This window comes from Pinus tabuliformis, chromosome 7 (assembly GCF_031772625.1).
Source record: "Pinus tabuliformis cultivar Carrire ecotype Pingquan chromosome 7, CPIR1, whole genome shotgun sequence".
Taxonomy (NCBI): Eukaryota; Viridiplantae; Streptophyta; class Pinopsida; order Pinales; family Pinaceae; genus Pinus; species Pinus tabuliformis.
Window position 1 is genome coordinate 1,208,019,817 of NC_142293.1, and position 72,089 is coordinate 1,208,091,905.

Genomic DNA, 72,089 nt, shown 5'->3' on the forward strand with positions numbered 1-72,089 from the left:
GTGATGATGGAAGGTATATTGTTTTAGGAGTGGGCATGGTTGCTTTTCAGAGGGAGCATGGAGCTCATCTCACCTTGACGGATGTGATGTATGTTCATGGACTGAAGAAGAACTTGATATCGGTTGCGATGTTGGAGGACAAAGGTTACAATGTTGTCTTTCGTAAAGGAAAGGAATTCCTAAGACACATAGACATGGGTCAGACCAAGAGGATAGGGATTCGGGTGAAGAATCTCTATAAGCTAGAGGTAGATGATTGTGCAACATTGAGTATGAAAGCAGAATTGGTGCAAAGCCAAGACATTGGCGAGTTGTGGCATAGGTGATTGGGCCATTTGCATCATGGGGCTTTGAAGATAATGCAGCAGATATCTATGGGACTTCCCAAAGGTAAACTTGAGCAAGTTGACACATGCAAAGGTTGTACCTTGGGAAAGTAAACCAAGTCTTCCTTTCATGATCGAGATAGTTGAGCAGAAGTTGTCTTAGAGGGAGTTCATACTGATTTGTGTGGACCATTCTCGATGACATCCACAATGAAGCAAAGGTATTATGTAATTTTCGTTGATAACTATTCTCGTAAATGCTAGATTTATTTCATGCAGAAGAAGGACCAAACTTTCACAAAGTTTTGTGAGTTCAAAGCTTTGGTCGAGAAAGACTCAGGGAAGAAGATCAAGGCCTTGAGAAGCAACAACGGTGGAGAATATGTATCTCAAGAGTTTAAGGACTTCTATGTAGCGGAAGGAATTAAACGAGAGTTGACGGCACCTCATAACCCATAGAAGAATGGGGTGGCTGAGAGGAAGAACAAAATTATTGTAGGGGAAGCACGAGCAATGCTGCATGAACAAGGCCTACCACCACTAATACAAAATGGCTAATTAGTTACTAAAACAATGACTAAAATTTTCATATAAATTACTCTTTTTCAGTCGGTGAGCAGCAGTAGCTAATTTACAGTATCTTATAATGCGAGCAACTTTTAATTGTTTTTAGCTTAGTCTTTAATTGATTGTCTCTATTTTATCATTTAGCAGTAGATTTAGTCATAAATTTGGTCTTTAATTTAGTTATTTATTTAGTCATTAATTTCCACAATTAATGACCAAATATACAAAAAAATATATTACTATATGATCATCTGAGAAAACCAATTAATGACCAAAATGTTGGTCCTGTTATAGGATACTCTAAATTAGCTACTAATAGTCATATATATGCAAATTCTAGTTATCTTTTGAAACGAATTAATGACCAAAGAAATATGACTAAATTTTTGTTGTGTTATAAGATACTATAGATTAGCTACTAATAGTCGTATATATGCAAAATTTAGTTGTCATTTGTCATGAAAAATTAATCATTTTAAGTAGTCATTTATGTTTTTTGGTAGTTTTATATTCATTATATAAATGAATAATTTAGTAGTTTATATTCATTTCATTTATTTTCATTAATAATCATTATAAACGACTAATTTAATCGTATATTCATTTTATTTGTGTTGATCATTAATCAATATAAACTACTAATTTAGTAGTTTTAGATTGATTTTATTTGTTCATTATTAATCAACATAGATTAATAGTATGATTTTGCGGCTAAATTAAAAAAACATCATACAATGCGAATTGATTCATCTAATATGAAAATTTAAAATTACGTATGTTAGTTAAAATACTAAACAATATCACGTGCAACTATAAATAATTTCAACCATAAAAATTATATTATATGAAATGTCGAGTATTACAATATGATTTTCCAACTTAACATTGGTTGGACTTCAATTTACACATGAAATGTTGTTTCATCACTATAAAACATTATCATTGTGTTGTCAAGTCGTTGCAGGTGAATTCACCAACTATGAAGACTTGAACATCAGTCTCTATGTGTGTGTCTTATGTGGGATATTGGCTTTAAGGGTACCACTAGACTAGTTCTCTTCTCTCTCTTTTTGCATTTGTCGCTCCAATGTTAGTGTTCTCCTCTTTCTTCAAATCCTACTGCTTACCATCAATACTGAGTTTCTTTTCCAAAAATAAAAGAATCTAGAATGAAAAGTGTAAGACATGAAAGATGATGAACACTAGAATATAAATGAAAGTATACTATAAAGGATTTATATTACATATACCTCAACATCAACAATGCTAAAGCCATTCTTCCTCATAAGAGAGAGACACTCGAACAATTTTTCTTTAGTTGAGCGATAGTGGCCACTATGTGGCCAGATGACCTGTATAAACAAATTAGAGTCACCATAGAAAAGAACACCTTAGTCACTTAGTATTCAACCTTCAAGAAAAGCTTAGGCACCATCGTGCCAACTAAGTTACATGCTAAAAAGCCCAACCTATAAATAACTTGTTAAAACAAATAATTTGAGGTGTGATGTCTAATCCATGTCATTTTATTCGCAACAACAATTTGTTGTCTAATGCATGAACTTGGTTAGGTATATAAACAACATGTTCTCAAAAAACAACATGAACGTAAACTTTTCTTATAATCATGAAAATATTTCAATACAAAACAATTAAAAGGATTTCAATCAATATCGTGTAATATTAATTTCATCTTCAAGCTTTGGTTGTTGTTTAAACAAACATAAAACCAAGTACTTTCAATTTCATAGTTAAAATACAAAAAATAATCGAAACAAACGTTCAAAATACAATCAAACAATAAAGAGAGGATATCATGGAATGGACATTGCAATTATAAAAAAATTGTTTACCTATCCTTCGATATCTTATCACGCATTCCTAAAACATTTGCCTGCCCAAAATAACCATGAGGTGAAAGAATCACAACATTAAAAACCATAGGAATACTTACTAGAAACATTTCCAAAGTCGATGGTTGAAGTGCTTGAAGGATCTCCAACAACAAATGAATCATATCCAATATGTGATCTCTATATTATCTCCCCATCCTTTTCAAATCATATTTCATGTAACCTACCCACACCAGAGTCAAGTAACAATCAAATGAAGGAATTGACATTTGTTTTTGTCTTTTATATGTATAAACTTTGAATATAATTTTTTTGGTAACATATTAATTCGTATTTAAACCCTTCCTGTCATGAGAATGTATCAATCAAGTAGAACATCAGAAAAATTGACCTCAATGAGGTCCTCTAACAATTTCTACAATATCAATATTTGTCTTTGTTAATTTTAGGTATGTTCTATTCTAGAGAAATTTATTTAAATTTTCACAGTTAGCACCATATCTTTCCCTGATTAGCAATCACATCAGCATTAAAGTAAAATGCAGATAAAAAATAAATATAAGTCGCAGAAGACAAGCCAAGACAAGAGGACACAAGATGTGGCACTAGCCGGGGACAAACCCCAATGTGGGGAAACCATTGATCAATTCTTCTTTTATGTTCTTCAAAGTTCAATAGAGAAAGTGAGAGAGATAGTACATTTACAATAGAAGTCAATATTTTGACTTTTGATATCGCATGAGATCAGTTGAAGACATATTGCTTCAACTGATTCTCTAAGGTGACTCCTTCACCTATCATAGTGTTGCCTTTCGTCCATTTGCTGCACATAACCATGTGACACCATGCTGTACTGTCACATGTGTTGAACCTTGATGACTGAGCTGCTCCTGCTCTCATCATCATGCTGCTCATTATTTATCATGCCCACTGTTTCATTCATCATCATACATCACTGCTTTGATGAGAGGATTATACACCATAACTGTTCATCCTTATCATTTTCATGATGTCGAGACTGAGTCCTTTTACAGGTATACCAAGGATCTCTTGACCATCATCAAAATCTATTTCGTTATGCCAGGACTGACTTCTAGCATAATCTTCATTCAGTAGAGAGAATAGTTTTATCACTGTTGTTTATTGTGATATGGCTGCTACAGGTATGCCACCGAGGTTTCAATACAATATAACATTTCTTGAAACCCTTGTCACTGCTTCTCCTTGTACCCAAACTTCCAGTAATTCATTAATCTGAGTTCTCCTCACTGTGACTACGTAAGGAATGAGAGCACTGAGATACATATTTATATGTTGAGGCTGTTGTTCCTCAAGCACCCGAGTTGATGATTGTTCCTAAAGCGAGGTGTAGTCAAACCCTTTACGATGACTCAGCTTCATGCGGAGATGACTGCGGCTCCTCTTCATGACTGTGGCTCTCTGCAGCTATATGTCTTGACAATTATTCCTCTTCATAACTACGGTTGCGTATAAAGAGTCTACGTTGCTGAGTATATCATGACAGCATATAGACTGTGCATATATAGTCTCCATGTGTATATCATGACAACGTATAGAGTTCTGTGCATATATAGTTTCCATAACTATGTATAAGGTGATAGCATATAGACTGTGTGTTATATCATGACATCGTATATACTATGCATATATAGTATTCATTGTTGTGTGTATAGATGACAGCGTATAGAGTCTCTTCATTGTTGTGCGTATAGTTGTTGCATATATGCTTGACAGTGTATAGAGTTCATTATTGCGCATATAGAGTCTCCCTTACCAATGGATTAGGGCATCACATAGATGTTTCCATTGCCATGCGTATAGAGTCTCCATTTCAGCGTATAAGGTCTTCTATTAACAACATATAATAGTGTCTCCATATCTGTGTATAAGCTAGGGCATCATACAAGGCCAACGTATCTTCATTGTGTCTCTCCTTCACCAAAAACCCAAAACGTGGAGAGGAGGAGATCACATGAAGAGTGAGTGTATCTCAAATGAGTTCACGTCCTCTCCTCCTTATACTAAAACGTAGATGATGAATACACATGACTATTGGGCTTCCGAGACTACATAAGATGTTGGCCGACATGACAATTTTTCTTATAATAAAAATAAATTCATAACTCCATAAATAATTATTGGAATCGGATGATCTTTAGATCAATCCTACACCTCTCTATGAGAGGGATCCAATAAAAATATCAGATGCCATAAATAATATGACCCACACGAAGTTTGGCCCTAGTTGCCAATTTTAACACTCACTCTCAACTAGGGAGAACTCCATTCACTGATCCATATGTTCAACTGTATTATCTCCGCCATCAGTGCCATGCACTGCTCTGCTCTGCTTAGCTCAGCTCTGCCTAGCTCTACTCTACTCAGCTCTGCTCACCTCAACTCTTCTCAGCTCATCTCCGCTCTGCTAAACCATGAAGAAGAAGAATTGATCGAGAATGTGTTATACCATTCTCCATTGACCCAAAGTCAGTTTCAGAGTGTGTGCCACTGGTCCCAGACTAGTCCTCAACCAACCCAAAGTCAATTTCATAGTATGTACCACTCTCACTGGTCCCAGACTAGTCCTCTACTGACTTGAAGTCAGTCTCAGAGTATGTACCACTGGGCCTAGACCAGTCCTCTACTAACCCGAAGTCAGTGTCATAGTGGGTACAACTCCTACAACTAGTCCCAGACCAATATCATTGATCCCAGATCAATGAAAGTCATCCTAGCATAGGGAGTATGGTAGATACAACGATGCATCCATCGGTACTACTATGGTCCCTATCCTCATTTCCTTACTCATTGATCAGATGAGAGGTAGTTTCCATGAGTCCCAGACTGCATGGGTAGGATGCCTCGACATGAGAACTAATCATCCTGTCCACAGGAGAGCAATTCATCATGTCCAGTGGATGCAACAGAGAACTAATCATCCTGGCCCATAGGAGAGAGAATCATCCTATTCCACAGTTGCCATGGAGAACACATCATCCAGACCTCATAGGAGAACTAATCATCCTGATACACAATCGTCATGGAGAACACATCATCCAGACCTCACAGGAGAACTAATCATCCTGCTACATAATCATCATGGAGAACACATCATCCAGACCTCACAGGAGAACTGATCATCCTTCTACATAATCGTAATGGAGAACACATCATCTAGATCTCACAGGAGAACTAATCTTCCTGCTACACAAGAGACCGAATCATCTTGTCCACAGGAGAGTGAATCATCATGTCCGATTGCGGACCACTAGGGGAGGGTGAGTCACCCTGTGGTCCTATGTTGCTCCGGTAAGAACCGCAAGCCCCTAGAGCTCCCAAAGCTCAATGTATACAACATGCAGGACCCTTTTACAAGGGTCTCTCGATGACTCCAAGTCATTCAGGAAAATAAAAAATTTGATATTTCCTCGGGGCTTTGAAAAAGTGTAGCAACTTGTACATCATCTCAGTGTGATGGAGCCTCCTTGCTTGTTGACTTACCATATCCCAGATATGTCAGTATATGATGTCTATCTTCTAGAGCAATCATTGAATATAGGATTCCTCAATAATCGAATCCTACCTCAAATTGTCACAGAGAATCACAGTGATATTCATCATGTGTACAAATAGCTCACTGAAGAGCTTCCACAACCATGTAGCAACTGACTTCTGCTTCCTACTTATGCATGATATCGAAGCAGAATCCAAAGAGAACCAACACTGAGAAGTGCTCTAGTGATCCTCCACACTGCCTTCCCACTCAACATTCAAATAATCATGCAGTTTCATATTTTTGGTAGTGTATCTAAATCTATGGGAGATTTTGCCCTAAAGATATCTCAAAGGATTCTTGGCATGAATCCAGCGAGGCTCAACCAAATATGAGCTCATCATGCTAACTGCAAAACATATGTCCAGACAGAAGTTCACCAAGAACATCAACAGAAATGAGTTTATGAAACTTAGAGGCATTTCCCAAATCTGGTCCGACATCACTATCATGTAACTTCTAAAAATTAAGATCCTCAAGGTAGTCATAGGTTGGAAGTTCACCATTCCACATGCGGAATCCAACTCCCTCTTACTTCTGCAAGTGAGAGGGTCTGCATCTGTTAGAAATAGGTCGTCATCATAAGGTGTTGCTATGAGAGGTCTATCATCCACAACCTTCGGATGGTTTGGATCCATTTCACTCCTAGTGAATCTCAGCTTTATCAGATAGCTATCGATCCTCTCATACTATGCCTGGGGTGTTTTGGTTCAATCCATAGAGGGCTTTCTTCCACCTGCATATGCGAGATTCCTAATTATCAATCTCAAACCCCTCGGGTTGTTCCAGACCTATGGACCTGCTACATGAGGGGAATGGTCCCCTTATAACATTTTCCTTCAGTACATCTCAGGCATGTACTTTCATGCTCTTTTTGAATTCAGGCTTCCCTGTCATCATCTGACTCATAGACCTCCAGTGCTATGTGTTAATGGACATGGTCCCCAGTGGACTTCCTGTAACTTGATACAACCCTGAACTCAAAAACATCTTGAAAATTCTATTTTCAAACACGTACCTTTCCATCGACGAGTGCCACCTTGAAACCTTCGACTTCCATTGCTGAAATGGACACCAGGTTATTCTTGTGATCAGGTCCATAAAAGAGATTCTGTAAATGAATCGAGTTACCCTCATTCAATTTAGAGGTAATATTCCCTACACCCTTTTTCGAAATAGGTCGCATCGGCTCCAAGTATAATCTTGTGGTTCTTTGCTTTCTCTGAAGAGTCAGCCATTTCCCAAATGTCCCTGGAATGATTTTAATCAAGAGATGTGTCTCCACCTATCAGACACTCCTTCGTATAATGGCCAAACTTATTGCAATCAAGGCATCTGCCTTTCCTTCCACCCTTGGATCTAAACTTCCCAATGAAGTGATCTTTAGGTAGGCCATTAGAAACTTCTGCTATGCCATTCTGATAATATTCTCTGCTTTGACTTCACCCTTGGTGAAGAGCGATGAGGAATCCACTAATCCTTTTTGTCCTTTCCCAACTGTCTTTAATGATTTCTCTTTAACTCTTCCTTGGGCATTGTCTTCACCTCAGCGCAAATACCATGTTAATTTTATGTATGTTCTATGCTAGAGCAATTTATTTAATTTTTCATAGTTAGCACAATATCTTTTCCTTATTAGAAATCACATCAGAATTAAAGTAAACTGTAGATAGAACATAAATATAAATCACAAAAGACAAGCCAAGACAAGAGGACACAAGATGTGGCACTAGCCAGTGACAAACCCCAATGTGGGGAAATCCTTGATCAATTCTTCTTTTATGTTCTTCAAAGTTAAGCAGAGAAAGTGAAAGAGATATTACATTTACAATAAAAGTCAATATTTTGACTTTTGATATCCAATGAGATCAGTTGAAGACATATTGCTTCAACTAATTCTCTAAGGTGACTCCTTCACCTATCATAGTGTTTCCTTTCGTCTATTTGCTCCTCATAACCATGTGACACCATGCTGTACTGTCACATGTGTTGAACCTTGATGACTAAGTTGCTCCTGCTCTCATAATCATGCTGCTCATTATTTATCATGCCCACTGTTTCATTCATCATCATACATCACTACTTTGATGAGAGGACTATACACCATAATTGTTCATCCATATCATTTTCATGATGTCGACACTGAGTCCTTTTATAGGTATACCAAGGATCTCTTGATCATCATCAAAATCTATTTCATTATGCCAGGACTGACTTCTAGCATAATCTTCATTCAGTAGAGAGAATAGTTTTATCACTGCTATTTATTGTGATATGGTTGCTACAGGTATGCCACCAAGGTTTCAATACAATATAACATTATTTTAAACCCTCATCACTGCTTCTCCTTGTACCCAGACTCCCAATAATTTATTAATCCAAGTTCTCCTCACTGTGACTGCGTAAGGAGTGAGAGCACCGAGATACATATTTATATGCTGAGGTTGTTGTTCCTCAAGCATCTGAGTTGATGACTGTTCCTAAAGTGAGGTGCAGTCAAACTCTTTATGGCGGCTCAGCTTCATGCAGAGATGACTGTGGCTCCTCTTCATGATTGTGGCTCTCTGCAGCTATATGTCTTGACAGGGATTCCTCTTCATAACTGTGGCTGTGTATAAAGAGTCTCCATTGCTACATATATCATGACAGTGTATAGACTGTGCATATATAGTCTCCATGCGGATATCATGACAGCATATAGAGTGTTGTGCGTATATAGTTTCCATAACTGCATATAAGGTGACAGTGTATAGACTATGCGTTATATCATGACAACATATAGACTATGCGTATATAGTCTTCATTGCTGTGCGTATAGATGACAACGTATAGAGTCTCTTCATTGTTGTGCATATAGTTTCTGCGTATATGCATGACAACGTATAGAGTTCATTGTTGTGCGTATAAAGTCTCCATTGCCAATGGATTAGGGCATCACATAGATGTTTCCATTGTTGTGCGTATAGATTCTCCATTGTAGCGTATAAGGTCTTCTATTAACAACGTATAATAGTGTCTCCATATCTACGTATAAGCTAGGGCATCATATAAGGCCAGCGTATCTTCATTGTGTCTCTCCTTCACCAAAAACCCAAAACGTGGAGAGGAGGAGATCACATGAAGAGTGAGTGTATCTGAAATGACTTCAAGTCGTCTCCTATTTATACTAAAACGTAGATGATGAATATACATGACTATTGGGCTTCTGAGCCTACATAAGATGATGGTCGTCATGACAATTTGTCTTATAATAAAAATAAATTCATAACTCCATAAATACTTATTGGAATTGGATGATCTTTAGATCAATCCTACACGTCCCGATGAGAGGGATCCAATAAAAATATCAGCTTCCATAAATAAGATGACCCACATGGAATTTGGCCCTAGTTTCCAATTTTAACAGTCTTGCTATGATATCTTGGATAGAAAAAAGAACATATCTGCAAACGAAAAAGCCATATATTACTTATGTTCAAACTATGTATATGGTGTATTCTTAGGTAACTTTTTAAGATGTCCCTCTACCTTTACCAAAGCAGATTGTAGCTTGGTTAAACTCTTTATCCTTTCATTCAACATTAGTTTCTGCAAGATAAATGTCACACATTATTCTTTCCCATTTCTCAACATGCTAGATATAATAAATTGAAATTCACATAAAAGCAAGAGAAAACCATTTTCTAACCAAAAAAAATAAACAAACAATGCCTCTAATAAAACTTCACACCTCAGAAATTACTTTGCCACGTGCTCAAACTAAAGGTGGTACTCTTTGAATCATCTTTAGGTCATATTTAATGGCATATTTGTATTTTTACGATGAATTAAATTTGGTGCTAAAAGAAATATATAAATCCAGGTTATTATCAGTGAACTTCAAGTATAATTCAAAAAAATATTGTCATTATAAGGTATGGAAAGAGAAACATCTTCATAACTAGGATTCTCTATTTTAGTTTGGCTTGAGTTGAGTTGGTATTTGAATATATAGTTTTCTCTAAAGAAGTGAAATAAAAGATGAGAATCAAAATAACCCTGTGAATTTTTAATTAATTCATATTATATATCTCTAAAACAGCCAAGTCATCCTTCTCTTCTATTTGATAGAGATATATTGGCATAGAATAATAATGAATTAAATATCAAACACAATGATGCAATATATTAACCAAGGAAAGAAAAATAACATGGCTTTGGTATTTGTGTGCTCGAAGGAAATCCAACAATGGTTGTGTTCTTTCTTTATCTCAAAATAGTATTGAAGACAAATGTTGGTTCAGAAATTGACCTCTGTTACCAATACGAGATGGTCATGTTGGGTAAGGAAAGGATAAATTGAAGGGCTCAAGGTCTAGCTCCAATACATAGTTATCCTTGTCACTACAAAATACAAAGATTTCATCATTTGCTTATCCAGGTAAAAATAAAAGTGAGTTTGTATGTGTGCACTTGTGATAGTATATGAAAAAGAGAGCACTAGTGGAAATCAAAGTGTGTTTTCCGATCATTCACCCTAACAAAAAACTTATATATTCAGTTGTTGACTACAGTGGAAATCAAATGTAAAACCCACTCAACTTGATCTTTACATGACATATTTGTAATGAACTAGTACAATAGAAGCATGCTAACTCATAAACAAGAGATGATAAAAAATAATAATGGAACATTATTTCCTACCACATAATTGGCATGAATAAAATTTCCACAGAATTCATCCAAAAAATGAGAAGAACTTATGGCAAAAGAACATATCATTAGTGTTTTGTACCCTCTTTAACACATCTAGCCTAGGGAAGTAGAGGAGGCCAAATGTAGCAGGATTCCAATTTTGTGGGATATAAAAACAGAAATGTGGAAAAACACGCCTGCCAATTCATGAAATCTCACTCTAAATAATAGAACATGTTGAGGACAGTAATGATGAAAATAGATCATGTATTAAGATCAAGCCCCTTATTGGTCATCAATTAGCAAGATGGCTGGTAAGTTTTACTTGTAAAAAAATATATATCATAATTAGTGTAATGACTATGTGGATACTTTTGTGAATTTTTTTACATTTATATTATGGAATCCTTGCAGGAGAGAGTGATGAAAGTTCTCCAGGATTGGTCAGACTGGTTTCTCCTTATGCGAATGTACAGAGAGCTACCTTTCCTAAGTTTGGAAATTCAGGTGTCCCTCCCTTTCATTCAATATGTGGAGATGCCCCACCATTGAAGGACCTTGATAGTTATGAACCCAATTTTACATACATAACATATGGATCTGGTTCAAATGAAGATGTTGCTATGGTGATTGGAGAGGGAGAAACAACTCAAGAATTGTTTAGTATTCCTCTTGTGGAGCTTGAAATAGAGTGTAGGAAAAATGATTTATCTATTTGTGGTGGTAGGGAGGTAATGTTTTTCTAATTGCTTAGCTTAAAAGAAGAAGAGGAGCATAAGAACCAAGATCAAGACGAGGATTTCAGGTATAGGAATAACTTTTCAATTGGAGGGAAGCATGCAAGAGAAACTGATGCTTATATACAATTGGGAGGAGGGAGGTGGAGCATGTGTGAAGAAAAAAAATCCATACTTTATGATGATAAGGACTATATATCATTATCATCATCTAGGAAAAATGTTCAAGGAGAATCATCTTTATGGTCATGGGTTGAGGAAAGTGAATCAATGGATGCCTCTTACAATATAACTTTACCAAAAAAAATTGGCGTCATGATGGTAGTGTCACGTGATGTGCCCCCAAAAGTTTAAAATATTCTAGGCAATGTTAAGGAAAATTTCTTTCTCTACTCCTTCACTCATATTTCACCCCATCCACGTTTTGATAAACCAATTATCAAGATCATAAAATGATCTTTTCTTTAATGAAGGAGTCCAAGAGCTAACAATTTAAGGATATGATCAATTTTTTTAGAAAATGGACATTCTTGTCTGAATTGCAAGGACTTGGGTGTGAAACTTGCTACCAAGCCAATGTTATTCACATGCCAAAATTTTGAGTATGACTTGGGATTGAGTTTGAATGAGAGGATTTTGCTTAATATTGTTTAGTCAAGGAAAAGAACCAAATTCATAGACCATTTGAATTATGATTCATGAAGCATAGTAACAGATTTGGTGAGCTTAATAGGGCTCATCCTTGTCGTGATGTGTTACATTCAAAAGGCATGAATGCATGAATTTCAAAAGGTTGAGATATGATATAAATCTTGGGAAATTTTGACCAAATACATAACCCAAACCTTAAACCTAGTAGTCTGAAGTCCATTTTTTGAAGTTTGGCTACTGAAGACAAATTTCTTAAATACATTTAAAAAATTAACATGAAAATAATTTATAAAAGCATGGAATTTTGTTGTCAATCAAATGTCAAACTGGATAACAATTAAAGCGATAACCTACAATGACAATTTGAAATCGACAAGGCATATTGGAAAAATGTTCAAAACTCATTAGGAACATCCTAATCCTATAGGTTGCTCATCTAAAGTAACCGAAGATGTTACCTTGCCTGGGAATCATGGAATGTTAATGATATAAATGTGATCTGAAATTGATCCAAGACAATTAATAAGGTATTACAGACTCGTGTGCATGGATGTGCCTATGTTATTTTATGCAACAGATTGATAAGATTGCGAAATACACAAGCACTGAAGCAGTTAAAGAAAACATAACAAGCAAACATATAAACACAACAAGTTTAATAAGGAGTTCACCCAACACTCCTGGGCTACGTCTCCTGGTCTATCCTTTAGTGGTGGCCTCTCTATTATGTTTTCAAAGTAGAGTTTTTACAACAACGAGCTCAATTTGAGTCTCACACAGTAGATATAAATCAGCCGGATTGTACATGGATTCCCCAAGTCTCTGGAGTACACAAAGTCTCCTTACTGACTCTCGATCTCAATTGGTCACAGTAGTATGAGCCCAATCTGAGACTCATACTGACATGCATATACAGAGGAGTTCACTTGAACCTCTCAAGCCTTCTCTGGAGTACACAGACTCTCTGACTCTCTCTGGCTCTATCTTAACTCTGGCTTGATGCTGCCTTTGCTTCTGCAGTTCAGCTCGGCTTCTCGTCTCTACTTCTAACTTGCTTCTAACTTACTGCTTGCTGCTCTCTCTGCCAGCTTATGGCTTTAAAGCCAATCCGCTTCCTGACTATTCGTTTCTGCTTCCTATCTTTCCCGTTCCCCTGCCTCTATCCATCTGAATCTCTCTATCCTACGTAATCATCACTGTATAATGCCTCACAAGGAGGTGGCCACCTATTTCATAATGAACTAAGTGTCAGTTCTCTTGGACATTTTCGAAATGACCATTTCTTCTATTAAATCCAAGAATTCTTGTGAAATACGACCTTCTGCCAACGCATCATCCACGTCGGACTTCAAATCCTATAAAACTCTATCTGTTAACCTTGGTCAAAACTGGTCATCCATCGGAACGCATATCTGTCGTTGATCTGGGGCCTCCAAATCCTATGGTCATCGTCCATATCGGGCGGATAAGTAGCATGATGTTTACACGTCCGATGCGAGCGGTTTTCTCTCTCTTCTGCCAGACGCATGACACCCATTGTGTGGCATTGGGTGGGACTCGGTTGAAACTGCTTACTACTTGAAGCCCTTCCAATATCCTGCCGATTTTTGTGGGACCCAACTTCTGACGGAATCGGAACGACATTCATTGCATTTTATGATTTTTCATGTCCAAGGGTTTTTGGCCCTTCCTTCTTTGAGTGGTTTTCCCTGCGATATGTGATATGTGATTGTTGCTAATCACATATTGGAAATGACCCCCGTTTCTTGAAATGACCTCTGGTTTTGCTAATTTGCGACAACACGCGTTACCATGGGTCGACGGTCTGTGCGCTTGACTGACGATCCTCGTTGCTCCGCCCTGATCACCAATTGCAACTGTTACGAGGATACCTCCGATAGCTTGATCTTTATAAGACTTGTAGCCTTTGGAAAAATTTTGAAGAGTTCATGAAAACTTAGAGCGTGTTCTAGGATCTAATTTGGATCATGGCCTTCCCACTGAAAAAGCTTTTGGACCACCAAAAGTTGGTTTTTAAGCACCAATCAAGTGAGGATATAGATTCCTCACTTGCCCAATTTCTATCCATTTTTCACTGCTTGGTTTTGAACCTTTGAGTCCAATCCTGAGGTACTCAACATCCCCTCTACCCATAGTTCTCACCTTCCTGTCCAGAACTGTATCTTCCTGCAATTTATTGAGATATTCAGGTAGCAGATCATCAACAGAAGGAAATTGACTCTACTCTTCGAGATCTTAAATCATTGAAGGTTGAAATAGTCTCAAGCTTTCTGCATTAACAACTGAATAGATGTGCATGTAAGCTGGCAAATCAAGGCAAAAAGAATTCTCACTGATTTTCTCAAGTATCTTGAAAGGTCCATACCTTATCAGCTTCAGCTTCTTACCTTCACCTTACATTCTATCTTTACTGATATACAACCAGACTTGATCACCAACTTGGAAACTATGCTCAATCCGATGTTTATCATGCCTTGCCTTGTACTTGGCTTGGCTCTTTTCTAGCTGTTCCTGTACTGCCTGGTGAATCTCTTGGATTTGTTCAATGAATTTGGTTGCCTTGTCCACATCACTATGTCCATCAAACGTTACGTCTTTACCAAAGACAAAATCCAAGGGATACCTTGGTGTGAAACCAAAATAGGTCTCAAAAGGAGATCTCTGCGTAGAAGAATGTTTAGCCCGGTTGTAAGCATGTTGTACATAATACAAATGTTCACCCCAAATCTTGGGATTCTTGATGTAATAGCCTCTGAGCAACTAGATCACTATCCTGTTGACCACCTCTGTTTGGCCATCTGTTTGCGGATGAAAATTTGTGCTCTTCTTCAGTCTGGTGTCCATCAATTCCCACAGACTTGACCAAAACTTCCCAACAAATCGGGAATCTCGATCAGATACAATGGAAGTGGGTAATCCAAAATGAACCCATACATGTTAAAAGAACAACTTTGCAGTTTGTCCAGCTGTAATCTATTTATTACAGGGTATTAAATACACATTTTGTTGAACCTATCTACAATAACATATAAATAGTCATGACCTTTTCTATATTTAGGTAGTCCCCCAACAAAGTCCATAGAAACAATTTCCCAAGGATGAGAAAGAACTGGTAGTGGAGTGTACAAGCCTATTTTTCTATTGTTGGGCTTGCTTTTAGCACACATGGTACACCCTCTTACATATCTAGAAACTGTCTCATTCATTTTTGGCCAATAACAAAATCTTTGCAGCTATGCAACTATTTTACTTACACCAAAGTGACCTGATATTAGAGAAGTGTGTGATTCTTGAATTATATTTACTCTTTCAGTTTGTGAAATGCATAACTTCCAAAAATGATACAAGAGTTGGTCCTTAACATGATAATCCAATTCTTCTACTTGTTTGTCGTGACTTAAAGTTGCATATACATCTTTGAAATCTATATCTTGAGCATACTGTTCAATGTGGCTTTCATGCAATACTGAATTATGCTTAACTATTGTAGATGCATTTATAATTGGTTTGGACAACATATTTGCAACTTTATTGTGTATGCCCCTTTTATATCTGATGACAAGATGAAACTATTGTAGAAAGCCCATCCACCTATAGTGTCTTGATTGTTGCAACCTAGTTTGGGAGTGTAAATATTGATGTGGTTGATGATCAATATGTATAACTGTCTCTTTTCCCATTAGGTAATGTTTCCATTTTTTCACACTCTGTACCAATGCATACAATTCTTTATCATATGTGGGATAATTAACTACTGCAGAATTAAATGTTTCAGAATGATAACATATGGGTTTACCGTGTTGCATCAACACTGCTCCCATGACATAGTCACTGGCATCCATTTCAATCTCAAATGGTCTTTGAAGATCGGGCAGTGCTAGTACTGGTGCTGTACTAATATTTTCTTTTAAGGTGTCGAAAGCTTTCTGCTGTTTTCCTCCCCACTGAAACACCTTGTTCAATTCTGTTAAAGCATGTAAGGGAGTTGAAATCAAGGAAAAGTTAGAAATAAACTTTCTCCAATACTGTGTTGCTCCTAGGAAGCTTCTAACTTCTATAGCAGATTTGGGTTTAGGCTAGTTTACAATGACTACAACCTTAGAGGGATCTATATTCAATTCACCACCCCCTATAATATGACCCAAATAATTCAAATATGTTTTTCCAAATTCACATTTTGATAGCTTAACATAAAGAACTTCTCTTTTCAAAACATCTAGAGTCTACTTTACATGCTTCAAATGTTCTTCCCATGTTTTACTAAATATAATGATGTCATCTAAATATACAATGACAAAATCATCAATAAAAGGCCTGAGTACATCATTCATTACTCTCATGAAAGTAGCAGGAGCATTAGTTAAGCCAAAAGGCATGAATAACCACTCATATAATCCCTGCTTTGTTTTGAAAGCAGTCTTCCATGCATCTTGCTCTGCAACTCTGACCTGATGGTAGCCACTATGCAAGTCCAACTTGGAAAAATAAATAGCTTCTTTCAACTAATCTAATAGATCATCTATGTGAGGAAGGGGATAACGATTTTTGATCGTTACCTTATTCAGTTCTTGGTAATCAATGCACATTCTCCATGAGCTATCTTTCTTTCTCACCAAGACAATTGGAGACCCACATGGCGATGTGCTAGGTCTTATTAACCCTTTCTCGAGCAACACCTGTACCTGATTCTTGATTTATGCATTCTCTAAAGCAAACAACCTGTACATTCCGATGTTAGGCAATGGAACATCTTGCTGCAAATTAATATCATGTACTATTTCCTTTTTGGGTGGAAGACCTTTAGGTTCTTGAAATAGTATATCATATTCTAAAACAACTTTTTCTAAATCAGCTTGCAGTTTAGCATTACAACCCTCAAATACATTGGTTTTATCAGTTTTTTTTTTTCCTTTACAACCATTAGTAAAAATTGTTTGCATGAATTTATAGTTCTTTTCATCTGCCCTGATTTTATGAGAGTATAATTATTCTTGAGTTATGAGCTCTTACAACATATTCAATTCCATCTTTAACGAGTTGATACTTGTTTTCAGCTCTATAGAAAATGGCTTTCCTATCATACAAGTAAGGACTTCCTAAAAAAATTCCACATATATCCAAGGGAAAAATATCTAACTCGACCTCATCTACAAATGTTGACCCAAAAGAAAACCTAAGTTTACATTGTCTAGTCACTTGTAGCTTTGCTTTATCACATAACCAACATAATGGATATGGTTTCTTGTGAGGTGTGGTTAGCAATCCTAGCTTCTTTACAATTACTTCAGAAATTAAGTTTACTTGTGAGCCACTACCAAACAAAGTATCAATATTTTGATGCTTAGAAATAACTCTAATATGAAAAGGCTCATGTCTTTTCCTCTCATTTTCTTCATTGTCAGTAGATTGTGCAAAATTAATAGTAGATGCTTCAGAATTTTTACCTTTTATACCTATGGCTGCGATTGTTGTTTCATCCCCTAAATCTGACACCAAATCCTTTGGAATAGCTACAGTAGTCTTCTTCTTTTTTCCATCGTACTTCTTGGGCCTTAGCTACGGATGTAGAATCCAACAGTGTTCATCATCATGCCCATCCTTCTTGCAGTGAGTGCATGGAGGCTTGGTCTTTTGTATAGTATTTGTCTTCCTCTCTTTCCATTTATGTTTTCTCTTTTCCTTGTTCTTGCTTGTAGTGGGTTTTGATGATCCCCAAACTTCTGGGTTCACATTCTTGCCTCTAGCCTCTAGATGTGTATCCTGAATATATGCCTCATCTATGCTAGTGTGATTAAATATGAGAATGGTATGTCTCAAATAACTATGTAGACCCCCTATATACTTCAACAAATTTTTAGGTGAGTCTAAAGAAATTCCTAGAATCAAAGCTCATTTTCTAAATTCTTGGGTGTAACGTTGTACACTTTTCCCTTTCAATTGGCGAAGAGTTTGCCAACTCATCATAGCTTGCTACATATAAGCTAGTGGATAGAATTATTTTTTAATTGCAGAAACAAATTCATTCCAGGTGGAAAGAATCTTAACATGCTTCTTTAAATCAACTTGTGTCCTACCTTCCCACCATACTAGGGTGGTGCCTCCAAGGCATAGGATAGACAGCTGAATCTTTCTCCTTTCTGAACCGATGTTCTGCACTCTGCAATATACATCAATTTGTCTAATCCAGTTATCTAGCTTTTCTGCATTCAATTCTCCGTCGTAAACTGGAAAATCAAACTTCACATCTAATTTAATCAATGAAGGTTTCTTCTTTTTCTTTTCAAGGCTTTCTTTATGTGAAGAAAATGATGATGAAGGTGATGATGGGGGAGATGGTGGAGAGGCTTCTCTTCTTTTCCTTTGCCTTCTAGGTGGGCAACTAGAAGAGGTTCTTCTACTCCTTTATCTTGTTTGGAGGTTGATGGCTCTTCACCTCTACCTCTCTTAAATTCTCTATACATTTCTTCTACCATGGCTCTCATGGTCATGAAACTATCCATGAACTGGGAGTATGATTCCAAGGGACTTTCTTCTGACATTTTCCTCTTAGGATAGACTCTTCCAATTTCTGGGTTAGCTTCAACCAACTCTCCTCCTAATTTAAGCTTTGATCTAGTTATCATTCAACAGAAAGAATCTAGTAAAAGCTCATCTAACCTTAGCAGCCTAGAGCTTTGATACCACTTGATTTGAAATTGATCCAAGACAATTAATAAGTTATTACAGACTCATGTGCATGGATGTGCCTATGTTATTTTATGCAACAGATTGATAAGATTGTGAAATACATAGGCACTGAAGCAGTTAAAGAAAATATAACAAGCAAACATATAAACACAACAAGTTTAATAAGGAGTTCACCCAACACTCCTGGGCTATGTCTCCTGGTCCAGCCTTCAATGGTGGCCTCTCTATTATGTTTTCAAAGCAAATGTTTTACAACATTGAGCTCAATTTGAGTCTCACACAACAAATATAAATCAACAGGACTGTACTTCGATTCCCCAAGTCTTTGAAGTACACAGAAACTCATTATTTACTCTCGAACTCTATTGGTCACAGTAGTATGAGCCCAATCTGAGACTCATACATGAAAAGCATATACAGAGGAGTTTGCTTGAACCTCTCAAGCCTTCTCTGGAGTACATAGACTCTCTGAATCTCTCTGGCTCTCTCTTAACTCTAGCTCGATGCTACCTTTTCTTTTGTAGGTCAGCTTACCTTCTCGCCTCTGCTTCTAACTTGCTTCTAACTTACTGCTTGCTATTATCTTTATCATCTTGTGGCTTTAAAGCCAATATACTTCCCGACTATTCGTTTCCGCTTCCCGGCTTTCTGGTTCCCCTGCCTCTGTCCATATGAATCCCTCTGTTCTACGTAATCATCACTATATAACGCCTCACAAGGAGGTGGCCACCTATTTCATAATGAAATGAGTGTCAGTTCTCTTGTACATTTTTGAAACGACTGTTTCTTCCGTTAACTCCACGAATTCCCACGGAATACGACCTTCTGCCAATGCATCATCCACGTCGGACTTCAAATCCTATACAACTCTGTCTGTTAACCTTGTCAAATCCAGTCATCCATCGGAACGTGTCTCTACCATTGTTCTGGGGCCTCCAAATCCTACGGTCATCGTCCATATCAGGCGGGTAGGTAACATGATGTTTACCCATCTGATGTGATCGGTTTTCTCTCTCTTCCACCAGATGCATGGCACCCATTGTGTGGCATCGAGCAGGACTCAGTTGAAACCGCTTACCGCTCGAAGCCCTTCTGATATCCTGCCAGTTTTCGTGGGACCCTGCTTCTGACGGAATCAGGACGATATCCATTGCATTTTATGATTTTTCGGACCTGGGGGCTTGCGGTCCTTCCTTCTTTGAGGGGTTTGCCCTACGATATGTGATATGTGATTATCGCTAATCGCATATCGGAAATGACCCCCGTTTCTTGAAATGACCTCTGGTTTTGCTAATTTGCGATAGTGTGCGTTACCATGGGCCGATGGTCTGCGTGCTTGACCGACGGTCCTCATTGCTTTGCGCTAATCACCAATTGCAACTGTTACAAGGATACCTTCGATAGCTTGATCTTTATAAGACTTGTAGCCTTTAGCATAATTTTGAAGAGTTCATGAAAACTTAGAGAGTGTTCTAGGATCCAATTTGGATCAAAATGACAAAAAGATAAATAATTAAAATTGAATATTAGAACTAGCCCAAACAATGAATGATAAACAAAATGAAAATGGGGAAAAATGTCGCATACCCACTCCATGAGACTTCCATCTGCTTCCATACTTTATGTTTCCCAAGACTAAGCAGGTCATTCCACTAGTGTCAACATCCTCGTATCCACAGCAGAATTCATCCTCATATCCACATGAAACCTGCATTGGTCATAGCCTTCCATAAAGAAATAAAAAAAGAAAATGAAGCCCGAAAGCCTTTTTATTGGTCAATGGTTTAAAGATTTTGAAGTGTGTATTTAAATATAATATTTTCATACCAGTATCCTTGCTTTCTTTGAAAATCTATTCAAATACATCACTTCCTCCAAAAAATTTACATATCGTGGATCGTCATAATTCAGTTCATCAATTAAACGAAGTTCTATCATCTCTAGAGCAGGGGTGCTCTGAAGAAAGCAACCTAATACACCGATTTCCCTATCATGAAATTCAAATATGTCTACATAAACCTGTATATACGGAGATGAGAGAGAGGGGATCTGAGACATCGAGTTATGGGATATTTTGAAAGTTCCTACATTCCATTTCAAAACCAGAATAAGCCAACTCTGCACTCATTTACGAGGTAAAAGACAAATATTCATTATGAACATCATGGAAAATAACCATGGAATAATTTTATGGTCTTTTCACATGTTATAACAGGTTAAATTTTTTAATTTAGGTAGTGTACATTTTCATTATGGAATAGATATGAAACAAAGTCATTACTTGGTTTTGTTTCATATCTATTGGATATACTGAATCTGCAAATAGGACATAATAATGAACCAAAACATAATAGTCAACCTAAGCTACATCAATATATGCTTTGTATAATTTTTTTTTTTTTTATGGTATACCTGACAACTTAGAATTAAATGAAAACATTATTAAACATTGAAACATGTTGTTCATTGCGCATGTAAAAGAAAAGTAGAATTTTTTTTTTTACCAAGATAAGGTTGTCACCCATTAACAAACATTGGATATTAGGAAGCCTCTCGAACAAAAAATTGAGAAGACACATATTTATTTAAGCAAAGGCACAACACATATGACCATCTCCTTTAATGATTTAAAGCTCCCCATCATCTTAATCAATATGTCCACAAAGAGATTGTATGCATTATAGGGATATGAGTCCATTTCCAGTATGGTCAAATTACTTCCACGTTGCATATTGAGTCTCAAGATAGAGCATGAAAGCTCTTGAAACAGTATCCCATTCACTCTCAAATATTTTATCATGTATCCCCTTCATACACATACAAGACAACTTACGTTTACAGTGATTTATATTTTATCCACATACAACCTACATTTACACTAGTTTCATTGTAAAGCATTGAAAGTAATAGTAAAATCAAGACTTACATAGTTGTAGTTTGAAGCAATGTGATTGAAGAGGTTTTTTCCATATCTAGTGGTTGTTTGATGCAAATTCAATGATTCCTCTACTAAGGATAACAAATGTAGGGAGTGCACAGAAGGTCAAATACTGATGATCAAATATTATTTATGGTTTTGCTAGTCGAGTGGGGCATCCAATCAAATTGGATGAGCATATAGCTAAGCTTCAAAAGGGGTCCTATGTAAGTGCTTTTAAATGATATCCCTTGGAAACTTCAATATAGTACTCAACATCATCATACAAAGGACCACCCAAAAATAGACCATCTGATCCTGTCGAAGTTGGAAGAACCAAGTCACCCTTTTACAGAAGACCATTGCTACTATCATTTTGAGCAATTATTTTAATGTCAACACCTGGGATTGCTGGTAGCACTAACCCTGCATGTACTTTCCTAGGCACCCCACAAATGAAGGAATAATGGGTTGGCACCCATCAGTTTTAACAACAACGTGCCGACTTCTTGGATAAAACAAGACCTTTTCAAAACTATTTTTCTCACTAACATTCATTTTATCTCTCAAAACAAAGACCATTTCATCTTCAAGATTGGCCCAGTCAGTGTATTGATATACAACAATGTCTCTTGTTCCATTAGCACTTGAAACAAGTTTGACATTATTGTTCATATCAATAAACACACCCTCCTTTTTCCTTATGTCTACAATAATGCTTTGAGACAACTCATTTTCTTTGGGATAAGAACTTGAATCAACATGTATTTCACCACTCAGTAGATATTTTTCACCAGTCAAATATATAGGCTTATGGTTCAATACATTCAATTCTAATGAAGACATTCCAGAGAAAATGCACGAGTTCAAGAAATGAAGCATGTGCACACGAGAAGCTTCTAGGCAGATTTTCTACCATCCTTTCTCAATCAACAAATTCATTGGTTCTTTGTTTGGATATACGATGTAGGAAGCCAAAGGATGAGTAGACATAATGCGAAACCAATAGCCTTTTTGGATAAACGCTATCTCTGGATGATCAGAAACAACAACATTGACATCACTAACCTTTCTCTACCAACACCAATCATCATCCCAATCTAACAAATCAGATGAAGGTCCATGTTTTACCTCAAGACATAATGCAACAGGTAGGAATTTCTCAAATATGAAGTCACTGCTCTCATTTGTTAAACTGAAAGAGTTAAGCTACTCTGAACCTAGAGTTTGACAGCTAGAGAAGTAAGAGATATAGAAACTGAGGAGTCATATCCTTCCTTGCATATCACCGATCCACAGATATCAACAAGGGCCTTTATAAATTCAATGCCAAACATTGGTCTAGTTATTGTCACATCAATATGTGATGGTCAAAATTGAAGACCGGAATCACGTTCTATTGTTATGGTCAGTGGGGATATTTGATATTAACATGGTTGAACCTCGAAGCATAAGTTTCCCATATCATCAATCCTCTTTAGTTGAGGCTTAACATTGTCTCACCCATGTGTCAAGCCAACTTGACGCTTGCCATAATAGCCATTTGTCACTAATTTTAGGGAACCACAAATATTATAATGTGTTGCTTCTATCTTTGGGATTGAATCCATGTTTGGCGCAACCATGAAATTCTCCAAACTGTTAAACTTGAAGTGATCCTTCTTAGCCTTGATTGTGTAGTGTGTTGATGTTGCATGATCAAGTTTGTAATATCCCTCGAAATCTATTGTAGCTCTTTCTCGTCCATCAACTAATATCTTAACACCTTCAAAACAGACTCCTTTAGAAGTCACCACAAGTCCTCCAACTAAGAAACCTATGACCTGAAATGGCTGAGATATATTAACTTTACTGTGCTCAACAAGAACCTCTATAGATTGAAGTGAAACATCAAATATTGTATTCTCACCCTTATAGAATGGAAACAACCTTTATTTTCCACATGGAATAAAATTAAAAGAAAATTTCCCATATGCATCAGATATTTCATGACAAAGCTCTTGATTTGGCCAAGGAGCTTCTTCGAGGGCACTTCACTTCATGGACATCCTCTGAATAAAGGTATACATGAACACGTAAAATAGGGTTACCCTGAGAAACAACTAAGCCATTCATATCATAACTTGGGACATAAAAGATGTCATCTACTACCAGATTTCCAAATCCCAACTCCATCTCTGGAGAGCCTCTTTGGACAATTGTTAAGAGAAAATGAGAATCATGTATTTGAAAGAGAATATTATAGTAAATATACTATATAATCCTTAATCATTGTAACTCACGCATAGCGCCATCCTAGCTAGGATCGACATTAGGTATGAGCTTGTATCTTCTTCCTCTATTTAACAATTGGCTCACAAATCCCACTATTTCCACTTCTTCACATTTGATTTCATGGAGGCCTACTATGTCCTGTGGACACTCATCCTTAAGGAATCTCCAAACTTATTCTACGTATCAAACGAAGGCAAAGAGAGAAAAATATCATGGCCTTTCCTTTTTGAAAATAAATGTAGTGGGATTTGATATGGCTTGATATTTTGGTATACTGCTCGAGGATTGATGAAGTTTATGTATTCATGATGGGAAGAAACCAGCCTATATTTCCTTGGAGTAATATTTGTAAACATGTAATTGCCTCCCTGAGACGTAAACACATCATTAATGATATCATTGTTGGTGGAAATGAGTTCAACGTTCATATTAGCACGACGTCTGTTTATATCTGGACAACTTTCTACTCCAAGCCCCATCACTCTCCCAGAAATAGCGAACCCAGTGAAGTGAAAATTGATGTCTTCATGGCCATTGCAACCACTGCGATCCACTGATACATATTCACCCATTTAAGATATATTCACCAAGTTAGGAAATATGAATATTTCCAATGTAATTTTTCCATTGGATAATCTTAACATCAAAGCTAAAATTGTCTTATTCATCTTCACATCAAATTCGAAATTGTCCTGTTCATCTTTAGAGTTCAAATCCAAAATAGTCATATTCAGAGAGCTCTTGAAATAATTTTTCAGAATTGTATTGAATCTGAACAAATATATTAAAAAAATTATTAATGTATGCTACTTGATTACGAATAAAAATCTTTAAAACAATACAACACCAATAAATTTGTATTTCATCTCCATTGCACATAATTCACCTTCCTTCCTAGAATGCATATGGCTCAAAGATATTTTCTAGGTGCTTCAATTGCTCTAATATATATTTTGTAGATGATCTTGATAACCTTGTTATTTCCAATATGACCATCAGTTTGCAATGATTCATTTTATGTATTTTTTTTTTTTATAATTATGGTGAATCAATAATTCTTTAGATTAAACGAATCTAATCCTTGAACAAATATTATATGTAGAAATTATATGCAAAGTAAAATTTCCATGAGTAAATTTTTAACTTTTCAAATTCCACTTATATTCATCAAAATTTCCAGTAAGAAACACAAAGTATTGTTACAACTTACGTTGTTTGGTGAACTAACCACTGTGTCTAGAGCTTGCCCATAATTCTCTATAGTATTAACTGAGGTTAATTGCTTCAACAATTTTACTGGGTTTCCTTTGCGATCAATGTACGGATTACATTTAAAATGTTCAAATATTATTCTTAAAAATTATTGAATTGTTATGGGATTTACCACTTAAGGAGCAATAAACCTTTACGCCATGCTTTCCTACATGTTTGGCCATGGTTGCTAAAGTTGCATTCGCAACCATGTCTGCCAATATTCAATTTGAATTCAACCAAAAAAAATAACACATTTAAGAGAAAAAGGATAATGGTTTTGAAGACATATATGGAAGATCTGATCTCCCAAAAGAAATAAATAATGTAGAGAAGCTCTAGAAAAATCAAATCAATATGATTTAAATAATTAAAAAATGTTAAATTTAAGTTTGGAAATATCCACTGTCATCTTCTAGATATAGATGAAAAATGTAATCTAATAAAAAAAAATTAATATGGAAATACTCCAGAAAATATAAAATTAATTACGAAATGATTTTTCACACTTTGTTAAGAGTTACTCACCAAATCTGGCACAATATCTAGAGGATTTGCCAAGAAGCAAGAGAGTTGACCTTTGCCATAGTGCGTAACAATGTGAGAGTAATCCAGCATCTAATCCAAAGGTTTCCTCAACTTTGTCAAAGACTGAATTTCGATGAAACCTCCGCATCCATTGATCCGTCAGCAGTGGTTCGAACTGCCAGAGATGTAACCAACATATGACGCACCCACCATGTCTCCATTACAAGGAACTTTGAATCTAAAAACCTACTAGTTTTTTCCTAGGTTTCAACTACTCATTGCATTTCTCTTTCTCTAGTTCCCAACTAGTTTTGGCTAGTTCAATGCCAATAGAATTTGAAATCACTCTGATAGTTGAGATGTTGGTTTACAGTGGCACCAAAGACATGGATCCACTGAAAATCCAGCCCTAAAATCTAGATTAGTTTTATCCTCCCAAAGATTTAGATAGGTGTTACCTTTGTAGAAACATCCTCCCTGAGATTTGGATAGGTGTTACCCTGGTAGAAACAACGCCAGATGTAAAAAAATGTCTTTACATTGCCAATTATCAAAGCAAGATTATATATAACCCCTAGGGTTTAGGGAAAAATAACCCAAAACCCCAAATTTATTACCCTGGTAGAAATAGTGCCAGATGTAAAAAAATGTCTTTACATTGCCAATTATCAAAGCAAGATTATATATAACCCCTACGGTTTAGGGAAAAATAACCCAAAACCCCAAATTTACGGTAGCTTAAATTATTAAATTATTAAGTTTTTTGTAATTCAAAGTTTGAATAAAACAATTACAAATATATTTACTCTCTTTGAAAATAGAAAGCAACTTTTCATTCAAATAATATTATTTTAACTTTCAATTAATTAAAATTTATTTTATTTTAATTAATATAAAATTATTTTTGGTTATTTATATGTATTTTTCAAAGTTATTTGTTCAGAGTAAGAATAAATTAATTATTGCCCCCATGGGGTAGATCTCACGTAAAAATGTGAACATGTAAACTTAAATGTAAATGTAAACATAAACGTAAATGTAAATGTTAATATTTAATATTTAACATTTAACATTGTTAATCTAATGTCGGCCCTAATTAAAAATCAATCTAATTATTATTATGTATAAACAGAACATAAATTTAAAATATAAAGAGGTTTATGAATAGTAAGAAAAAGAGTTGTGGTAAATAAATAAAAATATAAATAAACCAAAATTATGGTAAATAAATAAGACTTTTTATTTATTTATTTACTCTGAATATATGGTAATTAAAAAAAAAATAATAATAAACTAGAGGTATGTTAAATAAATAAAACTTTTTTTTATCTTTACTCCCTCAACCTCTTTATATTTATGAAAACTCAAAAAATAGGTTTTATTTAGGTGGATCCTGTGGGACACATAATTATTAATACCATGGGTCAATTACCATATTTATAAAAGAGGCATGATAAACAAATAAATATAAAAGAGGTATAAAGATGTATGGTAAATAAATAAAAACATATCAAATAAGATTAGAAACCAACATCTAATTATATACCAAGCCTATGGGCCAAATACCATTGTAAATAAAAGAAATATGATAAATAAATAAAAATATAAATAAACAAGAGGTATGGTAAATAAATAAAACCTCCTTTTATATTTGCTCCATAAACCTCTTTGCACTTACTAACACTCAAAAAATAGGTTTTATTTAGGTGAAGCCTATGGCAAAAATACCATGGGCCAAATTATTATTAATACCATGCAAAAAATACTATTAACTATAATATTAATATTAAATTATGGAGTTGTCTATAATGCGACTTTTTGGAGATTCCGGTGACGGAATCCGGCGGAAGAAATTGAGATTAAATCATGATTTGTTGCAGTTAAAATGGTTTTTTAACTGCATATTTGGATTCGGCACCCTGAAAAACCCCTAGGATACTTTGATTGTGCAGAAACTAGCTATCAAACTTGCGACCAATAAATTGCTGCCGGATTTTCACCGGAAAAACCCGTCGGAAAAGCTTTCAAAAAGTCACGTTATAGACAACTGCTTAAATTATTATTATTATTATTATTATTATTAAATCTAATATTCATATTAATATATCATAATATTGATATTATTAAATATAATAAATTTGTTTTAATCCAATATTAAATTTGTTATGTTATAATATATATTAATATGTCATGATACATATTAACTCTATATATATGGGAGGTAAGAACAAAGACATAAAGCTATAGAGGCCGAGAGATAGGGGGAGTGAGAGAGGAGGAATAAAAGGAGAGAGAGGTAGAGAAGGGTAAAAGAGGGAGAGGGAGACACAAAGATGGAGGGGAAAGAGAGAGGAGAGTGGGAGGGAGATAGTGAGAGGATTGGAGGGCAGAGAGAGAGAGAGAGAGAGAGAGATAAGCGTAGGAGAGAAAGGGCGAGAGAGGAAGGATGAGAGAGAGGAGGAGAGAGGGAGGGATAGAGATATGGATTTGGAGGGGAAGAGAGGTAGGGAAGAAGAAAGACATAGAGAGTGAGAAGTGGAGAGAGAGAGGGACTGACAAGGGAGAGATGGAGAGAAAGAGTGTATATAAAGAGATAAATAAGGAGAGATAGAGAGAATGGGGGAGAGAAGGAGACAAAAGGAGAGAGAAAGGAGAGAGGGAGGGATATAGTAACATAGAGAGAGAGAGAGAGAGAGAGAGAGAGAGAGAGAGATGGGGGAAGAGAGAGGGAGTTAGGAGAGAAAGGGAGAAAGAGGAAGTACGAGAGAGAAGATTTGAGAGAGAGGAGGAGAGAGGGAGTGAGAGAAGAGAAGAGAGGGATGGATAGGGAGATAGACTTGGAGGGGAGAGAGGGAGGGAAGAAGAAATACATAGAGAGTGAGAAGTGGAGAGAGAGAGGGAGTAACAATGGAGATATGGAGAGAGAGAGTGTGTATGTTTGGGGTTGAGATAAAGAAAATGAAGGAGAGATGGAGAGAATGGGGGAGAGAAGGAGAGAGGGAGGGATATAGTAACAGAGTTGGAGGCTGAAGAGTAAAAGAGAGAGAGATAAAGAGAGGAAGGATGAGAAAGAGGATGTGAGAGAGTGGAGTGAGGGAGGGAAAGAGATATGGAGTTGGAGGGGGAGAGAGAGAGAGGTAAGAAGAAAGAAATATAGAGAGAAAGGCGTAGAGAGAGAGAAAGGGAGTGATAAATAAGATGGAGAGAGAGGGAGAGAGGAAAGAAGTAGGGAAGAGAGATAGAAGCGGGGGAGAGGGAGAGAGAGAGAGAGAGAGAGAGAGAGAGAGAGATTGAAGAAATAGTGTGTATGTTTTGGTGGTGATATCGAGAGGAAAATGGATATAGAGATATAGATGGAAAGTGAAGAGAGGAAAGAAGAGTGAGATGTAGAGAGGGAGGGAGGGATGGAGAGATTGATAGATATGAAGTGAAATAGCATGTGTGTTTGTGGGGTTGAGATAGAGTGGAAAATAAGGAGAAATGGAGGGAGGTATAGATATATATGGGGGTGGGGGGAGAGGGAAGAATATTTCTTGCACTATATACATTGATCTTCTAATCCAATTTGATTTCTTGCACTAGATGCATTAATTTTAGTGTAGATGTTGATTTCTAATGATATTTTATTGCTTTCACTAGATGCATTAATTTCAATGTACATGATTTCTAATCCTATTTGATTGCTTGCACTAAATGCATTGATTTCAATGTAGATGGTGATTTCTATTCCTATTTGATTGTGCACTAGATGCATTGATTTCAATGTAGATGTTGATTTCTAATAATTTTTGATTGCTTGCACTATATGCATTTATTTCAGTGTAGATGGCGATTTCTAATCTTATTTGATTTCTTGCACTAAATGCATTGATTTCAATGTAGATGGTGATTTCTAATCCTATTTGATTGCTTGCACTAGATGCATTGATTTCACTATAGATGTTGCTTTATAATCCTATTTCCTTACTTGCACTAGGTGCATTAATTTCAGTGTAGATGTTGGTTTCTAATCCAATTTTATTACGTGCACTAGATGAATTGATTTGAGTGTAAATGTTGATTTCTAATATTATTTGATTGCTTTCATTAGATGCAGTGATTTTAGTGTAAATGTTGTTTTCTAATCTTATTTAATTGCTTGCATTAAATTCATTAATTTCAACATAAATGTTGATTTCCATTTCGGTGTAATTGGATGTATGATGGTACATTAATTTTAAAGTGATTGGATAAACATTGTGCATTGATTTCATTGTAAGCACAAAAAATTATTGAAAATGTACATTGATTTTTGTGTTATAGTAATTCAACCTATTAATATTGGAGAGAAGGAGAGACAAGGAATGATGTTTACTACAATAGATTGAGCTAAAGATTTAAATGGTTTATGGTTTACCCTATCCTTTTCATATAATCGATATAAAAATATGACAATCAATATGAAAAGATGACAAAAGTAAAAAGGGTGACAATAAGAATAATAGAAGAAAGTAGTTTTAGATTAACCACAATGAAGACTATTTGTAATTGACAATATTCTTATTATTCACATTTCCTATCATTCAACACTATTACATTGTCCCTTTACATTCAAAATTTATTAATTTCATCATTAAAGTTATTATCATCACAACAAGATGAGGCAACTAAGCAAATTTAAAATTAAAACATATAGATTAATCTGAGACATATTAGCATATTTTAAATGATTATATTAATATTAGATGAATTTACATATTATTCATAAAATTAAGCATATGTTCATTATATTTTCTTTGGCCACACATGGCTGAAACCAACCTAGATCCATCTTAACTCTAGATCTAACAAGCACCGAGAGGGATCAAATCCCTTGAGGTACAAAAATTTCCTCAATTTTTTTCACTCAGAAAGGAGGTTTGCACCTCAAGAGATGTGATCCCTCTCATCACTTGATAGATCCAGACTTAAGATGGAACTAGGCTGGCTTTATTTTAAAATGGAGGAAATTACAAATATTTTTGAAAGTAACTTTTCATTAAAATAATAATTCTTTACTTTCAATTACATAAATTGATATAAAACTAGCTTGGATCTATCTTAATTTTAGATCTTAATTTTGGATTTACTAGGGGAAGAAGCTTGGAGGTGATTGTGGTAGTGGATAGAATCGATCCTTAAGTACAAACATGCTATAGTTCTCCATTCTCTCAAATACAAAAAAATAACAATAATAATAACAATCTTCTTTTTGAAATTTTATTGAATTAATTATTAATCAAAATTATATTTTATTAAAAGCACATGATTTTATTGGAAGTAGTTTAGGTTATGGAAATAAAGGAAACTAATTTTCTTGTAAGCATTTTCTAAATTGTATCTCCACTCAAACACTCTCATAGGAAGAAGAAAACTCTTGACCCCACCCATCAAGCAAGCCACCCAATGTCACCTTGGTGGCCATCTCTCACTCTGTAGACTACAAGAAGGATATCCTTATCTAGGGGGGAATCCTTAAATATCGAGCTAGGTTAGGTCATTGAGTAATGAAAGGAAGTTCCTTAACGAATACTAGTGATTTGACACTACTCACTTTCAAATTAAATGGTCAGGGATAAGTGTGCAAATATTCAAACAAACCATGAATTATTAACAAATTTTGAATGATTTTAATTACAAAACTATGCTTATTCATGCAACCAAATTATACTTGAAAAATGAAAGACAAATCTTTCTCAATTAACCATATAGCGTGAGATGCTAGTGAAGCATATATACAATGGAAAAATAAAAATAGAAAATGAATCATAAATTGTATATACAAGTAATGCATTAGATCATTCATTCATCGTATTCATGAGCATTGGAGATTGAGAGTTTGTTATCATCATCAAGAGACCATTCCACAATTAATATATCATACACCAACAATATTAACAATGTTCGGGACAACAAAGAGTTATGTGTTTGTGATGATAAATAAAGGAAATATTAAAACTTGTCGTTGTTACTAAGGACAATGAAGACAACAAAGTTGAATGTGGACTACTTACACATTTGTAACATTCAAATGTCATCCATTTATCATCATGCAAGTTGCATGAAGGAAATTTAGTAGTGGTACTAAGTGAACATTCTTTGATCAAAGTTCATACCCTCTCCTTAGCACTACCACTTTGCAAGACGAAGAAGAAATGTGAAATATATGTACAACCAACTAAATAAGTTAGAAAGGTTGTTGCAACATATATAGGTGGTCATGTCATGTTGCAAAAGGAGGTGTTGGCCCAATCCCCTTTTAAATAATTTGTCAACCTTTGAATTTGATTCCCTGTGAATGTGATCAAATGATATGACCATAAAGATTCTCATAAGCTCCATAATTTTATTCATCCTTTGATCCAATAAAGAAGTTTACAAGGAGGTATAACCTTTCACCCAATCTAAAACAACCTTTGAATCCCCTATGACTTGTAAGTTTATATTGTTGAAGTGACACAATTAAAATTACTAACATAAATGACTAATTCATATTATTGTAGTTTTTGTTAGGTAGTCATATTTTTTTCCTAGACTAAATTAATCATTTATGTTAGTCATTTTTAGTAGTATTACTTATTAGCTAGTCATATATCTTAGCTGGTGACTAAAATAGTCATTTATGTTAGTCGTTTTTAGTTGGGTCTCTTAATATTGCTAATTTTTGGTAGTATTTCACTTGGAAAAGTTGTGGTGACTAAATTTTTTAGTCACCTAGTCACTCATTTCACCATTTTCTACTAGTGCGCTTCACTTGTTGGTTGAGGCATGAAACATAGCAGTCTATTTGCAAAATAGAAGCCCAGATTGCATACCTAGGATGAAGACACCAGTTGAAGCTTTCTCCGGTAAGAGACCAGATGTGGGTCACTTCAGGATCTTTGGATCATCGGTATATTGCCATGTGAGAAAGGATGCACGGAAGAAGCTTGAGCCAACAACAGAGTTGAGGATATTTTTGGGGTACACTGATACACCTCAAAACTATCATGTGTACCTGCCTACCAGTCAAAGGACAGTGATTCGTAGAGATCTCAATCTTGATGAGCAGAAGGCCATGCGAGTTTCCCTTGACAAGGAGCTCCAACTACAAGCTGTGGAGGAATTCTTGGTTCCTAAGGAGGAGGAGCCTCAGACTGATGTGGAGAAGCCGCATGCAGAGGTTCCAGGAATGGAGACATTCACTCAAGCAGAGTCTTCCAGAGATGGATGGAAGCATACAAGAGAAGTTCACATATTGTTGGATGATGCGAGAGATAATGTGGGAGCACAATCTTCTCAGCATAGACCGAGGAGGTCACTTGAGAGGTACATTGGATACAAGGCCCTTGCTAGGGAATGTGTTGAGAATGATCCATCTTCCTTTGAGGAAGTAGTGCAGCAGCCGATTTGGGTTGATGCTATGGTGGAGGAGTATGACTCCATAGTTCGTAACAGTGTTTTGGATTTGATTTCCAAACTGGAGAATAAGTGAGTTGTGAGTTCTCGCTGTCTTTACAAGGTAAAGCAAGCTGTTGATTGTAGTGTGGAGAAGCATAAGGCAAGATTTGTTGCCCGTGGCTTTTCAAAGGTCGAGAGGATCATGTTTCTGCAGTATATTTTGGTAGAGGAGCAAGATGTTGACATTTTGACAAAGGCTTTGTCAAAGTGTAAATTCGAGTTCCATAGAGACAGGATTGAGGTGGTAGATAATCCATTTCTTATTGAGAGGGAGTGTTGAAATAGGGCAATAAGAATATTCCAATTTAATTTGTCCTTGAATTAAATTGGGAATTAAAATCGAATTTAGTCTTAACAACTACTTGGAAATGATTAATTAATTTATTTTAAATTAATCAGTAGGAGAAATTCAAGTTAGAAGTCTTTCTGAAGTCATGCAAGAGTTATCCCTTAAATTAACGAGATAAGATTGAATTATATTTGAGTTGTAATTAGTCAACTCAGTTTACTAAGTTAAGTCTAGTTAAATCAATTCCAAACTGTTTAAGGAACTAATAGTGAGTTAACAATCGTTTGATGCATTAATGCACTCAACTAGTGCTACTCCAGTTAACTAAAGATTCCCTCATCAGAAAATATGCATGTCTATTCTAAGAAAGACCTAGTTGAGATTAATGTTCAAGGACAGTGTACTATCCGTTGCATGTTTTTTATCGTGGAGAAAACTCATGCATGCATTAAAGGATTTATCCTTGAGGATTGCGCAGTTTTGGTGGATTGGTTTTCCACTTGGTAAAAGACTAATCATCCACAAGGAACAACGCAATGGAATAGGAGCTTCGAGGGCAGAGAGGAAGGCTGGAGAGAAGCCAAAATTTCCTTTGAGCATTTGTGAGGATTGTATTGAAAGCTGGCTAGCTGTGAGAGCTAAGGCTTTGTATAATTCCTATGTATTTCCACCATGTATGATAATACAATAGTGTGGGGTTTTATCTGAGACTTTCCCCCATGTATTTTCATGTGTATTATGCTATTGATTCCTTTTCTTCTGGTTATATTGTTCAACTCGATCATTAAGCTTCCACAAATTGATAGTAGAAGTAGGTTACAGTATTCTGCTTTGATTTATATTGCATTATCGGGTTAACCTATCATAGATTTTCTACAGTAATAAGACAGCCAAATCATGACACAAGCACATAATAAAAACACATATTGACACCAAATATAAGTGGAAACTGATAAAGGGAGAAATCCACAATTTTATTATTGGTGTGATGCAAGGGAAATCTCCTACTCCCTATTACATCTAATTTTCTATAGGCTCCAACCTATAGGAGGTTGCTACCTCAAGTTTTTTGCAAGCTACAACATGCAAGGAAGTTCCAACTCCCATATGTTTTTTGTAGGCTACAACCGAATTGATTCTCCTACCTCAACCAGCTCGAACTGGATATTTATCAAGCCACCACTTGAAGGGAGACTAAAATCCCCTAATACAAACAAGGAACAATAATGTGTTGGTTTACCTGGTCATAAATTATGCATATCTCCATCTTCATTTCTGCCTCTTCTTCCCTTCAAATATTCTTCACGTAAGCTTCATACATGCTAGGTAATTAATGCATAACACCTCAATCAACTCTCCCAAATTCTCCAACTCTCTAACAACAAATTTTCCTTCCAAAATCACATATTTTATAAAGATAGTTTGTTGCTTGTTTGTATCCCAAAAGAAGATGAAGTGAACAAGATTGACTATTTTCCTTCCACTCATTCATTTCAAAACTATTCATATTTTGAATATTAGAACACCAAAAATAAATGCTCCAACAAATATCATTTTTGTCCACATATAATGATCAAACACATCACATAATGTCAACATAATATAATCATTATAAGAATAACATATGACTATATAACTGAACATTCATTCCTCATGATCAATAACAATATTTTCCATTAATTCATCAAAATAATCTTCATGTTATTGTATCAACAACATTGCCTTTGTTTTCATGGAGTCTTTCCTTCCCCTTGCTTCCATGGAGCCTTGCCTTGCCTTTCATTGAGTCTTGCCTTGAATCACAACTATTTTCTCCAACAAACCATTATTCAAATCAACCTTATACACAATACTTGCATGCATCAATGTTACGCCAAGCCATCAAGGTATTTGATTCTCCTCTATTCTATTTTGATCAAAGCATACCAAGCATAACTCGCTTCTTTACAACCATAACAACATATGCAACATCTAGTATACCTTGTTTCTCATATGTCTTTGCTGGTCTTGTGTTGCTTCTATGCATTTGTTAGTCTTGTGTTGCTCCTATGCTTGAGCTACTCCTTTGCCATCAATGACAATAATGCCATAAATCTCAACCCTTTTCCATTGATGGAAACACATTGGTCCTCCTCCCTTTGTCCTAAAAAAAAGGGTGTCTCCTTCCTCTGCTAACCTTCCCCTTTGACATCAATGATATGGGGGAGGATTTCCCACAATAGTGCTCATACAAGTGCTCATTTCTCTAAACAGATGCTTTGATAAAGATTTTTTAATAAAATTCACTTTACTGTGCGTGTACAATTTTAGGTACAAAATGAACGTTGAAGTTATTCCTAATTGCAGAGTAGGACTTTTCGGATATATGCACATTCCAAGAATCAAGTCTCCAATGCATCTTAATGCTCAACAACATGCAATATTTTTTCTTGCACGAACAATATTGAAACACTCATTGAATGAACACCACTGCAAATGGAAAATTATGGTTGCTCTAGATTGAACTCTGCTCCAATGTTATATAAATGTTTCTCCAAATATGCTCCAAATTGTAATAACATTATAAGAGAACTATAGAACATTATTGTGAGGACACTATAAAATAATTCAAGGACTCATAGGATGAACGCATTGCAGAGAATATTGTTGGGGGAACACTTTGTAATGAATTTCAATTGTGTGTATTCTAACAATAAGCACCAAAAGTTGGAGTAGGTTGTACAAAAGTGATAAAATTATAATCTGCGATTTAAAATTGTACCTGTACAATGGAAATTGGTGAGAAAATAACAAATCTTCAAAGAACATCATCTTCAACTCCTGTTGTCAGCAAGACAGTGATTGTATAGTACAATAACAACTTCATTAAATTGAGCTCGCACTGAAATCACTATGAATAGTTGTGCTGCACTCATGGCCCATAAATATTTAATAGAACATAATGTTGTGGTTGTGCTCACAAGTAAGAGTTGGGATGAGAGGATACATCCCCTACATGCATCCATCATTATTCCTTGTGGGTGTAAACACCCTCCACAAAATTATTCTCATTCAAATGCACTAGGTATGGCTTCCTCCAAGCACAAAGGGAAATAATAATAACGCACACAATCTCTTATCAAGAGAGGTGTATCAACCACAAGCTTGTAGGAGATAGGCCTTGGTGTACATATAGGTCAAGTCTAAAGAATTACAAGTTGTTTTTTAACTCCTTGAAACTCTAACTCCAGCACTGTATCCTAGATGATGTAATGACTAGGTGGTGCAACGTATTTAACCTTGCCCATAATTCCAGGAGGAAAAAAAATACAATAATCCATCAAACTATTCTAAAAGGCCAGCGCATATATATCATCACCAAATAATACATATCCAAATATAGATTCTTAGGATGAAAATCCCAGGTTGTATCCTTTTCTAAAGTAAGCACAACCACTCCTCAAGAAGTATAACAAACATCACTAGATTTTATGGAAATATCTTTCAAATGAATTTGAATCCAAAAAAAAATTGTTGTGTATTTTAGGTCCCAGCGACGGAGGCTTTTGTGTCAGCTAGACAGGATCATTCACCACTAATCCTGTAGTTTCTTTGTAAACTTGAACGGTGGAAAAATCACCCTCTAAACGAATGATCTCATCGATAAAAATTGGCTCATACATCGCTGCATATAATGATTCCAAGCCCAAATGATTATCTTTTGTTCCACAATCATGACCACATCCTCCTTTTATGCCTCCCCTACCTCCTTCTCAAATCCCAAGGGTATGCATGTTAACTCAAGGAATTCCTGAAAGAAATTCCTTCTCGTCGTTCAACTTTTATGCACTTATTCCACTCGAAGGGCTATCACACATGAAGTAAACATAAGAGGGCATCATTTTAAGTGCTCCGAAGTTTTGTAGAAGTTAGATCATTGAATCTTTCCACACTGCCACACAGCACTGGAAGATTCCAACATTGATTCCAATAGTTGTTTCCGCAAAGAGGATAGGATGTTCAAGATCATTGCTCATAGCTTCATTGTCGAAAGATACAATTACATTGTCTCCGCCTCGGTCATTTATGCACCAAAAACTTAACCCTTACATAATTCCACGTTAAAAGGTGATAAAAAGTAGAGAGAAATTCACCTTTTCTTAAGGAAAGTTAATGAAAATCCACTCAAAATAACAAAATATTTCACAATTTTTCTAGGTATCCAGTTCTTTGGAAAATTACAAAATTTAAAACCTGGAAACTTCAGACAGGCAAAACCTCTTTCTTTAACACGACTGTGCAGAAACTCTATTTCATATAGAAAGAATTATAAATAACAGCGATGAACCATCCCCTAATAACAGTAAAACCTATCAAAATTTGTTGACCAGAGATCAAACAATACTAAAATCCCACGACAATGGAGCTTTTCCAAACAAGAAACCAGCCATGAATTTGTTAAATGTAAGACATAAGGAAGATAATTCATAGTTTGGACTGATAAAATGTGAAGAACATTGTTCCAATAAATAAATAAAAGAATGCATAAATGATATCCATGTTGTATATAATGATATTCAAGTTTCATGCATATAAATCAACAATATCAAGATGGTTGAATTGAATGCTCTCTATGAATATCCACATTGTATGAATAAATAACAATAGCATATAAATCATGTTGTATATAAACCAAAGCATGAATAAATGATATCCAACTCTTGTCTGTGCAAGTCCATAACTTTTATAATATAAACTATATCCAAAGCTTGTCCATACTCATTAAGGATGCCATCAATATAACACTGTCCATCTATATTAAAATAACATTTTCCACCCATAAAATAATGTTGATGATGATATTTAAATCCAAATATAAGTTGATATATGTTGTCCATTCAACATGATATATGTTGAGCAATTGGCACCAAACAAACTGGACTTGATGGTATGGGCACAATTTAGGCCCTTCTTTTGCCTGGAGGACGTTTAGATGGCAAAGGTGTTGTCACTGTGGTATTGTATAGATTGAGAATCAAACACCTTAGACTCCTTTTATCAACTTGATGTTGGGTGCGATACCATTTGTACTAGAGATAGGCATGCAAAATAATTCATCAAGTAATAAACATTTCATGACTTTATTAGAAACACCCATATTAATGGTGAGTAAGAAGCTGACATCAAATGAACCATCTATTATACCACAGATCATGTGGGATACAAGATTATCCTCAGATGGGTATCTGAGCTTCTTTTCCAATTTAGACTTCTTGGATCAATTGCCATAGTCATAGTCAGCCCTATAGTTAAAGGATTAATTTTCTCTTGTGCTAATTGCACTCTGTTATCATAAGATTTTGTAGATTCTAAATGCTTAATGATGCTCCTTTTGTGATATTGCGATGATATATTTATTGCTTCAACCACAATGGTGAGATATTATCAAAAACAGATATTTTGATGCAACAACACCAATATGAAATTATTTATCACCCAATTTTGAAGAAGTCGAACTCCGCAAGCGCTAGAGGTTTCTCTGATCTGAAATTCTCAGGTGTTATGTGGAATTTTGCATCTACGGATAAACATAATTTCCCTAGGTGGGTAGCTACACCTAGAACAACAGAATTAAAGTGTTTAACCTTTTTCTATAGAAGATAAATAAGACAAGGGAATTACTTGTTATCTTTTGCTTTCCCTTTGTCTCCTTTGTATGGTTCATGTCACTCCTTCTCAAACTTAATCCGCTCAACAAGTACCTGCAATCATAAACAAATGAAAAAAACAAATCAAAGTAAGAGATCTATCTACTATAAGCAAATGGAATAAAAAGAATTTACACATATAATCATCATACATAAAGACAAGAATATGGGAAAAGGTGTAAACAAATTTATTAAGTAGAAGGAAGAGTTACAACCATGAAGTCTAATCCAATGCCACTCCTTCGACTTGAGTTCCATCCAACATCACATCAAAAGCACAACACTCTTGCAGCATAACAATAATTTCTTATAATCTCAAACCTCACACCAACAGTATCTCCTTACAAATTCTCAAAGTCTAGCCCCTAATCACTTAGATGAGTGTTCAATTTATAGGAAAATGGAGGCCATTTGGTCGTAAATGAGGGTATTGAATGGCCTTCCAAACTTAGAGTTAGTTTCCATGGAGGAAGGGGTGAGAGGATAGGAGGTTACTTAACTCATTCCCTGTCCAGTTTCAAGCTCATAGGAGATGATAAGTGTGGGAATCTTCTAGAATTCTCTAGAAGATAAGAATATTCCCAAAACCCTATGAATAATTCACTCAATCTCGCTTAGCATAGGTCAAAGTGGGCCTAAGTGTACAAAAATGCACCCTTACATGGGCCTACCTACACTGAAGACATTTACCCCTGACCAAGGCTACGCTGGTCCCTCGAGGAGGCATTTCTGGAGGGCTTTAGGCTAGGAAACTTTCAGGGAAGGAAGCATTCAAAGTGATGACTTGTCTAGGGCATGTAGCAACTAGAATAGGGTTTGATGAGCCCTAATAGTACTAATCTAAATGATGGGAGTGATGTTCCCAAATAGACCTGTAACAGTTTACCCCTAAAGCATGAAGTCAAAAATGATAATGTCAAGTGATATGCTTTACGATGTGATGAGGAGGTTCTGAAGCGGATGATAACCTGCATAAATTACAATACATAATATCATGGTATTTTGGATTTCTTCATGAATCACTGAAGGAAGGAATACCCATGATCAGCATATCAACTTTAATTACATGTACATAGATAGTCATCTAGAGATATAGACCCATGATGGGATGACCATCTATGTAAAGCCATTCTACATATGATTTAGTACTCTCCTGAAATCGCAACCCGGATGGATGAAATTAGATCCAAGGTCTTCTATCTCATTCAATCGTTCGATCAAGTACGAGTCTAACCATGGGAATATGTGATCTAAAGTCGAACATGGGAAGACACCATCTGATTACCAGCCAATCATGTAAGTTGTTAATAGACGTGGGAGAAATCGTTGATAATGATAATGATTCTCAAGGTATTGTAGTACATTCTACATGGTGAATGGATGTTTTTATGTCGAACACCATATAAAGTCTTTTGGTCAAAGGCCAGTGATGTCAACCTATCGCCAAAAGCGAGAAACTTTCCATTGCTTTATGCAAGCCCCAAGGTACTGAAAGAGTGTTTCTAAGTCAACTTCGTGGATAATGTGTTGATGTCGACAGCAAGCGACTCATCTCGGGAGGGCCTTGATGTATCCCACATCAACGAAACGAAACAAGGGTAATGATTTTGGAGATGGAATGTGACTGACAACACAAGGTTTAGGAATGGCAGTCATGAAAACGAAGTTTTATGAGTATTGCAAAGGATGAATTTAACTGAGTGACTTCTCTTAAACATGTTGGCAACACTAAATGAATTGGCAGCATTGACCCACAATCAAAGTAATGGATGGTATGATAGACCAAGGTATGATGACCATCAAGTAGATAACCCAACCTAAGTAGTCATATTGATGAAGTGAAAGTGTCATGTTCAAGAGTGACCTGCTGCCATAAAGTGGTTTACCCCTTTTCCCATTTTCCCTAGTCATTGTTGACCAGTACCTCTTTATTTTTTAGCAAGCTTGAGGAGGATAATAGATGCTTGTTGTATAATTCCACCCTTCGGGTGAATCCATCACTATGTGATGTTTTAACGAGTCTAGCGATGGTGAAACTAGGTCTTGTCATGATGGAAAAGTTTGTCACTATTTGATGTTTTAACGAGTTTAACGACAATGATAACTCCGTCCTTTTCATGTTTAGAGAGTTTGAAAAGGGGCAAAAATAAAAATCCACAAGTTCTTTTTCATAGATTGGTCTCTCAAGTCTGAAAAAGGGTAAAATAATATGAGATATAACCTATTGACCATGTTTGATCAATGTATTCCTTTTTCGTAAATAATCTATCTCAATCCGAAAAAGGGTTAAATTATACTGAGTAGATGTTGTTTCCAATCCATTAACAAGCTAAAAAGGAAAAACACTCAGCAATATTTTCATATTTTGAGAGTCTGAAAAGAGGTTAAAGAGGACTCCACTTTGAGGAACGAGTGGTGTCTAAGATAGCGACTGGTTCTGGTGATGTTGGAACTTCTCAAAACATGTTGATTTATGTGAAGAGGTTGGCTAATAAGGACACTCATTGCAACTGTTCCTCAAAAAGGGTAAAAAAACCAAGTGAAAGCGAATGATCAGCCAAGTAGATAGTGACGATGGAAGGAGAAAAAACCAAGGCTCATCTAATGGAAGGGGCTGATAGAATGAAAACCGCGAGGGTTAAAATGGAGATGGGTCATTTTTACACAAGCTTGAACGATAGGTAACTATGCTTGGATTCAGTTTCATGTTTACACAAGCTTGAAACGAAAAAATATGCTTGAAATTGGTTTACATGTCCCCAGCATGATGACTCGATTCTAGGTGCATGCCCCCCAAGCATCATTGCATTCACCTAAGTAGAATACTCTTGGCTATGATGTGGATGGAATGAAGGTTCATATACGAGATCAAGTGAAAGACTTGACTGGGATTTTATGAGATCTAATCAAAAACTCGAATTTGAACTTTTCTCCAGGGGACCTTATTTCATTTTTTAATGAGCTTGACACAAGACAAGGAACTCTGCTCAGATTCCTTGTTTCAATTTTTTAATGCGCTTGAGAAAAGATAGGGAACTATGCTCTGGGACTTGTTTCATTTTTTAATGAGGTTGACATAGTAAAAGAACTATCCTCATATTCATTGTTTCATTTTTTAACGAGCTTGACACAAGACAAGGAACTATGCTCATACCCTTTTGTTTCATTTTTAAATGAAGTTGACACAAGACCAGGAACTATCCTCATTTTCCTTGATCATGACCCATAAGAGGTCATGACTTCCAAGAGGTTCTCATTAGATGGGAGAACAATGCTCTAGAAGGAGAGACCTGGTTCCAATGCCCCCAGTACATAATGTACAACATCATGGAATTGATTGTCCGTTGATGTAGGCATGGAATGGGTTGCCACATAATTAACCCATGGTGGGGAAGATACAATTGGGACAAAAGGACCATTTAGGGAAGATGGTTGACTGGAAGCCATATTTGGACTGGGAAATGAAAGCTAGTCAACAGTGACAATTCTACCTTCATGCGAGAAACACATCACTTGAAAGAGTGTTGAAACAATAGCTCCCATGGCATAAACATAGTTACGGTCAAGAAGTAAATTGTAATATAAAGGGCCTCGAACTACCATCATATTGAGATAAAAAAAATTTCCTCCCAAAGTAGTAGGCAACTGAGGAAGGATCCCTAACGGATGACTGGCTCCTTTGTTAAAAGCCAATAGATTTTGGGTAACAGGAAAAAGTGGTGGTGAACCGAGTGCTTGCCAAGCAGTGGAGGAAAGGATACTCACTGGTGCACCTTCATCTACAATAGTTACAAGTAAAATCATATTGCAAACTTGTATTATGATTTGAAAAGGCACATAAGAAGGAAGACGACATCTTGTCAGTTGATTCCAATTGAAGGAAGTGACCAGACTACTTGGAGTGGGTACCATATAAATGGGAGAATTAAACCCTTGATTTATGAGAGCGAGAGGATTTTCCTCTTGTCTTGATGGAACATGAGGATTTCCCCCAAGCTCATTGGAATCTGAAGAAATGAAAAGAACCTAAGTGGTATCATACTCCCTCTCTACGAGAAAGGCACGATCAACTAAAGGTGAAATTGGGTCAACTGATTCTTCAAACTGTGATTGGTCAGGTATAGACTCCTAGGATTCACATTCAAAGAGAGTGGGTTTGACTAAAGGTTGATTTAGGTTAGTCACTTTATCAACTAGTGAAGTATTAAGGGAGAGTCTCCTGTAACTAGATGGAAGTCGATGCAGAGAATCAGGATGGTTATTCAACACTTTTTTGGCTTCATCTAGATAGGGACAAAGGTGAATGGGGTGATTCCATTCACATAACCTACAGGGAAGCTTAACTTTACCCTTCTTTCCATGAATTTTACTACCACTAGTTGATGGTTTATCACCAACATCATCTCGAGAAGTTGATGACATAGGATGATGTGAATGAGAAGACCATTCTTCTAAGATCTGAGGAATACCAGAAAATTTTTGAAGAAGATGCTCTCTCGTACAAAGTTTGCAAGGATATCGAACTTTGTGAGGCTTATCAGACAGTTTCTCCTCAGAAGTTGCATTCAAAGCAATGGTTGCTGGTTGCCCCCTGATGAATTTTCTTCTTCTTCTTCTTCTTCCCTTTCTTCTTCTTCTTAGCCACCCGGTTACTAGTTTCATACTTTCACCAGGCGAAGAGGAAGAAGGGGAGGAAGAAAAAACCGAGGAAGAAGGCAAAGGGTCAACTTTAGGATCAACTAGATGTTGATTTGTCCAGTTGGAGGAGTACTTGATTGCGGAGAAATCACGATATTTTGAACCAAGGAGGTTGAAAAAACCATACTAGCAAGCCAATGGTAAATCCTGGAAAGGAAAATGTAGCCATATAAGGAGCACCAATATTTCTGAAAGGAGGAAAAGGACTAGGATTCCCATCAAAAGGAATTCCTTGATCGGTGGACTCCGGTGTTGTTTCCATATGTCTCAACCTAAGATCAACTAAGGAGTGAGCATGGAGGATGTTATCCACAGTCAATTAATTTTATTTTAATCAAAATAACATAACAAAACAAAAGAGGCATAATCTAGGCAAAAGGATTACCAAGCTACTGTGAACTGAAATATACTCCCTCAGTAAACTAAGGACTTAACATACGGGTATGCAATCTCCTTGAATGTTGTGTTCGATGTATCACAGTGTACAAGGCGGCTGACTCGGTTACCTAAGGATGGATTTCAACCTAATGTAGTCATCCCATATATACCTGAAAGTGTTTGGTTGTGTTATATTCTTTCCATGACTAGCCCACATAGTTAACTGGGGCGTTAGAGGGGGGGCAGATCCCCCCCTTCACTGCACTGATTGCATAGCGGGGGGGTCACAGGGGGTTTGGGGGGTGCATGTAACTTGACTTTAAGGGGTTTGGGGTAGAACCCCAGAAAATTTTGGTTTTGGAACCTATGTTAGGTTGGGCAGACCCACCTATGGTTTTGTGCATGATTTTCGCACATGTTTTTTGGATGCAATGGTTTTCGGTCCATGGTATTGGATGCAATGGTTTTTAGTTCATGGTATTGGACGAGATGGTTTTTGGTCCATCGTATTGGATGCTTCGGCATGTATAAATATGTATTATAAAATTGAAAGGAACATAATGAAAAATTAAGCTGGTAGTCTCGGTTTTGGGACACAGGGGAAAATCTCTGTGTATATGTGTTTTATGCGTTATGCTCTCACATTGTTTATTTTCTGTGTTTTAGAATTCTTATACAAGTAATTTCTGTATGGGGTTAAAACCTACATTTGGCATCAGAGCTGTTTTGGCTTCAAGGGGACGCCTTTTTTGCTGAGGGGTTTCACTCAGGCCTGTGGTAGACCCTGTTTAGTGGGAGATCTACGAGATCGATTTTGGCGGTGAAAGAAGATGGCGAGTAGTGGAAAGATAGAGATCAAGAAATTTAATGGTCAAAGTTTTGAGTTGTGGAAACTCAAGATGGAGGATTTGTTGGTGGATAAAGATCAGTGGATCGCAGTAGATCCAGGTACTAAACCAACAAGAGTGTCTGATGAAGAATGGAAGAAGTTGGATCGAAAGGTAAAGAGCACACTACAATTGTGTGTCTCAGATTTAGTATTGTTGAATGTTTCAAGGGAAGCTACAGTGAAGGCTTTATGGGGCAAGTTAGGGACTTTGTACCAATCTAAGTCTCTGGTGAATAAACTGTTCCTGCAGAAAAAGCTGTATAACTTGAGGATGAAAGATGGAGACTCAGTAACAGAGCATCTGAATGCATTTAATACTGTGGCAAGTCAGTTAGCATCTGTTGATATTAAAATTTCAGATGAAGATAAGTGCATCAGTTTGTTGTGTTCTCTACCAGATTCGTGGGATAGTCTAGTTATTGCAATAGGTAGAAATGCAATTTCCTTGCAGTTTGATGAAATAGTCTCATCCTTGCTAACGGAGGAGATGAGACGGAAAAATATGGAGAGCCAAAATGGTGATGCCTTGTCTGTATGAGGACGGTCCCAGAACATAAACAAAAATAAGTCATCGAGTGGGAGATATAAATCTAGAGGTAGATCTAAATCTCCAGGAAAACCTGTAAAGGTGGTGTGCTGGAAATTTGGAAAGGAAGGGCACTACAAAAGGGACTGTAAATCTAAAGCTCCTGATAAAGGAAAGGGATCTGATAATGCTCCTTCTATAGAGGTGAAAACCACCTCAAATGAAGGTGGGGATGTGTACTTGGCTTCTTCAAGTACACATGTAGATCATGAGGCATGGTTGATTGACTCAGGTGCATCCTTTCACTTCACTCCCCATAGAGAGTGGTTCTGCGAGTATGAGAAATATGATGGTGGTGATGTCTTCTTAGGAGATGATAGGAAGGCTAGAATCATTGGTCGCGGAAAAGTAAAGTTGAAGTTGCAAGGTGGAAGGGTTAAAACACTTCCAGGTGTTCTGCATATTCCTGCATTGGCCAGAAATATGATTTTTGTAAGCAAGTTGGATGATGCAGGTGTAAAAATAGTGTTCAAGAAGGATACCTGCAAGATGGTTTGGGGAGCACTGGTATTGATGTGGGGATTTCAGATTGGAACTCTATACAAGCTACAAGGTAGCACAATTCTTGATGGGTACAACAGTTCTGTGGTTCCTAAAAGTGGAGCAGAAAATCTAGTGGTCTCTGGAGAGAAGACCATGCTATGACATCAAAGGTTTGGACATATTGGAGAGAAATGCCTTCGAATACTTCATGGTAAAGGTATGGTAGAAGGTATGATTAATAGCTCTTTGGATTTTGATTTCTGTGAAAATTGTGTATATGAGAAGCATAATCGGGTGAGTTTCCCCTCTAGTGGTAGGAGGGCGAAACATATATTAGAGCTTGTGCATAGTGATATGTTCGGACCTGTGAAGGTTCCATCACTGGGTAAGTCTATGTACTATATATCATTTATAGATGGCTTCTCAAGGAATACATGGATATATTTCCTTAAGAAGAAATCTAAAGTCTTTGACAGGTTTAAAAAATTCAAGGCTCTAGTGGAAAACTAGACAAAGAAGAAGATAAAGGTGCTGAGGACAGATAACGGTGGAGAGCTTTGCAGTAAGGAATTTGAATAATTCTGTAAGAAGTGTGGTATAGCACGGTAGAAGACTACTCCATATACACCTCGGAAAAATGGAGTTGCCGAAAGAATGAATAAGACGTTGATGGAAAGGGCAAGAAGCATGCTCAGTGGTGTCGGGTTAGGACAGGAATTCTAGGTAGAGGCGATGGAGACAACATGTTCCCTGGTCAACAGATCACCTTTATCAGCGTTCTAGGATAAAACTCCACAAGATGTATGGACTAGTAAAAACCCTCTCCTTCACATCTGAGGGTATTTGTATGTGATTCATATGTACATGTTCCAAAGGAGAAACGAACCAAGTTGGATAGTAAATTTGAAAAGTGCATCTTTATTGGGTATAAGGATGGTTTAAAGGATTATAAGCTTTGGAACCCAGTAACAAGGAAGGTTGTGTATAGCCAAGATGTGGTGTTCAGAGAGGTGAAAGATGTTATTAGACATGAAGTTCAACCAAAGGAACCTAAGAAGATAGAGTTTGAGCTAAAGGAGGAAGAATCAGAATCTACAGCAGAGGAGGAATCAGAAGATGAAGAGCCACAAACTCCGGGTGTGAGAAGATCGGTTCGAGAAAGAAGGCAGCCGGAAAGGTATATTCGATCTACTTTCTTTTCAAATTTTACTTTATCTATTACTAATGATGATCCTAGCACTGTGAAGGAAGCAGTAGATTCATAGGATGGAGAACTCTAGAAAGAGGCCATGGTTGATGAAATGGCATCTTTGTACAAAAATGAGGCTTGGGATCTGGTGGAGTTGCCGGTTGAAAGGAAACCCATTGGCAACAAATGGGTATTCAAGAAGAAGACAAATGTAGAAGGAAAGGTGGAGAAATATAAATCTTGGTTGGTAGCAAAAGGTTATTCCCAGGTGTCGGGAATTGATTTTGGTGATATTTTTTCTCCTGTTGCCAAGGTAACCCCTATTAGATTACTTTTATATGATGCTGCTGCTTTTGATTTTGAGGTAGAATAGATGGATGTGAAGACAATATTTCTTCACGGGTATCTGGAAGAGGAAATCTACATGAAGCAACCTGAAGGCTTTGCAGTGAAGGGTAAGAAAGAACTGGTATGCAAGTTAAGGAAGTCTCTATATGGGTTAAAACAGTCACCAAGGATGTGGTATCATAAATTTGATACATTTATATGGGGACTTGGCTTCACCAGAAGCAAAGTAGATCACTTTGTGTATTTTAAATTAATTGGTGACTGTGTTATTTATTTGGTCTTGTATGTGGATGATATGTTGCTAGTTGGAAATGACAAAGAAATTATCCAGGATTTGAAGACCCAATTGTCCTCCAAATTCGAGATTAAAGATCTTGGTGCTACAAACTATATTTTGGGCATCGAAATTAAAAGAGACCGGGCAAAGAGGAAGCTCTAGTTAAACTATAGGAAGTATGTCGAGATAATATTGCAGAGATTTAATATGAAGGATAGTAAACTAGTGAAGGTTCCTATTCCTGTAGGTGTAAAGTTATCTACTGAACAATGTCCCAATACATAAGAAGAGGGAGAGGACATGTCTCGTGTTCCATATACAAGTGCAGTTGGTAGCCTAATGTATGCAATGGTCTGTACTAGACTAGACATTGCACATGCAATGGGAGTATTGAACAGGTTTATGTCAAAACCAGGAAAGGATCATTGGACAAAAGTGAAGTGGGTTTTTAGGTATTTGCGTGGCACTAGTGATTATGGTTTGTGCTACCAAGGAAGACTAGGATTGGACAGAGTGTTGGATATTCATGGCTTTGTTGATGAAGACTGGGCTGGAGATCTGGATCAAAGAAGATCTACAAGTGGGTATGTGTTTAACCTATTTGGAGGCGCAGTCAGTTGGATGAGTAAGAAACAATCTGTAGTGGCACTATCAACTACAGAGGCAGAATACATGGTAGGCACACCTACAAGCAAGGAAGCAGTTTGGTTGCAGAGATTGTGTTCTAATATGGGGTTAGTACAGGGAGCTATAAGGATAGACTGTGATAGCCAAAGTGCAATTTTCTTGGCAAAAAACCCTACATATCATTCAAAGACAAAGCACATTGATGTTCATTATCACTTTGTGAGGGATATGACAGAAGACAAAAAGGTGTTGTTGATAAAGGTGGACACGTTGAAGAATACTGCAGATGCATTGAAAAAATCTGTGAGCTCTGAGAAGTTCTCTTGGTGTAGAGAAACAATGGGCGTTGCAAGGCTGGATAAAAGACTAAGCTCTCTTATGGCCCCTTGTGGAAAGAAAACAAGAAGTGGGAGAATGTTGGGTTGTGTTATATTCTTTCCAAAACTATCCCACGTAGTTAACTGGGGGGTTAGAGTGGGGGTGGAGCCCCCCTTCATTGTGCCAATTGCATATCGGGGGCGTCACAGGGGGTTTGAGGGGTGCAAGTAACCTGGCATTATGGGGTCTGGGGTAGTGCCCAAAATTTTTTGGTTTTGGAACATATGTTACGTTGGGTGGACCGACCTATGGTTTTGTGCATGACTTTTGCACATGTTTTTTGGACGCGATGGTTTACGGTCCATGGTATTGGACGCGATGGTTTTCGGTCCATGGTATTGGATGCGTTGGCATGTATAAATATGTATTATAACATTGAAAGGAACATAATGAAAAATCAAGCTGGTAGTCCTGGTTTTGAGATCCAGGGGAAAATCTCTGTGTATATGTGTTTTATGCGTTATGCTCTCGCACTGTTTATTTTCTGTGTTTTAGAATTCATAAACAGGTAATTTATATACAGGATTTCCATATCTCTAAACCTAAGATCAACTAAGGAGTGAGCATGGAGGATGTTATCCACGGTCAATTAATTTTATTTTAATCAAAATAACATAACAAAACAAAATAGGGATAATCTAGGCAAAGAGATTACCAAGCAACTGTGAACTGCAATATACTCCCTCAGTAAACCAAGGACTTAACATACATTCAGGCAATCTCCCCGAATGTTGTGTTTGGTGTATCACAGTGTACAAGGCGACTGACTCGATTACCTAAGGATGGATAACAACCTAATGTAGTCCTCCCATATATACCCGAAAGTACGTGGAGCCCAATCCGTGTTAGCACCATCTAATGCAAAACCGCACAGTGAGAGAATTCCTTTATACTATATGTACTGTAACACCGCCCTATATACCCAAAGGTATGTGGATGGGCTACGATATACTTACGTACGTGGAATGGGGTATCACACTTGGAATGTATCGCAGAAAAGTTAGCAACAACTGCTATGTTTAACGATGCCGGAACACATCTCTAGCCTATACCTCTAAATGTTATGCGTTAAGTTACAATGTTCCATTAGGTTAATTGAGATAACTTTTAAGTTGATCTTGATTAAGATTTTGTCTTTCAGGGTTCACCGCGTGATGTATGTTTGCTATTCCTAGAGTGAAGCTAACATGAGAAACATTCTTTTATTCAATTAACAATGAAAACCATAGCTAGTAAGGCATAGAGCAATTAGATCTTTGACAAAGAGCAAAGAGCACACCTAATGCAATTTCCCTAGCTATTCTTATCAAGCATTCACAAACTACAATATGAAAAATGCAAGTTTTTCTTTTCAGTCCCTTTAGTGTTTAGATAAAAAAAAAGGAAACTAATGCACACACAATCAATCAATCTTTTTTAAAGAACGAAGACTTTATGACAGTTCCTTTTCGAAAGAAGTGAAGACTTTTATGACACTTTATTTTGAGCAAAGCTTAATCAACTATAAACTAGCTTTGACAATGAATTGATAATGATAAAGAAATCATTTAAGAAACACTAAACAATTAAGGCCAAAGTAGGGATAGGAAAAGAAACACAATTTGATTTCAAAAGTACAACAATCATTGATCTTTCAGCAAGAAAAAACATAAGGAAATTTGGGAAAAATCAAGTCAAAGGTGGGAGTTTTGACCTAAGGAGGATCAGAACAGCCCTGAATGGGAGACAGTGCACTACAAAGAATTGTCCTCAAGCCAAGGGTGCTCTATAGCACTCTGTGTCCTGACCAAGCCTGCGTTGGTGCCATAGAATCCATTCTAGGGGCATTCAAGCACACTTGTTTTATTAAAAAACACTTCAAAGAGGCTGAAACAAGATCAATGGAAGCAAGTAAAGTCTACTAGGGTGTACTAGGATGAATATAAACTACCCGGATCGATGATCATTCCCTAGTATGGTCGCCAATTTGTTATGGGGAATTTTGCATCTACAGATTCACACAATTTCCCTAAGTGGGTAGCTTCACCTAGAACAATAGAATTAAAGTGTTTAAGCTTTTTATATAGAAGATAAATAAGACAAGGGACCTACTTGTTATCTTTTTCTTTCCCTTTGTCTCCTTTGTATGGTTCCCGTCGCTCCTTCTTGAACTTAATCCGCTCGACAAGTAACTGCAATCATAAACAGTGGACAAAAAACAATCAAAGCAAGAGACCTATCTACTATAAGAAAATGGAATCAAAAGCATTTACACATATAATCATCATACATAAAGAGAAGAATATGGGAAGAGGTGTAAACATCTTTATTAAGTAGAAGGAAGAGATACAACCATGAAGTCCGATCCAGTGTCACTCCTCCAGCTTGAGTTCCATCCAACATCACATCAAAATCACAACACTCCGACAGCATAACAATACTTTCTTATAATCTCAAACCTCACACCAAAAGTTTCTCGTTACAAATTCTCAAAGTCCAACCCCTAATCACTTAGATAAGCATTCAATTTATAGGAAAATGGAGGTGGTTTGGTCATAAATGAGGGTATTGAATGGCCTTCCAAACATAGAGTTATTTTCCATGGAGGAAGGGATGAGAGGATAAGAGGTTACTTAACTCATTCCCTATCCAATTTGAGATCATAGGAGATGATAAGTGTGGTAATCTTCTAGAATGATCCAGAAGATAAGAATATTTCCGAAACCCTATGAAGAATTTGCTCAATCTTGCCCAATGTAGGTCAAAGTGGGCCTAAGTGCACTGAAATGCACCCTTGCATAGGCCTACATGCACTGAAGCACATTTAACCCTGACCAAGGCTGCCCTGGTCCCTCAAGGAGGCATTTCTAGAGGGCTTCAGGCCAAGAAACTTTCAGGGAAGGAGGCATTCAAAGTGATGACTTGTCTAGGGCATGTAGCAACTGGATTAGGGTTTGAAGAGCCCTAATAGTACTGATCCAAATGATAAGAGTGATGTGCCCAAATAGACCTGTAACATTAGGTGTACTCAACACATTATTCTTTGAAATTCTTAGTTATTTTTAGTCCTCATAGAATCCTCTGACACATATCCTCCGTCCTGACATTTGTCATAATCATTATCATCCTTCTTTATTACATCTCATCATATCATTGTGAATTTCCCCGTCAACTCGGTCACATGGATGTTACACAATTCAATATCATCTACATCACAGACCTTTGCATTGTTTGTAACTTCCCTTTGACTTGTTGTGAGAAAAAAGAAATCACATCCTTGTATGATGGCATACAAACCTTCCAAGTCCATAACACATGTTCTGGAATTTCTTTAATTAACATGTAACATTATATTATGTTCCTATGTCTCCTCTATCATACCTCTTTGTTCGTCTATTCCATTTACTCTACATTAACAGTTGTTAAAAATTCTCTAACAAACTTTGTACTTGACTTACTTAGTGTTATACCTCGAATAAACCATTTCATATTCATTTTAGGTTTCTGGTCTTCTATAGTCTCTATATGTCATCCAATATTTAGTAACTTGCTAGTGCTTGTTTCAGGTGCATTCCACTTCATATTTTCTCTTCACTACTTTCAAACTTTAATTTTGGTTTCTACAAAACCAATCAACTTTGTTATGGTTTCCTCTGTGCTCCCTTACATTCACGTTCCTCTAGCTTTATGACTCTCTTCTGTGTAGTCTCAGTCCTTACTACTTCAACAAATGTAAACCCAATATTCAAGTATCAATTCTTGATATTAACCTCTTTTAAAGCCATATCAAGGTCACATTTGATTACTAAAAAGGTTGGTTCTTTGCATAGAAACTAATTAAAATATATATATGTTAGAGATCTAGTTTCATCTTACATTTATTTCTTGAAGACATGATTTTTTGTAATATCTTCTTCAAACATGCCAAAAAAAATGTCATCTTTATTTTTGTCATTAGTAAATTGTATAGTGTGCTTCATCTCTTCAACATCGATTGACATTTGATTATCCTTGCACCTCAATTCCCCCCCTACCCCCTTTTTAATAACCAAGAATATAATTTACTGCACCTTTTTCTTTTTCCATATAAGCACCTTCATTTCTTGCAAATATTTCACAAATGTGAAATATAGGCACTGATTGTTAGATTATTTTTTTACATTAGACAAAGGTAAATTTACTGCAAATTGCAAGACACCTCCCTCCAAGAAAGGTAACTACTTTGGAGCATCCTCAAATGCATATGCAATTTCTTTCCTCATAATTCTTAAAATATTTGACCTGTGCTTTCTCCAATGTTTTGGATGTGGAAGGAAGTGTATTTTATGGAGGAATTTAATGATTTTAATGTAGCAGGGCTTTTGTGAGCGAATTAGCACAACCTCTTATGCTTTTTTGTTACACTTTTTTAGACTATGGACATCACATGAGGTTGTTTCTTTTGTGACCTTCATTAATAGAAACTTCACCACAAATTGGAATCCTAATGGAACAACAGGTCTTCCTTGATTTGCAGTAGGTAATTGCTTAATGTTCTTCATTCCCTCCAAAAATCTTCCAAAGATGAAGTGCAACATGTCCATTATTTTCTCATAACATTTTAAGTACTTCTCTCCCCTTGAGATGTTATTTATATGCAAACACTGGTTGGATGATTCCCTTGCTTCCTAGAGCAACTCCCCCTAAGGCTATGATGCCTTCATTTTTCTATTGAAGTCTCAAGCTACTCATTTTTCTTCCTCTTCCATACCTTAGTTTGTTGCCTTCTGCTGTTGTTTTCATTTCCTTTTGGATCATTATCTGCTCTACTTGGTTTTTCTTCCAACATGCGATCTTTGGCTTTGTTTCCAGGATTTCTATATACATAACATTATGTGTTGCCAAGAAATGCAAGAAATGTTGTGCTCCTTCTTGAGTTCATGCTTTTATTTTTTTACAATTTGCATTCAAATGCTTTATGTCCAAATTCATTACACATATAACAATAAACATAAAAAGAGTTTATGTACCCGGTTGTTGATGTTCTCCTTTGTTTGCTTGTTCGATAATACCTTCTTGTTTGTTGCATGTTTTATTGAATAGTCTTGATTTTCGTGTTCTTACAGTCTGTTGCTAAGTGTCTAGGTTCATGGAAATGGAAGCATGAGATATATTCTCTCCTTTGAAATTTTCCAAATTTGCTAAATTCATCTCTAGTAGGAAACGACCTTTTCACAAAAGTCATTTTCTTTTATTCAATCTTTCCATTTTTATTCTGCTACTTTCCTTTGTTTTCAATCCAATTGCTAATGCCTTCTTGTAGATTTAATTTTGAAGTTGTTTTATGTTCATTGATGACTTCCTTTGAGTTATTATTCTTCTTGGAGACCTTATACTCTTCTAACTCTTTAAGTAATTTTCTCTTTTTATCTAATTCCTTATTTTCTAGTGCAACTTGATCTTCTAGCCTTTTACCCTGTACCTCTTTCTCCTTTAACTGACTGTTGACAACCTCTCCCAATCTCCTTTCTTCTTCAAGGTGTGTCTTCAAGCTAACATTTTCTTCCTTGTAATCTTGTTCTCTCTGATCAAATATCTGCACATATTTCTTCTTGTCTGTTCTCTCATTTCTTATACTTTCTATTTTAGTCAATGCTAAGCCAAGTCTAGCTTTATGTTCATCTATTTTTTCTTCATGAGATTTAGGTACATCCACACATACAGAACTTACATTTGACTTAACACTTTCCTTTTGACATGGCATTTTCTTCTTCCTCTTTCTATTTTCCTTTTCTTTACTATTGCTACTAGTCTCTCCTTCATGCATGAGATGCATTCTATCCCATATTTGTTTTTCATAATTTAAGTCTATTATTGTATCAAGATCCTTATTATGAAGATTTTTATACATAGTACATTTTTCCTTATCATTCCATTGTTTTTATTATGCAGAGGGGGTGTCTTTACAGTAGCCATCACATACTAGTTTCCATATACCAAGTCCATAAGCTATCAGTTCGAATTTTACCTTATCTCTCCATTCATGAAATTTTGTTGTACTCAACACAGGTACACTTTGATAGTCCATGACTTAACCAGATCTACCTTCAAAAAGTTATTAAGCATACACTAAAGGAACCTTCTCTAATACTAATTGATGAAAACTTGACTAAACTAAGAGGGGATTGAATTAGTTTAGTCTATTCATGGAGATTAAAATCATTAACTGAAACATTACATGAGAAACTTAACAAATAATGATCAACAAATTGAACATGTGAAAAATAATTAATAAGAAAAGCAATCATCACACCAACACATAATAACAACACATATTGATACCAGATATAAGTGGAAGCCTATAAAGGGAGAAAACCACACTTTTATTATTATTGTGATGCAAATGAAAGCTCCTACTCCTTATTACATCTAATTTTATGTAGGCTCCAACCTATAGGAGGTTGCTACCTCAATTTTTCTGCAAGCTACAACATGCAAGGAAGTTCCAACTCCCATATTTTTTTGAGGCTACAACCCACAAGAGCCTCCTACCTCAATCAGCTCCAACTTGATATTTATCAAACCACCACTTGAAAGGAGACTACAATGTCCTAATAAAAACAAGAAAGAATAATGGGTTGGTTTACCTGGTCATAAATTATGTATATCTCCATCTTCATTTATAACTCTTCTTTCCTCCAAATATGCTTCACATAAGCTTCATATGTACTAGGTAACTAATGCATAACATCTCAATCAAGTCTCACACATTCTCCAACTCTCTAACATCAACTTTTCCTTCCAAAATCACATCTTTTATAAATATAGTTTGCTAGCTATTTGTATCCCACATAAAAAGATGAAGTGAACAAGCTTGACTATTTCCCTTCCACTCATTCGTTTCCAAACTCTTCATATTTTGAATATTAGAACACCAAATATAAATGCTACATCCAATATCATTTTCATCCACATATAATGATCAATCACATCACACAATTCCAACATCATATAATCATTATAAGAATAACATATGACTATAGAATTGGACATTAATTCCTCATGATTAATAACAATATTTTCCATTAATGCATCAAAGTAATCTTCATTTCATTGTCTCAACAACCTTCTATTTGCTATCATGGATTCTTTCCTTTCCTTTTTTGCAATGGAGCATTGGCTTACCTTTCATGGAGTATTGCCTTGTATCACAACAATTTTCTCTAGAAAACCATTCTTCAAATCAACCTTATACACAACACTTGAAAACATCAATGTTCTACCAAGCCATCAAGGTATTTGTTGCTCCTTTTTTCTATTGTCATCAAACATACCAAGAATAACTCGCTTCTTTGCAAGCATAACAACATATGCATCATCTAGAATACCTTGTGGGTCTTTTGCCTTTGTTGTTCTTGTGTTTCTCCTATGCCTTTGTTGGTCTTGTGTTTCTCCTATGCCTTTTATAGTCTCGAGCTACTACTTTACCATCAATGAAAATAATTTCATCGGATAGCAGAGCTCCCAAAGCTAAATATTAGATATAGGAAAGCCAATATATCCTTAATATCCTTAAGGAAAACTTACAGGTTGTATAGAACCAACAAAATATGTATGTATATAGGCACATGATTGAGCGTTGTTTTATGCTAGGATACTTGGTTTTCTTGAGGTTGCAACGATATAGAAAATATTCAATGAAGAAAAGTGGTACAGAAAAGTTGAAACCACACATTTTATGCTCCCTACAGAGTGATTAGGAGAGTTTGGGAAGTAGCTTACAAGCTTGAGATTCCAAAGGGTAGGAAGATTCATAATGCTTTTCATGTATCATTCCTCAATAAAGCATTGGTACAACATGGTATTACTTCAACATAGTTACCCCCACTGGATGAGGAGGGGCAACTAGTATTGATCCCTGAGGAGATTTTGGAAGTCAGAGAAAGGAAATTGAGGAGCAGAGTGATTAGGGAGTATCTTTTTAGTTGGAATACTTGCCAGTAGAGGGCGCTATGTGGGGAGTAAAGAAGATTTTCAATATCCTAGTTTGCAGTTGCTTGAGGACAAGAAATTTTGAGAAGGGAGGACTGCAATGTCCCTCTCTAAATGATCACTCACAAAAAATAAAAGAGAACCATGGTATTCTAGTGACCCGGGGTATAAACCCATGGTATTTTGATGATAAAGAGAGATTGGAGCTCACTCTTTGGGCATGCATACTGATTTCCTCATATCAGTTTGGAGAGATCTTGTGGCTTTGTAGTGCTAAGGGTGAGACCCTCGAGAGAATTAACTTTAGTGATCAAACACATGCACCCTAGATGATTAGAAGAAAATATCACTCAGATCTTTCATATGTATTTATTGTTGAAGATTCATCTCATTAGTAGGTCACAGGTACAACTAGAGATCGTGGGAATTATAGGAGGTCGTATTTTCCATCTACAGTTCATATTCTCGATAGTTTGAGCCATGTTTTATTGGAGCATAACATCAAAAGGGAGGGTCATACCAGCCATCAAATATTCTCCAATATAGTAATTTACATCCATGTAAGGGGACGTTCTAGTGTTTTCATCATATCCTACTTTCCCATCAAATCACGCCATTAGCCATGGTTGGTTATGGGCTTCCATAAATCTATTTTTGTAATTCTAGGTCAAATTAATAAAACATACCAGAATAAATTACCTAAGTTTGTTCGTTGTGATATTTTCTCTTGTGGTATGATGGTTGAGTTATTTGTTTAGAAAGAAGGGATTTAAAATAATATAAATAAACATATTTGCTATGTGGGTTGAATTTATTTGCAATGATATTTTGTATTGGGTATATTGGTTGAGTTGCTTGTCTAGAAATGGGATTTTACATCAGAATTCCTATATGAAAATATTTGTGTACACGAACATCAAAACTCTCATGGGAAGATTTAATCTATATGATATTGGACTCTTCCTTTGATTGAGAGAGAACAATATATATATATATATATATATATATATATAATTTTTTTTTTCCTCTATCACTGTTTCCCATAAATGTTTGTTTATCTGTTTCGAAAGCCCTAAAAAATGGGGAATGGATTGTTAATGACACCAAAACCTTCTTCCTAATAAAAAAAGAAATTCAATAACACCAAACCCTACTAAATCTTCCCGATAAAAATATGTTTTCCATAACACCAGACCCTGTTAAGACTTTCCAATAAGTATTCATGTTTAGGTAAAGACTAACTATGTTCAGCACACATAACCAAATCCCTAGTTCCTTGGAGTTTAAGTCCACTCTAAATTTTGTATGCAACAAAGAGGAGTTTACTAAAACTAAAGAACAGTTCCAAGCTATTAACAAGCCCTTTGAGAGCCCTTCCAAATCCAAAGTACAAAAAGACCACTAGGGTAACGAGAGTTGCAGCAATTATTTTTCTTTTAACCTTGATACCATAATTTCTTAAAACATAATGATATTAGGATAACAAACTCTCAACAACGCTCTGAGCGCCACAATTTTGGGAGTGCTCCCTACCCCTAGCATTCGAGGATATGAAATAAAGTTTTATAATAAACATTATTAAAAAGGTTTTTCCTAAAAATGGGATAGAAATGATGATCACAAATACCACCACCATCGAAATTGGCCATTGATAGCCAATCACATTTCATGTTTACAATATTCTTTTTATACCTAACATTTGAAAAAAAAAATAGTATAAAGTTTTGCAAAATCTAAATTGCTCGATATAATTTTATAAATCAAAGTTTTAATGTTTTTGTTCATTTATGTTTTACAAATTCTAAAGCTTATTCTATATCTTCAAAAATCAAATTATATTTTATATTAGTTTTATGTTTTAGTGAATATTAGTGGAGTATGAAGGCCATGTGATTATGTCTCTGATCAAAGTGGAGTTGGTATGTGTCCCTCTTCAAATAAAAATAAAATTTTCTCTAAATAAAAAATCATTTTCTGTTTAAAAAAAATGAATATGCTTGTTTAGTTATTTTTAATTAGAAGCATCATAAAACACCAATAATCTCAACCTCACTATCTTCATCAATCGATTTTGTTTTGATATACAACCCAATGTGGTAAAAATATTTCACTCACTCTCAATCATAAATAAAATATATGTTAACTAATTTATGTAGATATCAACTTCATATATATGTATATATAGAAATAAAATGTTAAAAGAAAATATTTTGTTGTTATATATATTAAAATATTCAATGTACAAAGAAAAAAATTAAGAAACATCAATTACTTCGTAATAAGAAGGATAGGTGTAATTCATTTATTTATTAATATAAAATTAATATGTAACATTTAAAAATATTGTGGATCATCAATAAATATTTTAATATGCAGGATTAAATAATATTGACATAATTTTAAAAATATATTAAAAGCAATAAAAACCATTTTAATGTGGCCAATGTAATTCATAAATCTCCATGCACATGTTATGTAAAATATTTTAATATATATGTGTGTGTGTGTGTGTGTGTGTGTGTGGTTAAAATGTTTGAAGTTGTCTCAATTTAAACAATATTCAATTTTTCATGTAATGAAACAAAGATTTTTTAAGCTTACAAGTTTAAGTTATGTATTTTGTACAATATTCAAAAGTACAATTTAAACAATAAATTACACATTGTGTATATATAGAGGCTACCACATATTCATTGAGATCTATCAAGGAAGATGAGACATGCAATTTTCTTTTTTAAAATGTTGCACTTTAAAAGAAGTTTGCATCTAAAAAAATTAATCACTCCTATGCTTAAAATAATTTAGAATAATTTTATTTATAAACAATGAAAAATTTTGAATACTAATTTGTTTGTTAAAACTATATTTTACATAAACCTTACTTCACCAAATTTTCATAAACAAAAAACTTTCCAATTCATTTTAAAATATCTATACTCCAAAACTACAATAAAATTTAATTACTAAAATCTCATGGGAAGAGTTAATCTATATGATCTTTGACTCTTCCTTTGATTGAGAGAGAATATATATATATATATATATATATATATATATATATATATATATATATATATATATATATATATATATATATATATATATATATATATCTCTATCATTGTTTCCCATAAATGTTTGTTTATCTATTTCGAAACCCCTCAAAAACGGGGAAGGGATTGTCAATGACACCAAACCTTTCTTCCCAATAAAAAAAAATTTTCCATAACACCAAACCATACTAAATCTTCCCAATAAAAATATATTTTCCATGACACCAGTTAAGACTTCCCAATAATTCTTCATGTTTAGGTAAAGACCACCTATGTTCAACACACATAACCAAATCCCTAGTTCCTTGGAGTTTAAGTCCACTCTAACTTTTGTATGCAACAAAGAGGAGTTTACTAAAACTAAAGAAGAGTTCCCAGCTATTAACAAGCCCTCTTAGAGCCCTTCCAAATCCAAAGTACAAAAAGACCACAACTGTCAAAAAATCATAGCCCACAACCCGCCTTTGAGGACTTGACCTCGCTCCACTTGTTGCACACACTTTGAACCTCACCAGCACGCAACACAGGTCAACTGCTCCACCAAACTCCTCCATAGATTGGCCAACAGGCTGACACGTGATTAATTTGCTACAGTTTCGTTGTCTCCTCCTCCAACCTCACCGTCTCCTCCTCCATTGCTCCACTGCTTGGCTTCCCAGCAACCTCCGCAAATCACCTAACGTCGTGATTATCACTGGCTTCTCCATTGCTGAGTCTCGATCACCGCCATAGGTTGCTTGCTAGTTGCGGAAAAAGAGAGCGTCATCGTCATAGGTAATGGCCCTTGTTCCAGAACTAGCCTTCTACTTATATGGACAAACAAAAAAACAAAAAAATACACATTATACTCTCTCAAAACAAATTTATATACTTTATTCCCCTCAGCCCAGGACGGGCCAAGCCAAGAAGGGGTTAGGCCCTCAAGGGCTTTGATTCTATGATAAAACTCGATAGTGTAAACTATTTTCACATTTTATTAATCAAATATCATATTACATATATACAGCAGTATTGTCTCAAGATAGGAAAACTATCTTGGACATACAATCTGTTGGTTGAGAGAATATCTCAATTATACACCAAACTAAGGAAACCACTCCTATAGAATATGAACAAATTATTTACTTAGAAAGTCACAATTGAAACAAATAAGAATTAATATTCCAGCAATATATCTATATATATATATATATATATATATATATATATATATATATATATATATATATATAATCACTTTTTATATTTTACATAATTAAATTATAATTATAATATCTCGAATAACATTTTGTTATGAAACCAGCTCACAAAAAGATAGAAAAGATAGTTGAACGCCTTAGAATTCAGCCTCTTCGAGGGGGCAACCTCCTTTACATTATACAAATGAAAAATTCTTGGATGATTCAAATGACAAAACCTCCTTTCTATATATAGGAGTCTAAGGGGTCACAATATAACCAAGCTGACCTAACAATAATAATATAAAGGTACAAAAATAACAATAGAGGGATTCTATGGAGCATGATAATAACAATATAGGGACAATAGGGGCACAACAATATTAATAAGGGATACAACTACAATATTAATAGGGGCATCATTAGTATTATAGGGACATAACATGCCCCTCTCCTTAAAAAAAGTGTTGTCCTCAACGCTTGAGTAGTTCTGGATGCTTCTGTATAAAATTCTCATCCTCTCGTGTGGAATCTTCAGTGGACAAGTTCTTCCACTTGATGAGATACTCTGAAATGGATTGATTTCATAGTTGTAGAGTTCTTGTTTCTATGACTGCTTCCGGTTCTAATATAATTTTTCCTTCCTCGTCAAGTTTTGGCAATATTGTTTGAACTAGGAGCTTGTCGCCTATAACCTTATTTAAACATGAAACATGGAAAACTGGGTGTACTCGAGAAGCTGCAAGAAGCTCCAATTTTTATGCCATAGTACCAATCTTTTGCAACACCTTGTATGGACCATAATACTTTGGTGACAATTTATTATCCTTCTTAGCTTGCTTGAGGGAAATTTGTTTATATGGTTGTAGCCGTAGGAATACCCAGTCACCTACATCAAAACTTCTTTCACTGCGATGTTGATCTTCCTGTTGTTTCATTCTATTCTGCGCCAACACGTGGTTATCCTTTAAGAGTTGGAGAGCTTGTTGTTGATGCTCGATGTGATGTTCCACTACTTGAACCTTAGAATTTTCTCTTAAATATGATGTGATGGATGGTGGCTGATATCCATAAAGTGCCATAAATGGGGTCATTTTTGTTGCAGTATGGAAGGAAGTGTTATACCACCATTCAGCCAGAGGCAACCATTTGACCCATTGTGTTTGTTTATCATATATAAAGCAACGAAGATATACTTCCAAACATTTGTTTACTATCTCCGTTTGCCCATCAGATTGAGGATGATAAGATGAGCTATGCGCTAACCGAGTACCAAGACAAGAAAATAATTCTGTCCAAAAATTTCCTGTAAAAATGGGATCTCTGTCACTTACAATAATCTTTAGGTTTCCATGTAGCTTTTGAATTGTTTCCATAAATGTCGTAGAAACTGTATTGGCTTGAAATGGATGTGATAATGCACAAAAGTGTGCATACTTGGTAAGTCTGTCAACTACCACCATGATGACACTCTTACCCCCAGACTTGGGTAAACCTATGATAAAATCCATTGAAACCTCCTCCCAACATTGGCTTGGAATGGATAAAGGTTGTAATAGACCTGGTGTCTTAATTCTTTAAGATTTATTTTGTTGGCATACAAAACATTCCACCACAAACTTTTGAATATCCAATTTAAGGCCATCCCAAAAAAAATCCTTCTTAACCCTGTGGTAAGTTTTTAAAAATCCTGAGAGCCCTCCTAAGGGAGAAGCGTGCAATTCCAGAAGAATCTTTTGTTTGAGTTGGGAATTCTTACAGAGGTATAAGCGATCTTTGTACTATAATGAATCATTTTTCCAACTAAATCTATTAGATGTACTGGGATCTTGTTGTAACTTTCGAATAAGTTCCCACACTTCTTCGTCATTCTTCCATTCATCCATTGATTTGTTTATCCAATTTGGTTGGATAATAGAAATGGCACACAACAATTCTTCCACATCCTCATCCTTTCTTGAGAGTGCATCTGCCACAACATTTTTCTTCCCTTTTTTGTATATGATTTCAAAGTCATAACCCAACATCTTTGTGACCCATTTTTGTTGTTCTTCAGATGATAATCTCTATTCTAAAAAGTATTTAAGGCTATCATGATCCATTTTTACCTTGAAGTGTCTTCCCATTAGGCAGGGTTTCCATTTCTTAAGTGCATGTAGTATTGTCAACATTTCCTTCTCATAAATAGCTTTGTGTAAATACTTTCCCTTGATTGGACAACTTTCGAAAGCAATGGGTCTTTCATCTTGCATTGAAACAACACCAATTCCATTTCCAGAAGCATCACATTCCACAATAAAGGTTTTTGTGAAGTCTGGTGTAGCTAAGACCAGTGCTTGGAACATTGCCTCTTTAAGATATTCGAAGGCCTTTGTTGCTTCTAGAGTCCATGAAAATGCATCTTTCTTCAACAATGTTGTTAGAGGTGCTGCTATTTTTCCATAATTCTTAACAAACTTGTGATAATACCCTGTCAACCCGAGAAATCCTCGCAAATGCTTTATGGATGTGGGGATTTCCCATCCCTTAATGGATTTAATTTTAGGTCTACCTTAACTCCTTCATGAGATACAATATGACCCAGATATTCCACCTCTTGTACTCCAAAGAAACATTTGGATATTTTGGCATATAATTGTTTCTCCTCCAATAGTTGTAGCACCCTATCAACGTGTTCAACATGATCTTTCCAAGACTTGTTGTAGATTAGTATATCATCAAAAAATACTAACACAAACTTTCTAAGGAAGGGTTTGAAAATGGAATTCATCAAACCTTGAAAAGTCGAAGGTGTATTAGTAAGGCCAAAAGGCATGACCAAAAACTCATAGTGACCCTCATGAGTTCTAAATACTATTTTCGAAATGTCTTGAGTCTTCATTCTGATTTGATGATATCCTGAACGAGGATCTAACTTGGTGAAGTAAATTAATCCATGCAATTCATCCAATAATTCATCAATGACAGGAATGTGAAACTTATCTTTAATAGTGAGATTGTTGAGCTCCCTATAATCCGGACACATGCGCCATGATCCATCCTTCTTGTGCACCAATACTACTGGAACAGAGAAAGAACTTTGGCTCGGTTGAACTATACCAACTTCAAGAATTTTTGCAACCATACATTCAATTTCACTCTTTTGGGCATAGGGATACTTGTACGACCTGATGTTTGGAGGAACACTTCTTGGTATCAAATGAATAGCATGATCATTAGCACGAATAGGTGGGAGACCTTTGGGAGTCTCAAATACCTTGGAATGATTGTCCAAAACTTTTTGGAGATCTGGAGAAATAGATGATTTTGATGTAGAAACATCTAGTGAACATAATTGTGCAATTAAACCTCGTTGTTCCTTTTTTAGAAGCTTTGTCATACCGTTAGAGCTTATTATCTTTCCTGGTTTCCCTGCAATACCCCTTAATTCAACTTCCTTTCCTTCTGCATAAAATTTCATGAAAAGTTCTTGAAAGTTAAAAGCTATTGTACCCAAGGATTGTAGCCATTGGACTCCTAGTACAACATCAACACCTCCCATTGGAATGGAAAGAATTTGGCTCTTTAATACATATTCTCCCATGGATAGCTTGATATTATGGCACTTTCTAGAGCAATTTATCATTCCTCCATTTGCAACCATCACTTGACACTCTGGTGCTGGATATAGGAAGCAATTCAATTCTTTTGCTATCTTACAATGAATAAAATTGTGGGTACTTCCTAAATCAATCTACCTTTTTCTTCTTGATTTGTCCTTCTATCTTGATGGTTTGAGGAGTGGTAATTCCAGCCAATGCATTACAAGATATTTCCAGATTCATTCCTTCTTTATCTAGGCTTTGTTCCTGGAGTATATCCTATTCTTTTGACCTTTCTTGTTCCTTTTCTTCTTCCTCTTCACAATCTATGTAGAATAATTTCTTCTCAGAACACTTATGACCTTTAGTGTATTTGCTATCACAACTGTAACAAAGCCCTTTTTCTCTTTTTTCTTCCAATTTTCGTGGTGTCAACCTTATAGGTTGTGGAAGGCTAGGGGCAACAACACTTCCATCTTTATAGTTGTGAGTGGTATGCTTCCTGGTTGCTATAATTTTGCTTTCCATTTTTCTTGCTAACCTGAATGCCTTCTCTAATGAATCAGGTTCCCAAAGGCGAACATCGTGTTGGATATTATCCTTTAAAGTCCCTATGAACACATCAATCCTATGCTGCTCTGGAATATTTTTTACCCTTATGTTCAAATTTTGGAACTCCTCAATATGCTCCATTATTGAACCTTTTTGTTTGAGACTTATCAATTGGCTAAAACAAGTGTTGCTTTTTGTATCCTCATAATGTGCTATCAATTCTTCCGTAAAAATTGCCCAAGTGATAATTTGTTTACGAGAGCAAAGCCATTGATACCATACAAACTGATTTGGTTCCAAATATAAAGTTGCAATACGTACCTCTTATGTGCTTTGCACATTATGGAGATCGAAAAATTGCTCCATCTGTAGTATCCATGTTGCGGGATCCTTGCCATGAAACTTTCTCATATCTATTTTTGGAATATAGTGGGTCTTCGGTCCAACATTAGAGTCTATGAAATCATAATTAACATTTATTTTGTTCTCATCATGAGTTTCCTTTACTACCCTTTCACCATTAGTAAGCATTTTTTGTAGAAACTTTGTCAAATCTGTCTTCAAATATTTCATGTCTGTCTTCAAATCTATCTTCAAATCATCCATCTTATCTTCCACCTCATTCATCTTAGCTTCTATGCCTTTCTTTAAACAATCCATCTTAGTTTCTATGTCTTTCTTTAAACCATCCATCTTAGATTCTGTTACTTTTGTGCAAGTGTCACTTGTTGCACTTGGTCTCATAGTTTTGATATATCATGTTGCATTTCTTCCTCTTCTTCATGAGTCATGCCAGAGATTTTAGGTTGCTTACTAGGTGTTTGCATTTTCTTTCCTCGGGGCATCAATTACCGATAATAATGTTTTACTATGCCCTTTGAATTCCTTCAAACTAATTTTTCAAACCAAGCTTATGCAAAAATAAAAATAAAAAAACTACACACCTTTTTTCACTTTGTAGGAGCTTGATATTGAATCTGATGTATCTTTGTAATTTCAGATCATCCAGTTTTGAAATTGCAACCTACAGTAGTCCTCTGTGTTCTCTTTCCAATGCCAATAGTCTTATCCAAATTGGATTCTCCAGGGAAGAGTTATGCCAAATCTCCCACAGTGACCTGATTATAGATTAGTTCAATAGAGAAAACTTGTACGGCGTGCCACATGTCACTGTTTCAACCTTTGCTCTGAAAAATATATACAAGAAACTACAGCCTGTCCTCTTTCTGTACCTTACGAAATTTTAATCCGATGCTCAAAGAGAAAGTTATGACGATTTTCCCTAGGTCACTAGTTTGGAATGTAATTCAGGAGTCTGCAAAAAGACCAACTTCCTCAGATCATATCTCCGCAAATATAGCGCAAAAAGCTCTGAAATTCAAACCTGAGGTTCAGCGCGATTTCGTCTCAATTGGGTTTTTTTGTTTCACTTCTGAAGCATCACAGAAAAATGTTATAGTGAAAATTCCATGATGACCTATTTGGAGCAGCGAAACCCAGAATCCAAAGCTCTGATACCAAATGTTATGAAACCATCTCACAAAAAGATAGAAAATATAGTTAAACGCCTTAGAATTCAGTCTCTTCGAGGGGGCAACCTCCTTTACATTACACAAATGAACAATTCTTGGATGATTCAAATGACAAAACCTCATTTTTATATATAGGAGTCTAAGGGGTCACAATATAACCAAGCCGGCCTAACAATAATAATATAAAGGCACAAAACTAACAATAGAGGGATTCTATGGGGCACAGTAATAACAATATTGTGACAATAGGGGCACAGCAATATTAATAAGGGATATAACTACAATATTAATGGGGGCATCACTAGTATTATAGGGACCTAACAAATTTACATTCAATAACACATTATTTTACCATTAAATTTCATAACAAGTTATTTGATGCCTTGATTTCTCTTACCCGAAAGCAATATTTGTTTCGCCTTCTCACTTGATGTGCTGAACTTGGAAATACAAAATCCATTACAATATGACGCATTTTTTATAGCATTTTGATTTTTCTTTATTGTTTTTAAATTATTTATATTTATATTTATTATGAAATAAGATTTTTAAAATTTTAATTTAATGATTAATAATTATAGGTGAAGAATAAGTATTTGATTTTATAGAATATTTTAAAATATTTTTAATAATATATACAAATCAAAGATTAAAAATTATATTTAAAATAATTATTGTCTTAATTTTTTAATTAAATTTATTAATTAAAAAAAGTTGATATTAGCATGTGTGATATAAAATGAACTATAATTTTTTGGATGGTATCCATAACTCGTGATATTGTAACAAAGTCCATTTACAAATTAAAAAGTCTCTCCATTGAAAACATACCAGAAACAAAGCCACTTCATTATGGAGAGCCACCCCAAAAAGACTAGGCCCATGCAAGACAACAAACCTCCCTTCTGGAAACATACAAGAAGTAGAACCAATACACTATGGAGAGTTGCCCCCAAAAAAACTAGGCTCATGCAAAACAACAAACTCTTAACAAGAAATACCCAAGTCTATCCAAGTCTGATCTCGATAGCTCTGCCACCATATTAGGAAATTTGCACACCATATTGAACTCCACTAGACATTTCTCATCCTTAAAATGGAAGGAACCACCCTCTAAGTGAGCTTAACAACCACGGATAAGATATAAATGATTAAGAAATGATGGAAGATCATCATACTAAGAAGATCCCACAGGGGCCGCAGTGGACTAAGCTGCGTCAAAATCCAATGCACTGTTATGATTTTCCAAACCATCATCATTCATCATATACCTGATTGACACTTTGGGCTTCAAAATCTCACCTTCCCACAGTTCCATTAAAGCAGATCCATACCAACTATCTACCAAGTCCATCAGATGCAAGGGTGTGCTTGAAAATATCCATGCAAGCCTGCTTACATTCATCTTTACGCACCTAAACCTCTTGTTGCTATCATGCCAAAATTTACTTCTCGTGTCGTGGAGTTATCTCATCACATACCGAATGGCCACTCTGAATGATTGTAGCGAAGTGAACAGGTGGACGTCGTGGACTTCATGTGTGCATCTATGGTAGGGCGATTATAATTTACTTTTAAAAGATTTGATTTGAATATGTTATGTTTTAATGTTTTTAGTTGGATTTAGATGTTTGTTTGTTTGTTTGTTTGTTTTGGCTAAATCTCAATTTTTATTGTCTAAAATATATTTTTGATTTTATATATAAATTCAACACCTTGAAAATTTTCTGGGACATAAAAATTACGTACAGTTTACAATTCAAATTTATACACTAAAATTGTGAAGAGTTTATAACTCAAACTTGTAATTCCAATAAAATTTTACCAAAATATATAAAAAAGACTTTCAAAATATAAAACATATAAACTACCTACTTTTACAATCGCCAAACTTTTCCATTAAAAAAGAGACCAAGCAATCCTTTCCAATAGCCATGTATTTCATAGAATAGGGAAATAAGATAAATGATCATTGATCAACAAGCTCTAAAGATGTATCCCAACTTTTTATTTGATGTACTATATTCCCTCATTCGTCGTCGAAAGCGTATAAGTGAGGTGAGGTTGTAGAAGGTCGCTAGCCCAGGTACCAAAGGTTAGCGCTACTACAAGTATCCTTCTCTGCCATCAAATGCTAATGGTAATGTAAAGGAAAACATGATATTCTCTCAAAGGGAGAACAGAGAGGCAAGGAAGCACGGGGTGTGACTCCTTTATTCAAGCAAGAAGGATAGTTGATAGTAGTCAGGGTCGTAGGCTAGCCAGAAAGAGAGTGTTACGTAAGGCAGGCTCTAGCTCGATCAAATGGAGAAGAACCCAAGACACAGAATACGGCAGGCAAGAAAGATTTTCACAAAGATATGGAAATAATTAACCTTCAAAAACAAATGCGGGAGAGAATTAATACAATGAAAAATGGAATTAAGACGCAGGTCTCATACAAATGCATTTTTAAACTTGTTTTAGTATGCTTTTCTAATCTCTCATGATTCACAATGATGTAAAACTTCAAGCCTTCGTGGTTGAAAGTGCTCGGAAAGTCTAGACAAAGGGTAATTCCACTTGTTCTTTAAAACAACAAAATTCTCCACATATACCACTTCTTACCATTTAAATTTATTTATAATAAAAATATAATATGATTGTTACCATTTATATTTAATTATCATTAAATAAAATAAAAAATGTATATACCATTTCTTACCATTTAAATTTATTTATAATAAAAACATAATATAATTGTTACTATCTATATTTAATTATCATGAATAAATAGTGAATTTATTTAGAATAAATTTAAAACCACTTCTTCTCTTCAAAGTTATTTATAATAAAAATATACTATAATTATTAGTATTTATATTTAATTATCATTAATAAATAAGAAATTTATTTCACATAAAAAAACAATAACATAGACCAATTTTAAGAAAACCATTTTTTTACAAACTAAAATATATGTGAATATATTGTGAGATGTGTTTTTATAAAATTTTATTATTTTGTAAACTAATGGGATGGATATCTAATATAAATTTTTACATGCAGAACTAGCAATTACACCGAGAATAAAATACAATCAAAATTTGAGTTTTTATATATCATTCTAAAATATGTAAAAGGAGATTAAATGTAAGAAAGTTACAATAACATAAATGTCCTATAACAATCACAATCTTTGCAAGCACAAGGTACATAGAAGAGGAGTTCAATTTCTTTGAGCTTTTTTAAAATGGAAAGAAATAAATTCTTGAAAGGAAGGGAAGAGGAAATTAATTTGAGAAATTAATGAGGGGGGAGGGTTTGCCCTTAAAGGTTAAAGATTAAGCATTTGAACGAGAGACTTCCAAGAATGACTTAACTTGTATCCATCTTTATGATTAAATGTATTCATATTTCCAAGGCCTAGTGGATAATGGCTTAACTTGTCTCCATCTTTATGATTAAATGTATCCATATTTCGAGGGCCTAGTTGATGATCTGGGTGGAATGGAAGGGAACGGGTGGCAAGGGTTTTAGCTTGGCCAAAGAATATGATGTGATTGGATTTATAAGCATGTTCAACAAACGCTGATTTTGAAAATGATATGTATGGATCTACCAATTTGGCCAATATAAAAATATCCACAAAAGCATGTAATTTAATAAACCCCAAGGCCCACCAATGAATCCAAATGATCATTGGGAAATATGTGTTTTTCCACCTTAACGGATCTACCAATTTGGCCAATATAAAAATATCCACAAGAGCATGGAATTTTATAAATCCCAGGGCCCACCAATGAATCTAAATGATCATTGGGAAATTTGAATAATTGTTTTAAGGTCTTGTAGAGTTTGAAACGAACTTGTATGTTTTTTACTTTTTCTTGGCTAAAATTTAGAAATATGATCCATGTTCCCTTAAATTAGTATGTTCAAATCTAAATTATAAATAAAATAAAAACTATATTTTAGATTGTCTATAATATCTTATTTAATATATTTAAATAAATCCTAAACAATAAGATATAAAATGTTTGAATAAATTGTAAATATTAAGTACAAACATAAAATATATATTTATATATATAAGGATGGTAAATATCATGTTTCATATGTTATAAAATGTTTGAATTTACAATTTAAATATTAAATTATTATTGGTTTATATATGGATTGTGTAACACCCTATGTTGCACGAACATTTACTTTGTTACCAAGTTTTACTTATTACTTCAATCTTTTACTTTGTTTAACATATACTGTTAAAGAATTAAGGTTGAGAAGCCAGAACATATCTTGTTACTTATTAATTAAGAATTTAAACAATTTGTCAAAGAACTGAAAGAAACAGTTAATAACTCCTGAGACAGTTACAAACAGTTGCTCATATGTTCCCTCAAAAGGGAAAAGAGGGAGAATCCTAGGGGGTTGGAAAAATACAAAGAAAAAAGAAGCAAGAATTATGTTGCCCAGATTTTCCTTGAGTTGGACGAAAGTAACCAGTGGGAAAACTATGGGTTACAGTCGAAATGGTATGTGACTTGAGGCTGGACCGCGGTCCTGATGCCCAAGATACCAGATTGAAATAGACTTATTGACTGTGAGGAGTAGGAAGAGCTCAGAGGGGGAATCTAGATGTAATCGCCAGATCCGTGGCTGGGTGGAGAGACCTTCCAAGAAAGGGAAGTACTTACATAGTTATAAACAAAGAAGAAACAGATAAGTAGTACATTCTATGCTTAGTAATCATTAATTGAAAAGGGTAATTATTATTCAATGATGGATAGTTAACATAAAAAATGATTACTAGATATATTCTCTCCTTTTATATTGTTAGATGTATTATGTCGTTTTATATTGCTAGTTATATTATGTCATTTTATATACATCGATGAATAATAATGAAGTAAT